General features: G+C 60.0%; 7 protein-coding genes across 7 annotated transcripts; 4 read left to right on the forward strand and 3 right to left on the reverse strand.

Annotated features, from left to right (window-relative positions):
- The first annotated feature begins 2,051 nt into the window (after positions 1–2,051).
- Positions 2,052–3,373, forward strand: TMEM35B (transmembrane protein 35B). Its single transcript, XM_062509267.1, has 3 exons — positions 2,052–2,162; positions 2,705–2,885; positions 2,977–3,373. The coding sequence occupies exons 1-3, from the start codon at positions 2,055–2,057 to the stop codon at positions 3,105–3,107; spliced, it is 420 nt and encodes a 139-aa protein (XP_062365251.1). The 5' UTR covers positions 2,052–2,054; the 3' UTR covers positions 3,108–3,373.
- A 2,040-nt stretch (positions 3,374–5,413) lies between these two features.
- Positions 5,414–6,415, forward strand: LOC134053833 (platelet-activating factor receptor-like). Its single transcript, XM_062509087.1, has one exon. It carries the CDS (start codon positions 5,414–5,416, stop codon positions 6,413–6,415), a length of 1,002 nt encoding a protein of 333 aa, XP_062365071.1.
- Positions 6,416–27,154: 20,739 nt separating this feature from the next.
- DLGAP3 (DLG associated protein 3) lies at positions 27,155–33,561 on the forward strand. Its single transcript, XM_062508897.1, has 10 exons — positions 27,155–28,177; positions 29,095–29,297; positions 29,744–29,858; positions 29,959–30,193; positions 30,687–31,027; positions 31,138–31,223; positions 31,893–32,317; positions 32,535–32,626; positions 32,827–32,970; positions 33,343–33,561. Exons 1-10 carry the CDS (start codon positions 27,155–27,157, stop codon positions 33,559–33,561), a joined length of 2,883 nt encoding a protein of 960 aa, XP_062364881.1.
- Positions 33,562–36,646: 3,085 nt separating this feature from the next.
- On the forward strand, positions 36,647–37,719 carry SMIM12 (small integral membrane protein 12). The gene is made up of 2 exons (XM_062509086.1): positions 36,647–37,251; positions 37,390–37,719. The coding sequence occupies exon 1, from the start codon at positions 36,815–36,817 to the stop codon at positions 37,091–37,093; it is 279 nt and encodes a 92-aa protein (XP_062365070.1). The 5' UTR covers positions 36,647–36,814; the 3' UTR covers positions 37,094–37,251; positions 37,390–37,719.
- A 6,420-nt stretch (positions 37,720–44,139) lies between these two features.
- GJA4 (gap junction protein alpha 4) lies at positions 44,140–45,171 on the reverse strand. Its single transcript, XM_062508884.1, has one exon. The coding sequence runs from the start codon at positions 45,169–45,171 to the stop codon at positions 44,140–44,142; it is 1,032 nt and encodes a 343-aa protein (XP_062364868.1).
- Positions 45,172–48,098: 2,927 nt separating this feature from the next.
- On the reverse strand, positions 48,099–48,884 carry GJB3 (gap junction protein beta 3). Its single transcript, XM_062509016.1, has one exon. The coding sequence runs from the start codon at positions 48,882–48,884 to the stop codon at positions 48,099–48,101; it is 786 nt and encodes a 261-aa protein (XP_062365000.1).
- A 6,241-nt stretch (positions 48,885–55,125) lies between these two features.
- On the reverse strand, positions 55,126–55,953 carry LOC134053793 (gap junction beta-5 protein-like). Its single transcript, XM_062509018.1, has one exon. It carries the CDS (start codon positions 55,951–55,953, stop codon positions 55,126–55,128), a length of 828 nt encoding a protein of 275 aa, XP_062365002.1.
- Positions 55,954–67,432: the final 11,479 nt, after the last annotated feature.

A 67,432-nucleotide genomic window follows, 5' to 3' on the forward strand; every position in this document is an offset into this window, starting at 1 on the left:
GTTACAGCACAAGTTGCCATTGTTCATGTTGCTTTACTTGATGCTTTGGCAGGTGCACTGTGCACATACACTGTGGTTCATGCTGTCATTCATTAAATACAATCCTTTGTTTAAATATCAAGTTATTTAATATGTTAAAATACACCAGTGGTGACTCTGCTAATTGTAGCAGGGTTCACTCTTGCAGTTGCAGAGAGTCGTAAACATTTGGTTGGGTCCTGCTTTGCCAGACTAGGAACATGAAAATTAATTTTATGTGGCAAAGTGGTATGAAACACCTGAGAGGGGTCTGGATGCCTGGGAGTGCTCGTGGCAGGGAGGGTTGGTGCTGCACCTGGGAGCTGCTGCTGTTTTCTCTCAGGCAATCAGGTGCTGGGTGCAATCCGAGGTGTTTCACTGATTTGATGACTTTGTGGTATTGTCTGGGTCCCGAAAAGGCTTTGGTGAGGTTTTTGTGGTTCCTCAGTAGCTGCCCTGCAGGGGCTGGGGTTTAGTGTCTTTGCTTCCACAGCTACTGCAGCTTGTGCAGCCTTTTTTCTTCAGCTTCTTGTTATTTTCCAGTAACTTGTCCTCATTTCCACTGTTGAAGCATTGGCTGCTTCCTGTGAGAAACTGTTCCAGCATTCCATGTGCTGAACTTCACCTCCTCAGCTCCCTGCTATGAGCAAACTGCAGCCTGTGTGTTGTAGGGACTGGATAGGTTTTCCCCGGTGCTGGTGTCAGCTGTTAACCATCACCTGGCATGTCCTCTGGTGAGGCTGACACCTCCATCTACCACGTAGTTCATTAGGTAGCTTCCTGCAATCAATAAAAGATCAGAGGCTGATAGCCGGTACACTTGAACAATATCCTGTGAGCAGTAACTGCTCCCCTGCTGCCACAGCCCTGCATGCATGCTGAGCTGCTGCACTCACTTTTTCAGGGTTTGGTGTTTATTTTTCAATTCTGTTCTAACCGAAGGGCTTTCCAAGCTATGAAGGCCTGGAGCCTGCCCTGGCCTGTTGCTGTCATTGCGTGGTGTCACTGCCAGCCTGAGCTCCAACTCATGGTGAGCAGCTGAAGAATCATGGGCCGAGAGTAAAAATAGTGTCACTGCCCCTGGCCCCTGTCCAGCCCGATCCTGTGGCAGTCCCTGCAATATGATGGCCGAGCCGGGGTCGGTGCAGGTCCAGGCTGGCCGTGCTTTCTGTGCCCCACAGTGCTTCTTCGTGCCGGGCGAACAATTCGGGCTCTCACGATTTATTTGCATTAACGAAATACTTCCACTTGAATTACACAAACGTCATCGCCTGCGGCTCCCCTGGGCCTGGCTCTCGCCACTCCCGCTCTGCCGTTCCTGGGAGGCTCGGCCTGTGCCGGTGGCGGAGCAGCGCAGGCGGTGACGCAGAGACCGGGGGAGCGCGGCCGCCTCCGTCCCCCCCGAGCGGCTTCCCTGGGGCCAGAGCATCTTCGCTGCTGCTGCTGCTGCCTGCTCCATCGGCTCCTGCCCGCTCCCTGGAGCTGTGCCCAGCACTGCCTCTACCCTGCCCGATCTGTGGATCCCCCCCCAGCCCCTCGCACCCCAAACCAGGCGGTGTTACCATGGATCACGCCCGCTCACAGCCCACGAAGCCCCAGCTGTGGGATTTTTTTTTGCGGGGTGGGGGGTTCCGTTTTTCCTCCAGCTCTGTTTCGGTGGGAGGATGGAGGGGCTAGCGGGGACGTGTCACAGCCTGGGGGGTGACGCTGCACATCTGAGCACCCCCTGCCCCGGCAACACCCATGGGCTGGGGGGTCCCTGTCCGTGTGGGAATACGGCTGGGCCGGGATGAAACGGGCAGGGACCAGAGCGGGGCCGGGCCGAGCTGGGACCGGGACCGAGACCGGGCCGGGCCGGGCCGACCTGGGATCGAGGCCAGGGCCAAGCCCAGCTGGGATGGGGGGCCGGGGACCGATCCGGGCTGATCTGGGAACGGGGCCGGGGACGGGTCCGGGACCGGGGCCGGGCCGGGCCGAGCTGGGAACGGGGCCGGGCCGCTCCGCCCCGCTCCGCCCTCGGGCACGCCCGTCCCGCCATGGCGGCGGCCTTCACCGCCCTCCGTGTCCTGCTTGGGCTCTTCTTCTCCCTCTCGGGCGCCTTGAAGGTCTCGGACTGGCTCTCCGCCGACCTGCACCGGCACATGGTGAGGGCGGCCACAGGCTCGGGGAACGCAGGGTCGAGCCCGGGGGGAATGAGCAGCTTGGGGGCAGCGCTACAAAGAGCAAAGAGCATTTTGGTGTGGAGGCTCCGGGGGAAAGGAACATGTTGGGGTGCGGGGCTGAGCTGCAAGGGGAAGCGTGCAGGACTGACCCTGTTGTGGTGCGGGGTGAGAATAAGCAAGTTGGGACTACTGGGTGGAGCACTTTGGATTCAAGGCTGAGCCCTTCTTTGTGAGTCAGCCGGAGTCCCTTGGAGTGCAGGGCTGATCCCACTGGGGTGCACGGTTGAGTCACTTGGGGTGCAGGGCTGATCCGCCTGGGGGAAATGGGCAGGATGAGGTGCTGGGCTGCAGGGCCAAGAATTTTGTGGTGCAGGGCTGATCCCCTTAGGGTGTGTGGTTGAGTTACTTAGGATGCAGAGCTGATCCCCTTGGAGGACAGGACAGGGCAGAGCAGACACACTGGAGGGGCTATATCCCCCCAGCTCCAGGCTCAGGGCTGCCTCGCTCCCTCCCACCCTTCCCAGGCATCCGAGTTCGTGCGCTTTGCCAAGGTGTTTCCCCTGAAGGAGTTGGGGTTTGTGCCGGAGCCGGGCAGGTACCTGGTGGCCGTGGGCTGGGTGGAGGTGATGGCCGGGCTGTTGCTGGCATTTGGGCCCCAACTGCTGCAGGAGATCAGCAACTTCATCCTCAGCGTCGTCATGATTGGTGAGAGCCAGTGGGCGCCCACTGCCCATGGTGGGGTACTGGGACACCCTCGGCCAGAGACCCCCATTCCCACGCTCTGCTCCTTGCCCAGGTGCCATCTACACGCTGCTGGCGCTGCAGGAGCCGCTGGCCATGTGTGCCCCGGCCACCGTCTCCCTCGGCCTCCTCCTGCTGCTCAACATCCGCGGGTACCCAGCTGCCCCCCGGGCCAAGTTCGAGTGACGAGAGGTGGGAAGGACAGACAGCTCGGCCGGTGGGAAGCAATGCCTTTGTGGTGTTTTCAGGGATGACATCGTATCCTGCAGGGTAACTTGCTGATGAGACACAGTGTGTCCTCTCCTGCCTCTGCCAGTGACTCTGGTGCTGGTTGTCTCCACGCTGTGGGGCCTGGGCTGGTGCTGTGGGATGGTGGCCGTGGCACCACTGTGACACTGCCGTGGCACTGCTCTGGCAGCTCCATTGCTAAACTCGCACAAGGTGTCTGACTCTTTCTGGTGTTTGGCCACACTGAGCAGGGGCTGACTGCTCTCTTGAGGGCTTTCAAATTTTGGAATAAAACCTCTTGTTTTTCACGTTTTGCCTCCCTGTTTATTTCTGCCTCCCCCTACGCTAAGCCATGGGGGCTAAAGGGATGTCTCGGGGCTGGAGGACCCAGTCTCTGGAGACAGTGCCTGGACACAAGGTCTGAGGACATGTGGGAGCTGGTGCAGGAGCTGGCACAGAGGCAGATAGACAGTGGGAAAAGCCCATCTGGAGTGGGATCCCACAGGCACCCAACAATGTGCCAGGCCGCTTGCTGCCCACCCAGGGAGTGACAGGAGTGAGTGCCCAGGCAGGCATGTGCTTTTTGTGTATCTTGCTCCCACAGGGAGCCACCCTCTGCCCCCCCAGGTGGGCACAGCATGCTCAGGATAAACCACAGTTCATCTGTACCCTATGTGACTCCGAGCAAGAGAGCTGGGATGGCTGTGTGTGGGGAGAGCAAGGCTGGGGCTGTTGGGGTGACCAAGGGGTGTAAGACATCCCTGTACCCCAGGTGGGACCTGAACTACCTTGGGGTGACATCTTTGGTGTCCCAAAGAAACACACACAAATTGCAAGACCACAAAGCAGTGAGTCAGATGTTCACAGAGCTTGGAGGGGCCTGGAGGGCTGCTCCCCTTAAAACCAGCTTTGAAGCCAACAAAAGCACAAAGAGTGAGGAGGAGGCAGATTCCTGCTTTGATCCCTTTGGGGCAACCCTCTTCTCCCCAGCTGCCGGGTGCAGAAACTTGACCCTCTGCTGCTTTCATCCAGACATGGGTGGGAGAAGGGCCCTGGGAAATGGTATTAGATGTGTCTGGGGGCACGCAGGGGGGTCAACCAGGCCAATACTGGCCACTCCCACATGCCCCCAGCCCCGTCAGCCGGCGCAGGGGATCTTAGGGTGGCTCCAGCAGGGAATCCCCCATTACATACACACACAGGTGCTCTCCCTACTCCAGCTGCTGTCCCACAGGCATTAACACACAGGGGGACTTGGGATGGTGGGTGGGGGTCAGGCAGTCCCTGCCTCCCCCAGCACTTAAAGCCATCCCCAGCCTGGCTGGATCAGAGTGAGCAGCAGCCAGAGGGGACGCAGCCGCTCCTGCCGAACCCGACAAGGTAAGTAACAATCATGGTGTGGGTGAGTTGGAGTATTCACTGTGCTGGCGATTGGGAAGGAGGAGGAGAAGGGGACCACTGAGGTATCCAGAGGTTCCTTTGGGGTCCAACTGAGGTCCCTCAGGCTCAGCAGCTCGTGCTCTCTGTGCCTCAGCCTGGAGCTGGGTGCTGCATGTACCGAATCCAGCCCTGCTGTGCTGGAAAACACCGGCTGGTGACTCAGTGCCTTCGTTGGCGAGGTGTGGGCAGGCAGTGATGGGAGGTGAAATAACTGCAGCCCTGGATACAGCCACTGCAGCACAGCATGGTTTTCCATGGCCAGAACCAGAGGCAAACCCTGGTGTGCAGGACTGGGGGGCATGGGGGGATGCTGGCCCCATGCTTGTAGCCCCTGTTCATACCTGGGTTTCTCCATTCTGGAGCTCGCTGAGCTGATGGGTGACTTCCTCATGCCTGGTTCCATGGGGAATTTGGGATGCTGGGGGAGGGCTGGGGTGGGTGGCCCCACAGGCACGTGCTGTGTGGGAGGTGTTAAGCCCTGCAGCTGCTGACTGGAGCCAGTGTGGCACCTTCGGGTGCCTCCAGCTGCAACTCTGTCCCTTGGCTGGGCTGCAGCTGTGCCTGCCATTCCCTGGGAGCTCTGGCTGGGCAGCTGACAGTGGCTTCTAGGCTCCCTTCTTGCGTGGAGGATATAGCCGGGGTCTCCTCTCTTATGTGAGCTGAGCCCTTCCAGAAGATGATGGCATCCCCACAGGGCTCTGCCTCCAGTGCCCAGCAGCTACTGCAGGTGCCAGGCAGAGAGGCTGTCCTGTGCAGGTGAATATCCCTCCCCTGTCCCCAAGGGTTGTGCCACTGGCTGTTCTCCATCTTTGCAGGAGCTCGGGATGAACGGCTCGGTGCCGGGACCGCTGCTGGTGGAACACCCCGGCCAGTGCGTGCCCAACAACCCAGTGCAGTTTGTGCTGGTGCCCATCATCTACTGCTTGGTGCTGTGTGTGGGGCTGCCAGGAAACCTGGTGGCATTGCTGGTCTTCCTGCAGAGTGGCAAGGTGAGGAAGGCCATCCGCATCTACCTCATCAACCTCACGCTGGCTGACATCCTCTTCAACCTCACCCTACCCCTCTGGATCCACTACTACCTGGCTGGGGGGGACTGGCTACTCTCAGAAGCCACCTGTCGCCTGGCTGGGGCCGCCTACTACCTGGCGACCTACAGTGCCATCACCTTCATGGCGCTCATCAGCTTCAACCGGTTCTGCGCGGTGCGGGCGGCGCGGCGGGTGCTGCCGCTGACGGGGCCCCGCGGTGCCGCGCTGGCCTGCGCCCTGGCCTGGCTACTGGGGCTGGGCTGTGCCGTGCCCACCCTGGCCACACACCAGACCTTCCCTACCCACGCCGGGACCACCGCCTGCTTTGAGCAGCACGGGCGGCAGCGGGGCTATGCCTACGCCATGGTGGGTTTCTTCTCCGTCGCCTTCCTGGTGGTGCTGGGCACCTACACCTCCATCGCCCGGACGCTCTCGCTGCCCGCCGCGGCCTCACCAGGCTCCCACCGGCAGCAGGCCCGGGCCATGGTGCTGGGAATGCTGCTGGTCTTTGTGGTCTGTGTGGCCCCATACCACCTCACGCTGGCCCCCTGGGTGGGTAGCCGGCTCCCTACACCGCTCTGTGGGCCCACTGACACTCTGGATGTGCTGCACACACTTAGTGTGGCCCTGCTCAGCCTCAACAGCTGCCTGGACCCCCTCATCTACTGCTTCTCCATCCGGCGCTTCCGCGCTGACCTGGGTCACACCCTGCGCAAGATCGGCCGGTGCTTCCCGCTGTCCCCGCCGGCCCCGCCCGGGCCGGCGCCTGGCGCCCGAGCATCCTCCTTCACCTCCTAGTAGCGGGGTGGGTACCGGGGTCCTCCCCTCGCCTGTCCCCGTGGGATGTGGTCCCTGTTGCCAGGTGAGGGATCGGGAGCAGCGTGGGGGGAGCTCTGGCTTAGCGCACCCCTTTCCTCCCACCCCGCTCTGCTCTCTGTGCTTTCCCTCGCGCCCACAGTTCCTGCTCAAGCACAGATCCTGCCCCCCGCATTGCAGGCACTGGGAGGGCGTCACTGGCACTGGGAGATTGGCTCTGGCACTTCGAGAGGGACTCGCCCAGCAATGGGAGCTGAGCCATAGTGGAGTGTGGGAAGACAGAATGGTGAGGGATGCTCGGTGGTTGCTGTCATCTCCCGGGGGTCTCCATCCTGCAGGGACATGCATGACCAAAGGCCCCCATGGCATGAGCTGGGCTGCTGAGGGGGCTGTTTGAGGTCCTGTGGCCAGTCCTGTCCTACAATGTCCCTAAGCCTCATGCCTGCACCCCTCCTGCTCTTGACCAGCATTAAAAATTAATGACCCAAAGGCTTCCCCAGCCTCTTCTCTGGTGGGTGCCTGTGCCCCTCACCGAGAAGTTCCTGTGCCCCGGGGAGGGTTGGATATGGGGCAATCCCGGCCCCCGCAGCCCTGGCCCCCACACCCAGCCCCTCTCCTTCGGCAGGACCCTGTCCCAGGGTGGCTCTTGCACCGGGGGCTGCCGAGCCCGCACCCCCCTGCCCCGTCCCCTGCTCGGCCCATGGGTGGGCGGTCGTGGTGGGCGCAGCCCCCACCCCGCACCCGCCGCCCCCGCCCCGTGAGCCCCGGCGCGGCGGGGGCGGCGGAGCGGGTGCGGGGCCGTGGGTGGCTGTGTGGGTGGAAGATGGTGTTTTCCCAGCCCTGGCGTATTCCTGCTGCCAGCACAGCCCCGCTCCCCGTGCTGCACCGGCGGGAGAGCAGAGCGGGTGCTGTGCAGCATCCCAGCGGGTTCTGGGGCTGGTGGGGGACAGGGGGGCATCAGCTGCCCCCCATCCTGGGGTCTTGTTCCCCCAGCACGGGGCTGCTCTCCAGCAGCTCTCCTCGTGCATGGAAGGAAACGTGAGGCACCAGGCAGGAGATGTGATGCCTAGGGGACTGCTGGCATGGGATGGGCAGGGTGGCAGTGGGCACCAGGATGGATGGGTGATGCTGTGCCTGTGGATGGTGGATTATTAAGGGCTGCCTGGATGCCAGCAGAGAGATGAAAGTGCAGGGCAAAGCCTGACCCTAGGGAATGGGTTCTCCATGTGCCATGGAAACTGTGCACCACTGTGACCCAGGGAGACCATGGCTCAGTAAAGCCAGTGTGGGTTCATGGGATGCCCGTGCTGCCCATGGTGCCTGGACACTTTGGATGGAGCTGGATGATGTCTCCGTGTGCTGCAGTGCTGCTGCTCAGCAGAGCTGGGACATGTCCCAAGGTACCTCTGCTCCTTACCCGTCCCCGGGCCAGCTGCCTTCGACCACCCAGTTCTTCCCCTTTTGAAGTTCATATTAAATTTTAATCCTTTTATATAACTGCTGAAGGAGGGGGCAGAGCTCTGCTCCCCGCATGCAGCAGGAGCAGCCGTGTCAGCAATGCAGGATGCTGCAGGGCCTGGTGGGCTCTGGGACTGGAGATCTCTTCCTGGGGGCACCAGGACTTTCTGGGGGCTCTCTGCACACCAGGAGTGGGGGCAGCCCCAGCTCGGGCTTGGGCTCTGCCAGGGTGTTCTCTTCAGTGGGAAAGCCTGGGGACTTGAAGCACAGCACTGGGACATGGACACAACTGCTTAAAAACACGCACAGGGCACTTGCTCGGGCCCCACACATTAGGCAGGACCTGGTGGGGTGTTCTGGGCTCAGCTTGGCACCAGGATGGGGCGTGTGCCACCGTGCTGCTCCTGCCACCATGCAGGGCGTTGCCCAGGTTATTGTTCCTGCACTTACAGCCCGCGAACGCTGTAATTATTATTATTATAATTATTATCAAATTACAGGGTGTGGTGTGAGTGGCTCAGCGGGCAGGCGGCAGCGGCAGCCGGTGGCCCTGGGTCTGCTGGGGGAAGGCTGGGCCTCTGGGGTCATGCCCTGCCCAGGACCGTCCCAGCACCCTGGGGCTGTCCGGGCACCTTGGGGCTGTCCCAGCACCCCAGGGCTACCCCGGCACCCTGTGGCTGTTCTGGCACTCGGGGACTATCCCGACACCCCAGCACTATCGCGGTACCCCGGGACTGGCAGGCAGTGTGTCCCTGGACAGGCGCGTGTGACGGTCCCGGAGCGCCCTCGGCTCCCCGGGGTGATCCAGGGGGGTGCCTACGGCTGGGTACCCCTTGTGTCGGTGCCAGTCCGGCTCCGCAGGGCGCGTCAGGGGATGCCCACGGGTGGGTACCACTCATCCCGCGCCGGCAGCATCTCCCCGGCCCCACGTGCTGCTGCCCCCGCTCCTCCCCCCTCGGGGGTCCCGGGGCGCCGGGAGGCGGCGGCAGAGCCGCACCGGAGCCATTTTGCGCCGCCGCCGCCCGCTCTGGCTCCCGGGGAAAATCCACCGCCGTGTCTTGGCGGCGCCGCGGCGGCCCCGCTCCGCTCCCGCCGCTCCGCGCCCGCCCGCGCTGCACTGCGGGGCCGCCGCCACTCGCATGCTGCCGCCCGCCGCGCTCCCACGCGCGGGGCGCCGGCCCGGGCCGAGCCGGGACCAGCCGAGCCCAACCGAGCCGGGCCGGGAGCAGCCGGGCCGGGGGCGGCCGGGCCGGGCCGTCGGGGAACCGCCCGGGAGCCGCCGGAGGATGTAAGGAAGCGGGAGCGGGGTAAGAGCCGCGGGGGCGGCCCCGGTCCCGGGGGTACCGCGGTGCCCGGCGCAGAGTGGGGGCCGGTCCTCGTCGTCTGCGGTGTCCAGCGTGGGGGTGGGGGGAAGCGGTCCCGGGGGTCCGCGGTGCCCAGTGCGGAGCGGGGATCTCACCGAAGGGGGCACCGGAGCCGTGCGGAAGCGGCCCCGCGGGAACGGGACGTGTCACCTGCGGACCCTTCCAGCCCCGCCGAGCGGGTGTCCGACGCGAACTGGGGCGGGGGGGGGGATGGTGGAGGAGGAAGCCGGAGGATGGCCAGGGGCGTCTCACCGCTACCAGCTCCGCCAGGATTCCCCGGTAGGTGGGGGAGAAGGGGTGCCAGCGGGCATCCCCATCTCCTGCTGCCCGAGGCACTGGGGAGGGAGGCGCAGCCCACAGCACCTCCAGCCTCTCTCGGATGGCGACGCCAGCCATCCTGCTTTCTCCTGCTGCAGCGGGCTCGGGGCAGGCCCAGGACCCCTCCCCAGTCCAGTGGGCTCCCCCTCCCCATCCTGCCCGGGGGGCGGCGCAGGCTGCGAGGACCATGCTCGGCAGAGTGCCGGGAGCTGGCGTGGGGAACCAGCTGAGCCGTGCCCATCACCGTACATCCAGGCGCCATGGTCCAATCCAGCCTGGTAGGCAAGCAGAGCTTCGGGGGCCCCTGTCTGGGTGCTCCTTCCTCCTGCCACCTTCCTTCCCCCAGACTGTTGGGTTTTCTTGGAGGAGTCGGTCTGGTCCCTCAGTCCCGTGCCAAACCTGCAGAACAAGTTGGCTCTGGGACCGCTGGTATCTCTCCATCCTGTGACATCCAGCCCTGCGTGTCACCTCCCTTGCGGGGTCCAGGGCTGAGCTACCCACAGCAGATCCCTGCCTGTTCCCTGGCCAGGAAGAGGGAACAGAGCCCGGCTGGTGGGTGTTGGTTATCCCTGTGGGAATCCAGGCTGGGAGCAAGCAGCATTCCTTGGTGTAAATTGGAGCAGGATCCGGTCAGCAGCGCAGATTGTCTTTTAGGAAATGGATGTAATTTTTGGTCTTTCTAGGTTTCTCATCCCTGTGCTCCCACTGACCCCCCAAATGCCTCCCAGCCCTTGAGGACTCTCTCTGAGTGGAGATGGAGCAGGGGAAGGCCACTGGGAGATGAGCATGACTGGAAGGAGCATGTCAGCCTTTTCAAGCATTATTACAGCGCTGGCAGGGCTGGGAATGCAAAAATAGCCATCAAAGTGACTGTGGAACATCCAAGCCTAGAAGGGCCCCTTTTGGCTGTGGTGGTGGTGGGAGCACTGATGTGGGGAGGTGTTGGTGTGAGCCGAGTTTGGGGCTGCCCTGGGTGTTGTTACCCCACTGAGCCAGGGCACCAGGACCAGCTCCAGGCATCCCTGCTCCAGGGAAAGGGGTGAAAAAACCGTGGTGTCTCCCCTCCAAGCCTGGGTGAGATAGTGCTGAGCTTGGTGACCAAATCTCCCTCCTCAATGCCAAGGTTTGTGCCACATGGGCTTGGAGGAGCAGCCCCCAGCCCTCGCAGTCCTCCTGCTGGGCCTGGCTCCCAGCAGCCTGGGCAAGTCATGGAAGGAGTGGAGGGTGTTGGGATGCCCAGGCTGGGGGTGCTTGGGGGGGCCTTTCCTTCGGCCTCCCCATCAGTAGCTCAGAGGCAAAGCTGTGCCAGGATCTGTGGGACACAGAGCCTGTGTGGGTGGCTGGTGGCTGTGCTGGTGTGGCTCTCCCCAGCTCTGCCCACCCTCAAGGGTAGGATCAAGCTCCATGCTGGGGTCTCATGCCCAGGTGATGCTGCTGTGGTGGGGGCTGGGGCTCCAGATCCAGGTTTTGCAGATGCTCGCATCTCTCCAACAAGCTGAGCCGAAACCCTGGATCCCACCCAGACAGAAATTTGGATCTGGAGCTAAAGGTGACTCTTGGCCCTTATTGCCACCATGGGCAAAGCTAAAATCTGGATCTGAGCAGAAACAGGAGGAGCCTGGATCCAGCACAGGGGCTGAATGTGTGGACTGTGCTCCTTCTGGCCATCAGATTGGATTTCCTGAAATAGCCTGTTGAAGACCAGAGCCCAGCAAGGACTGAATGACAGGTCACCAGGGGTGTGGAAACCCCATCACGATCCTGGCTGCTTGCTTCAAGACGTTGGCAGCCAGCAATAATAGTAATGTACGGTGCCATTGCCGGGAGAGAGCAGCGCTGGAGAGCTAAGAATAGCAGGCGAGACGTGCCAGCAGCGGGGGACTCGCGGGGCGGGCGGGGGCCGGGGGCTGCGGCTGGACCTGTCCCCGGGGACACCCCGGCCATGGGGTGGCAGCTCCTCACAGTGGGGAGGACATCCCTGTGATGCAAGTGGCACAGGGCATGGCAGGTGCTGTGGAGGGCAAAGGGAGAGGGATGTGCAGAGTGGTGCCCGGTGTTGCACACCCTGTGTAGTGCCCCTTCAGCCTGGCCTCTGGGCTTTGCCAACCCTGAGAAACAGGTGTAAAACCTGCTTTGAAGAAGTGGCCTTCAGATCGTGGCCACCTCAATAGCCCTGTGATGCCTGGTCCCTCTATGAGCAGCATCACGGGGGGGGGGGGGAGGGGGGGGGGAAGGGCACCTGGAGAGCCATGGGCAGGAGAGACAGCTCAGCGCTCACTTCACCTCCAAACCAGTCAGGATTGAGCTCCTTATGCTCGCTCCTGCTTAGCAGCTCATTCTCAGGGCTGTACGGTGTCACCGGCAGGGGGACCGAGGGGGTCTGGCCACCATGGGTCCAAAAGCTGAGCTGTGGGGAGGCCAGGCTGCTCTCTGTCAGCTGCTGCAGCACATGGCAGCAGAGTAAGTGCCCATAGGATTAGGGAGAATTAATTTGTACCTTCCCCACTTCTGTGGGGCCAGAGGTGCTGCAGCACCCAATGTCCCCCTCCCACAAGCAGCTGTGCTCCTGCAGTGCCTGTGTCAGTGCCTCTGCAACCTGCCCTCAATCTTAATTAGGTTTTCCATGTCGCCCCCCAGCTCACTCCTCCCCAAATGCTGGAGCAGGAGGAAGTCATGACATGGTTTCTAATCAGCTTCTGAATTCAGATTCCTCTTGGCTGTTGTTGGAGTCTCCCCACAGCCTTTATTTGGTGCTGCCTGAGCAGGGTCTGCTCCGTGGCTCCCCTTGAAGTCAGTATCCATGGGAGTGAGTGGCTCAGCAGCTGGGAGACACTATGGAAACACGCTGATGTTCGGTGACAGTAACTTGAAGAGCACTCCCAGCACCCCCCAACCCACCCTGTCAGAGAGGCAGCCTGCCCGCTGCCAGCTGGCTCCGATGGACACTGTGGCTCTGGCTGTTCCTGCCAAGCACCGGGCACCACTGCTGCTGCTTTCCTGGGGTTCCTTCTGCATTGCTCCTGGGTGTCTGTGCAGCTGGTGTGGGAGCTGGGCACTGTGCCCCGTGGTTGGTCCCGGTGCAGCTCCACTGCGGCCAGTGCATTGCCAGGTTTGGCTCTGTCTCCAGCACCTAGACCTTGTCAGCAGCTAGTTGTGGCTCTGAGCAAAGCCAGGGGATGCAAACAGTTCCCAGCACTGCCATGCCCCAATTAATAGCCTGTGAATCACGATGCCGTTAGAAGAGCAGATGTTTGCAGTGTGGTTGCCAGAGCTTGGTGTTTCACCAGTAGTCTGGTTGGCCCTAAATCGGCAGCTCCGGGCAGCGGGTGGTGATGGACCCTCATTGCCTGCCTGGCCTTCTCCTGCAGGAGAACCAGGAGCTATTTGGGCTGGGAATTAGCTGAAGTTTTTGGTGGACAGGAGTAAGGGGGAGAACAGCCTGTCTGTGGGCATGTAGGGGTGCTGTGCTGGAGTGAGAGGACTACAAAAGCTGAAGGTATGGAGTCCCGTTGTGACAGGACCTGCTGATTTCCCATTCCTGGGGAACCTCTCGTCTTCCCAAAGGGATGCAGATGCTGTGGTGGTCCAGTGGGTGCTGGGGCACTTGTTTGGGTGTGGTCAACTGGTTGGAACTGGGGTAACACTGTATGCCTTGGAAGTGGCTGTCCCTGCTGTGGTTGGTGTCCCCAGACGTGGTGCTAGGCTGAGACCCTGTGGTGGTTGATGAACCCCAGGTTGGTGCCATCTGTGCAGGTGAGCTGAGGGATGGCCTCTGGTTTCTTGTTTTGTGTCATGACACACATCTTTCTCAGGCTCTCCTGGGCCCTCTCCTCATGGACAGCCCCATGGTAGGAGAACTTACAGCAGGTGTGTGTGGGGAGCTGGTTGGGGGCGAGGGCTGCACTCGGGTGCCTGTGGGGTGCAGAGGAATGTGTGGGTGTGGGGCACGTGTGACACTATGAGTGGGAGCAGCCAGGTGCACGTGCCATGGAGTCATCCAGGTGCGGTGATGCTGAGCCACCGAGTGTCCACCTGTGTGTGTGGAGCCATATGTCCGTCCATCCATCCATCCATCCATCCATCCATCCATCCATCCATCCATCCATCCATCCATCCATCCATCCATCCATTCGTGTGTGGGGCCGCGTGTCCATCTGGCCGTGCGGGGCCGGGTGTCCATCCATCAGCCGGCGTGCCGGGCTGCATGTCCGTCTGGCCGTGCGGGGCGGTGCGTGGGCGTGCGGCGCTGCCGGCGTGGGCAGCCCCTTCCCGGGGGTGCGTGTCGGTGCGCGGGGGTGGCCGAGCGCGCCGGGGAGCGCGCGTGGGTGTGTCCCCAGCGCGCGGGGGCGACGGCTCCGCCACCGCCTCTCGCCGGCTCCGAGGTGCCGGTGCCGGTGCCGGTGCCGGTGTCGGCGCCCGGAGCGTGGCCGCCGCCGCCGCCGCGCTGCCGTGTGCGGCCGTGACCCCGGGGACGCCTCCGGCCTCGCTGCGGGGCCTGGCCGCGGCATGGGCAGCCCGCAGGGAATTTGCAGGATCAGAAGGAATCCAGCCGCTGTGCCGCGGCCATCCTCCGACTCCTGCCGAGCCCAGGCCGGCAACTTCATGGCTTAGCAGCGGCGGCGGGTGAGTGGGGTGGTGGGTGGGAGGGGAGAGGGCCTGGCTGCGTGCAGGAGGCTCCGTGCCTTGCAGAGCCCCAGTCCTGGGATACCCCTGCTTTGTGCCCAGATGTGCCAGTTCAGCCAGCCGCCCCCGGCCCAGGCAGAGCGGGAGCCCCACAGCCCTAACCCTTTCATGGCCGAGTCCTCCTCCCTGGCAGCCACGTTCTCGCCTCGGTGTGCAGCCTGTGGCTCCCGGCCAGCCCTCGCTCAGACGAGCCTCGGCACAGCCGGGAAGCTCGCCCGACCGGGATGGGGAGATCCCAGCCCGGAGGTCTCTGCTCCCGTTCCCTGCGGAGCTGGGCTGGGAGATGTGCGTGTTGTGGGGGTGCACCAGGGCTGGGGGATGTGTGTACTGGGGAGTCTGCTTGGGCTGGGGACTGTGTGTGCTGCAGGGGGATGCGTGCTGGGGCTGGGAACCGTGAGCACTGAGGGAGGGGGTGTGCTGAGTGGGGACTGTTCACCGGGGGTGTGGGGAGCAGGGCTGGGCTGCACCTCTGTGTATGTGAGGGACAAGGTCCCCTCTGTGTGTCTGTGTCTGTGTGTCGGTCCGTGGATGGAGCCGGGGAGCCCCAGCTCTGCCTGCCAGACGGCCCCGCTGCCGGGGAGCGGCACAGCCGGTGCCGACATCTGTGCTTTGAGCCCTGCCTGTCTTCAGTTTGCTCCTTGGCACAGTCACAGTGGCAGTTGGGTCCCTCCGTACCTCTCCATGGTTTCCCCCACCGCCCTGCCTGTCTGTGACACAAACCTGTATCTCTGGTGTGTTTTCTTGGAGGGGAAACTGAGGCAGGAGGGAGGGAAGCAGCAGAGCGCTCTCCTGATCCCTGTCATCCTGAGGCTTGATCCCACGCCTCACCTTGGCTTGCTTTTTCCTGCCAAGTGATGCCAAGAGCCGGGGGGGGGAAGCGAGGGTGTCCTGGGACACAGCTCCCGGCTGTGTCTGCCCAGGGCCCTGGAGCTGCTCAGCTCCTCCTGCGCTGTCTGGCACATCCCTGGCCTGAGGCTGTGACAGGGGCTGGTGGTGAGGCCACAGGACGGCTGCCTGTGGCACATGTTGGGCAGTGTGGTGACACTGGTGGCAATGGTGGCCGTGGTGACAGTGGTGCTGGTGGTGGGAGTTTATCGTGGTGGGAATTTGTAGCAGTGGCCATAGTGGCGGTGGTGGCCATGGTGGTGGCCTCGGCGGCGGTTGTGGAGCTGGCCGCGGTGGCCCTGGCGGCGGGCGCTGTCCGCGGTGCTGATCCCCCGGCCGTGCCCGGCCCCACTCTGCGGGTCCGAACTGCAGAACGCACCGGACAGACGGCGGGTCCCGAACCTCGCTCCCCCCGGGGGTGCTCACGGTACCGAGCTGGGGCTCGGGGTCCTCCCGGCTTCCCTGGGGACGTCCCGCCCTGCCTCTGACCTTTGATGTGCGGCAGCTCCAGACGGGGCTGGTGGGACGGGAAACCACCCAGAGCTGTGAGCTTGTCACCCCACGCCCTGCCCGCCGGGCTGGGCTCAGCCTTCCCTCCACCGGGCTCTTCTGATCGTCCCGCCGGGCAGGTCGGACAGGGACGGGGTGTTGTGAGTCGGGCTGGAGAGCGGGACAGGGCAGGCCAGGGCACGTGGGGACACGGGCCACCAAAGCTCCATCGCTCCCTGGCGGGTTTGGGACAGCCAGGGAGGAGCTGCCGGCCCTGCTTGGTGCTCCCGGGTAGGCACAGGTTGGCTGATGTGAAGTGTCTGGGGCAGCGCTGCTGGTTGGTGACGCTGTGCTCGCCTCGGCCCCCCCAGAACCGTGCCCCCAACCGCAGTGCCGGTGTCACTGCTCCCAGAACAAAATGTCAACCCATGCAAATGAGACTGCGGGAGCGGCTGATTGAAGGGCCCTGCCCCGCCCCGGAGTTGCAATCAAATATGCAAATGGCTCCCGAGGAGGCTAGTGAAGGCTATTAATAGCAGGGATGAGGCTGGGAGAAAGCGTGGTGTTCCTGAGGGAATGAGCCTGGGGATGAGCTGGGTCTGCTTGTCCCTCTGCCCAGCGTGTCCCTCTGTGCAATGCCCCGGGCAGGTGACAGGTAGTCCCTGCATGCAGCCCATGGGAACAAGATAATGCTTTGGCCACCACCACCCTTTGCAGGGTGAGTTCTGCCCGTGTGCTCACTGCCCAGTGTCCACAGGGAACTCCTGTGGGAAAACCACAGCTACTGAAAACCTTGGACTGAGATTTCAACCCTGGGGAGTCAAACCAGGAGGGATGAGGTGCCCGGTGGGCTCTGCTAGGGGGTTACTGTGGCTCAACCTGGTCAGGAAGCTCAGCCTGGGGCAGCTGTCACCATGCTGGGGTAGGGAGGGAGGAAGGGGCTCTGTCCCACCTTCCACCTTTCACCCTGTGCTTCCATACCCCCCTTCCTCTCCTAGTTTCCTTCTGTTGCCATTGAGACAGAGGATGTCCCTCTCCTGCCAGCTCCAGTGTGAGCTCAAGGCACTGGTGGGAACCACGCTGTCACCAGGGTGCCCAGCCAGCTCAGGGGCCTTCGTGTGCTTGGCCCCTGCTGCAGCCCCTCCAATCTCTTGGGTTTAGGGATCCAGGAACCATCTGACCTTTTTTTTAGAAAATTGCGGAAGTCAGGCTAGATTCAACAGTAACTAATTATTTAAAATCTGAAACTGGAATAATTAGCCCAATTAACAGTCTCAGGTGACGCCTGATTCCATCTGATAATGGCCTGAGGAAGAGGAAAAGTAATTAACCTGTCAGCCTGACATTTGTAGGTCACCAGCGGCTCCTCATGACATCAGGGTGGGCACAGGGCTGGTTTGGGGAGGTCCCATCTCTCTTGGTGCAGGGGGTCTGCACCATTTGGGGGTCTCAGTGCAAGGAGGGAGCTGTGGGTGAGCCCAGGTGTCAGCTGGGGAAGGTGGACTGGGGGCCGCCGGCTCAGGGGTCGGGGTATGGTTGTCTGAGGCCAGGGTGCTGGATAGGGGGATGGACTGAGTGTCCACCAGAAATGCCACAGCCAGTCTGGTGGTGAGGCAGCACCTGTGGGCCTTTAAGGTTGCTGTGGAAACGGGGCTGCTCCTTACCGGGAGGAGCCTCCTGCTTTCCAGGCAGGGCCCCCCATCCCTGCGGGAGGGGACCCCCACCCCGGGCACTTGGGACTGCACAGATGCCAGTGTCTGTGGAGGGACATGGCGAGGGCATGGCCGTACACGTGCAGGTGTACACCTTGGGTGTGTAGACCTCCTGTGGCACGGACCCCTCGGCCCAGCTTGCCCTTGGCATGGCCAGTGGTGCCAGGCAGGGCTGTGCTTGCCTGGACATACCTGGACCCACATGGACACATATGGACACACGTGCATCCTGACCTGCCCGTGCAGCCCAGCCGTGCCCCCATGCCCCCTGGGGATGCTGTCCTTGCACCTTGGTTGGCACATGGACCCAGCCTGGCACTGGGGCTGTGCTGCCTCGCCCCAGGCAAGGCAAGGAGGCCACGAGGAACAGTGTGTGCCGAGGCAGAGCCCTCGGCCGCAGCCCGGTGCCGTGCTCAGCTCTTGGAGTTTTAATGAGGTAAATTGTATAAAAAGCTCCATTTGCCCTAAATGCCCATCCCTGCGTGAAGCTGCTGCGGCACAGCCCGGGCACACCCTGGGAGCTGGGCAGGGGGCTACGGGGCTGGCCACATGCTCCCGGGCTGGGCACGTGGCAGCAGCAGGAGGAGGAGGAGGAGGACGAAGGCGGTTTAGCACATTTGCAATCATTTCCCTCCTCCCCCCCCAAGTTTACAGCTTACCTCAGCGGCTTATCAGCCTCCAATCTCATTAAATCAGGCAAATTGTAGCATCTGATATTTTATGGAGATTAAGGTGTGCACCCAGACTCTATAATTATCAGCAAAGATGTATTTACAATACCTTGTTGCTAGTAAACAAAAAATAACTTCAGATCAAAGCTCTCTTACAGGGGAATAAATCTGCCCATCGAGCCCCATTGTGGCACACGGCAGGGAGACACCGGAGCCGCCTGGGGTGGGTGGGCATCACAGGGGGACATGCGGGGGACGTTTCGGGGATGTCCCCGATCCCACGTGGCCGCTGCGAGTTCCATGTGCTGGATCCATCCCCAGCGTCTCCCTTGCTGGCATCTCCCAGGGCAGCCTGGTTGCATCCAACCCTCTGGCCACAGCTCCACCGGGGATTTCCACCCCAGGGACCTCCCTGCTGAGACAAGTCCGGGATTTATCGGCACACGTGCGTTGCCCCTGGATTCCTCACGGCGGTGGGAGTGCTGCGGATTACCGATGTGGTGACGCTGGTTTATCGCTGCCTGAAGTGGATTTATCCGTGCGGCAGGGCCCGGGCTCACTGCTGGTGTAAATCACCACGGCGTGGCTGGCAGGAGCCTCTGTGCTGTGGCTGCATCCCGACAGGCCCTTGGCATTCCAACCTCCCTGGGGGTTCCGTGGCCAGGCTCCCTGTGGGATCGTGTGCCCCACACCACAGATCAGCTGCCCCTTCTTCATCTCGCTCTTGTGCCCATTGAAACGAGAATGAAATGGTGATAATGCTGCAGACGTCCTCTGGAAAGGGCTCTGAGGCAGATGAAAAGCCCTACTTAAGAGTGAGGCCATTATTATTAATAACTCAGAGCAAGGCTGTAAATTCAGCCGACACAGCTATTATGGGAAATGAACCTGCTCCCGTGCTGGATAGCAGGTTGCCAGGTGTGGGATGGGGACGGGCACAGGAGAGCAGGGCTGGATGGCCCCATGGCTGCTTGATGGGTCATGTCCACAGCTGGAGCAGCATGGTCAGAGGGGGCAAAAACAATTGACTCCATCTGGACTCTCTGGGATGATTTCTTATCTCTTCTGGGAAGGCTGGAGGTGGGAAAGGAGGTGACTGAACTTCGCAACAAGGCTGAGACCTGGCTCAGGTCAGGGGTGATGCAGGATGTGAGGAGCATGGGCAGAGCTGGGTGCTGGGAGAGACCAGGGTGGTGCAGCTGACCTGAGGCTGGGCTGGGCAGGACCTGCCATGGCCATCCTGGGCTGACTGTGCCTATCTGAGGAACGTTCAGGGCAGTATCACATCTTGGCAAAGGTTGCATTAAAATAAAAATAACCTGGAACCATTCAGTGCCCAGTGCCTGCAGCCCGGCCAGCAAAAGGCAAAGCTGCCGTGGCTCCCATTCCGTCAGGATGACTTCACCTCTGGCACTCCCACCCTTGAGCAGGGCAGCCCTGGGGCTGGCGGGTGCCCAGGGTGGCAGGGCTGGGCATGGGATGGGGCAGGGGGTGCCGTGGGAGTGTGGAGTGCCATGAGGGTGTCACGGGTGTCACGGGGGTGCGGAGCAGCGGCCATGGGCTCGTGGTGCTGCCTGTACCCGACTCAGGAGCTTCTGCGGGGGAACGAGCTTTGATATAAATATCTTTTTGCTCAGCACACGACCTACTTTCCAGACAATGCCATTAGCCTCCCGACTCCCTCATTCATCTTTTGCCGTCCTCCCCCAGCCTGCCCTGCAGTGGCACCCGCGCCACCACGGCACACCAGCCGTGGAAGGGTGAGCCAGGATGGGCACCTGGCTCGGTGGCACCACAGGGACCCCATGATGGGTTTGGGGCCAGCCAGCAGCCCCTTTCTCACAGCTGGCAGGCGGCTGTTGCTGCCTGTCCTCTGTCCCTGCTCTGGTGTTTCGAGGGTGCCTGGGTCCCCTTGGGGGTTTCTCCACCCCATCCTACAGTATACTGAGATCAGTCTCACTCCCTGCTGCCTCCAGCCCCATTCCCAGCAAAGTCCACCCCCTGGGTGGCAAATGGCTTCATCCAGGGGCATCCTCACCTAGGCACAGCCTCGTTGGTGCACCCTGGTCAGGGCACAGGGGAGCACAACAAAGCAGCCACGCATTGGCTCAGAGCTGGCCCAGGGACAGCGTGTGGGGTCAGAACTCCTCCTGAACACCCCCAGAACATCCCTGGTGCTGGGCCCACATACGTGGTTCATCTGAGGATGATCCTGCAGGAGACCCTATGTGCTGGCAGAGGTTGTGCCGTGCAGTTGGCAGCCGGTGAGCGGCTGGTGGCATGAGGGGCAGGTTGGGCAGAGGATGCCCAGTCCCACTGCCTTGACAATGCCCAGCCCCTCTGGCTGACGCCAGTCACCTGACACCAGTTTTCCCCAAAGAGCTGGAAACACCTCTCCGGGCTCACCACCTGCACACCTCTGTGCTCCCCTGGGATGAGCCCCCACTCCTCCCCTGCATCTAAAATTAAATATTCAATTTGTATTGCTGGTAAATCCTGCAAATCTCTTTTATCTCTAAGCTGTTGTAGCAGGAATATCAGTGGTGTAATCTCCATGGGGGCTCGTCTCTCTGCCCTTCACAGCTTCCTGCCTTGGACCAGGCTCCCTTTTTTCCACATTTCTCTCTGGGATGCTTCCAGTGGTGGAGCAGGTCTCCAGTGCCAACAGCAGAACACCCCATGGCACCCATTCTGCAGTCACTGCTGGCTCTAGGAACAAGGGTGTGCATGGTCCCGAGATTGTGATGGAGATGCTCTTGGTCCAGGTGATCCAGGTGGTTCCACAGAGCATCCCCCATGTCTACCGTGTCCTCACTCACCAGCCATGCCCCCCCTTCCCTTGCTCTGTTCCCGCGTTAAGAGCATTGTGCAGAATTATGTATTTAAATATTTAGGTTTTCATCAGCTTTGCAAATTAAGCCCATCCATTAAAGCAGCAGTTTGGGTCCTCTGCTGGCGAGATGGGCTGTGCCATGCCTCGGGCTCGCTGTGCTCATCCCAGCCCTGGCCCCAGGGGATGCAGCCTGGGAATGGGACGTGATAGCCCGGAGCATCCCTTCTGGCACAGGGACAAGGGCTCTGCTTCCTCGCTGTTCCTGGAAACTCCAGCCCCTATGGCCCAGTGGGAGGGGATGGTGCTGTGAAGGGAACCGGTTGGGATTGGTGTTATTTGGGGTTGGAATGAAGAGTGCCGCGTGCCAGGGAAAGGAGGATGAGGGGCAACACTGGTGACAGGTGAGAGCCCTGGCTCAGCCAAGCACCTGGCAGGAACACAGCAGGGGTGGCAGTACCAGCCTGCTGGGGGCTCAGTGGGAGTGAAGCTGGGGATGGAAGGGTCAGCCTGCCCAGGGGTTTGGAGAAATGGGCAGGAGATGACCAGAATTGTCACTACTGCCATGCTCAGGGCTAAGGTTATGCTGTCCCGAGCTCACCAAAGAGGCTTTGGAATGATCCCTGGCTTAAGTCATTACACAGCATGGCCAGGGAGTAAGTGGCTCTTTAAGCCTCAGCAGCATGGCCTAGCAGGTGGCTCCATGTGGTTGGGAGGGAAAAGTGGGGGTGATGGGGAGATGGGGTTCATCCAGCACCGCTACCAGCTGGGACCTCTGGCACAGCTGCAGGGCCTGAGGGGGCTGCTGTGGCCCCCAGGGCCTCTGGCACAGGCAGATCTAACTCCTGGGGGATGCTGGAGCCCACCACTCACCTGGGGCACTGCTGGTGGCTGAAGTACCTGTGGGAATGTGGGCAGAGCCCCCAGGGAGAGCACAGCACAGGGGGATGTCCCTGCTTGTTGCTTCCCTTCACTGCAGCTGAACATCAGCCTGTGGTCTCTCCATCCCTGGGGTCCCCACTGTCACCTGCATGTCCCCTTTTCCCACCAAGCCCTGGAGGGCATGGGAGAAGTGTTCCAGCTGCTGCTGGCCCCAGGCAGTGTGGGCAGATGTCAAGCATGTCCATGGGAAGGGAGCTGTCCGTGGGCATCACCAGTGATGGGTGCTCATCCGTGCGCCTCAGTGCCCACAATCCTTGTGCCAGCTGGCATGGGCTGGGGTCCCTGGGGTCCCTGGGGTCCCTCCACGGTGGTTTCCCAACTCAGTTGGCTCTGATCCTCTAGCAGTCAATGGCCCATGTGCCATGTCCTGGCTCCTGTGGGCAGGATGAGAGTTGCTGTGGGGCTGAGGGGGCTGGATGTGCCTGTGCCACGGGGCTTCTGGCTTCTCACCCCTGCCAGCCCTTCCTCTGCCTGCACCTACACAGGGATGCTGCCATGGCCCGTTCCCTGTGCCGCCTCTTTCCTTCTCAGCCAGCTTCTTGGGATTTGGCTTCCTGGCCTGGGTGTTCCCCATCCTAAAGGTCTTTTAAAGATGTGGCTCTTCCACCAAGATCTGGTTTGGGATGGAGTGCCAGGCTCCTTTCTCCACTGGCTTTGCCTTGGCAGCTCCAGCTCCTTTGCACATCCAGCACAGCAGCACGGCTCTTGCCCCCAGAGAATCAGGTCTGGGGCCAGGGTGGGTGTCCTGGGCTGTGTGTGCTGTGCAGGGAGGGGGTTCCTGTTCTCCCCGTGGTGGCAGCAGCCAGAGTCAGCGGTGTTGTGGCGGGGAGTCCCAGCGCTGGCAGCCGTGCCGGATCCCTGGCAGCTGGGCGTGTTGTGGCCGTATTTCCTCGCTCTGCTCCAGGAGTAATTGCTGAGATGGGGACGTGGGGCAACTCCCATCCCTCTCTCGGCATGGTAATGAGTGAAGAAGACTCAAAGACAAATGGCTCATTAAGAAGCAGTGCTGCATTGCAGGATTTTTCATCCCACCAACCGCTGCATCAGCAGAGGCAGCACCTCTCACACTCGCTCTTCCAGCCCTGGAGAAGGAGCTGTCAGGCAGCTGGGGCTGGTGCCAAAATTAATCATGTGCTTAATAACGTGCCCAGCCCGTCGGACGGCCTGTCCTCAGTCTCCCGGCATGTGGAGCGGGGCGGCTGCGCAGGGCTGGAGCCCCGGGGCACTGTGGATTTGAGGTTGGTGCCTGGAAAGTGGCCATGTTCCATGAGAAGGGATGTGTCAGGGCAGGGCTGAGCCAGGGGAGATGGCCCCAGTTTCGGGGTGACAGAGCCCCCCAGATATGTCGGGGTGCCAAGGTCCCCCAGGTTTGCTGAGGTGCCAGAGCCCCCCAGCCCTGTCGGGATCCCACCCAGCTGTGCTGGCTGCTGTGGCCTTCTCAGCAGCCTCGGTGAACATTTCCTGCTCCACTCACATTTGCAGTTCCTCAGCTTGTGTTCGTCTTTCATGACTTTTTAAAAATCTTGCTTCATCCCTTTTTTCCAGCGGTGCCCGGTTGGATCCTGCCCCTCACAGCCCTCTGCAGGCAGTGCCAGCCTGCAGCTGCTCTGTTCTCTTTTATTAACAGTAATTGGTTTTGATTTCCTGATTGCAGTCAGTGTATTTTCTTGTGATCTTTGCATCCTGCTCATACTGTTTTCCCCTTTTACTTTTTCTTCTTCCCCCTTTTCTCTTTCCTTTCTTTTTATCCCTTTCCTTTCCTACTCCCTTTCCCTTTCTTCACCTTTCCCCTTTCCCTTTCCCCTTTCTGTGCTAAATTAGGTGATCTCTTACTAAGCCCCTCTTTTCTTTCCTCCAGGCTGAGTAAATTTTACTAATTCAGCCTCATAAAATAACAGAGCAATTAGTAATAAAATAAAATGTTTGCTTTCCACAATCCTTCTCGCTTACAATGAGCAGGGAAAGAGTAAATAGATTAAAAGCACAGTGGAAACGACCTGGCAGTATTCCATATTTATTTTCTTCCGACGACCGTAGATCAAATTTGTTCAGCCCTTAAGTGGGAAAAACACTTTATTTTATTTTTTTCCCCGGCTCCAGCTCCCGCGCAGTGCCGGGCGCTCATGCTGCGTGTTTGTTCTCTCCTGCTTTCATCCCAAGCCATAAAGGTCCCCAGCAGGACCCAAGCTGGCAGAACCTTGCATTAATTTACAGAGCAGAGTGGCCCGAGCAGGAAGCTGGAAAAAAGTCCCTTTGGTGATGCTGGAAAGCCGGGGTGGCAGGAGGAGGCTTTGTGGAGCAAGTGGCCGGATCTGGAGCAAATGAAAGTCGATGGCGTGGTGGCCGCTGTGCTGGCTCCAGCACCCGCTGGCAGGGAATTGCATAACAGGACGGGACTGGGGATGGTTTTGGGGCTAAACTGGGTGAAACACGTGGCTGTGAGGAGCTGTCCCCGTTGCCGTGCTGGTTTAGGGTGGCCTCAGGGGAAGATGGCAGGTTGGGCTAATAAAAAATACATGGGGAGGTAGCCCAGGCTGGTTTTGGGGAGGAACACCCTTGCTCTGGATTCATCCCCCTCTTGTTCCTCCCCCAGAGCCTGCTGCCCCAGGGATTCCCAGCGTGGAGGAGCTGCTGCTGGCAGGACCATGAGGACAGCATCTCCCTGAGCGCCGGGCGGTGAGTGCCACCAACAGGCTTCACTGGGACCTTGGCGTGGCTGCCCATGGTGGGGCTGATGGAGAAGGGCAGGGGCCAGGACCCCCTGAGTGCAGGGCCATCAATCCCAGCTCTTGGGGTTAGGTCTGGAAGTGTTGGAAAATCCAGTCCTGGCCTATGTTGGTTTGCCAGACCCAGACTTTGTGGTGGGGTTTTGATGTCTTCTCACTTTTCCACTGGTGTTCCTGGAGCTGGAGTAAAGGTGGGAGGATCCTGGGTGCTGTGGGGTCCCAGGGAAGCTCAGGCTCCTGGTGGGTCTGCCCTGAATCCCTGTAGCCCTGGGCCTTGGCACTGCGCTGCCTCTAAGGCAGGGATCTCATGGGGCAGCTGCTGGGAAGTGAAACTGCCTCTGCCAAGTGCTCCTATGGGAAATTAGGCAGCAGGCTGAATTTCAGGATGGCCTGGAGCACCAGGGACTACGAGCACCACTCCTTCCTGTGCTGACCCTCTCAATGGGGAGAGACATCAGAGGGAGGTGGTGGTGGGGAGCCACTGGTGGGAGTTTCTCCAGGCGCTGGATGCAATAAAGGCAAGGAGTGAGTTATTTGTAATGGTAATTACGCTCTTCCAGTTTATCCTAGCACATAATTGTGTGGGCGGTAGGTTCCCACTGGTGGTAATTACCCTGGTGTTAAATGGCACAAAATTCAGCTGGGCTGAGCTTTTCCCCCTGACTTAAATCTGTGCTTTGGTGGCACAAATCTCTCCATCCCAAGGGCTGCTCAGTGGATTGGCCTTTGGAGGGACACAGCTCCAGCTCTCGGCCATCTGCCCATGAGCCTCGCCCTGGCTGGCTGCCCCAGTCCCATGTGCCAGCCTGCCCACACTGCCCTCCTGGGACAGGGCAGAGGAGTGGGCTCAGGGGCCTCTCCCATCCTCTACACGTGGCCATTCCTGCTGGCACATGGAAAGGGGGACTCTGAACCCTACAGGGTCCCTCCCTACCCCTTCTCCATCCCGAGGTTGCCCTTAGGGTGTCAGGCTGGTCCCTGGGCAGGGCGTGTCGCCTTAGTGAGCTGGGACATGGATCCTCCATCACATGTCCCCACCCGCTGCCAGCACTCCACAGGTGCGGGGGAGCTGCGGCGCTGCCTCGCCCGCGGTTCCGGCTTTGTTGAATTCCTGCACCTGCAGCGCACAAAAGCCCGGCGGGCTCGTGCTGACGGGCTCCACAGATATTTTGACTCTTTCTTTCCGCCGCGGCAGCAATATTTGGATCAGCTAAGAGCCTCCCTCCCTGAGCAGGAGATGATAGCTCAGCCAGCAGAGGCAAAGCTGGGCTGGGAGCCTGTCTGTCTGTCTGTCCTTCCATCCTGCTGCTTGATCCCAGGGCAGGAAGGCAGCTCCAACCCACGCTGCTGCTCCTGCTCCTCGCAGCAACTCTCATGGGAGGGGAGAAGCATCTTCTGTACCAGCTGCACCTTCCGTTCAGCAATTAGGGAGCCTTGTTAGAGCAGGAGCGGGATCTGAGGATGGGGAGCGGCACAGGATGGAGCCATCCAGCCTCGAAGCTGGAAGGAAGGCGGTGGTGGCTTAGGGCAGATGAGTTCCCAGGGCCCTGTCTGCTGCTCAGGGCCAAAACGCCATTGCTGCCTGCTTCCAAACCCCTTGGGTACCCTCAGCTGCTCTCTCCTCCAAGGCTGCCTGGGGGCACAACCCCCTCCCACACAGCCCTGGCCCTCCCAGTGTCCCTCGTTTCCAGTCTCCGTGGTTGAATCCCCACGTGCCACAGGGAACGTCCCACAGGTCGCCTTTTCCCCGCAGCCAGTCTGGGAGACGTGCTGCCCGCAGCACCCTGCACAGACATGACAACGAGAGCGTTAACGATGCCTGTTAACTAGCTGAGATACTCTGGAGAATAAGTAATTTCCTCATTTACAGTCAAAGCAAAGACAGAGCCTTTGAGGGGCTGTAAGGCACACAAACTTCCATGGGTACAGGCAGCTCTGTTGGCTGGCACAGGCTCAGCCTGGCTCGACGCCTTCCATCCTCCTGATTCGGCCTGGCACTGCCCCTCAAACAGCACAGCCACCTCTGCTCCTGCCTGCCCATCCAGAGGGCTTGCAGGGCAGGAGACCCTTGGATCGTGGGTCTCCATCCACAGCTCCCCCACAGCTGTGGGGCTGGATGGAGACATCAGAGTGAGGCCCCCCCCGCGCCCCGCGGCAGCTCATTAGTGGCGCTGTGAATCTCAACGGCTGAAAAACTCAGCCAGAGCTGCTTTATAATGGAGAAACACTTCATAATATTTGGTGTTGGAGAAGAAAACAAGGATCTGCTGATGGCAGTGTGTCCTCCCTCACAGTCTGCAGGCCCTGCTGCCTGTATCACTGCTGGCAGCACCTTCTCCTTCCCACTGCCCCCTCTGAGCATCTGAGCTGGGGATAACCCCAGGTGCCCAGCCCAGGCACTGTGCTCCTGTCACCACGTGGAAAGCCAGGATTCTGGCGCTTCACAGGGCCTCACCCAGGGCTGAATCCTGCCCTGGAAGCTTCCCAGCCTTTTCAGCTGGTTCCTGTGAGGTAGCCCCAATGTTTTGTTGGTGGTGGGGGTGCAGAGTGGGATCTTGACATTGTGCCTGTCCCCGTCCCCACAGATGAGCCCGCAGGGGCATCCCTGCAAGATGCCGAGGCTATGGGGCGGGTGCTGAAATGATGAAGGGCTACCATGGGGAGCGTAGCCAGACACAGCCCTCCTCCGGCCACCGCTGCCGCTACATCCCAGAGGACTGCGAGCATCCTGCTGACTACATCCCGCACAGCCCCGAGGGCCGGCCGCCGTACCTGCTCAGCCCCAGCGAGCCGCGTTCCCTGGAGCATCCCTACTGCCCAGCGCAGAGCCCCGGCGCGGCCAGCGAGTGCCCGGGCGGGCCCTTGAGCGAGCCGCCCTCCGCCAGCGCCAGCAGCACCTTCCCGAGGATGCATCACGCGCAGCAGCCCTACGACTCCTGCGACGAATGCATGGCGACCGCCCACCCTGCCAGCAAGATCAACCGCCTGCCCCCCACGCTGCTGGACCAGTTCGAGAAGCAGCTGCCGCTGCACCACGACGGCTTCCACACGCTGCAGTATCCCCGGGCCGGCGGCGCCGAGCCCCGCAGCGAGAGCCCCAGCCGCATCCGCCACCTCGTCCACTCCGTCCAGAAGCTGTTCGCCAAGTCCCACTCCCTGGAGGCGCCGGCCAAGCGGGACTACAACGGCGCCAAGATGGACGGCCGCGGGGACGGCTACCACCACCACCACCACCACCACCATCACCACCACCACCACCAGTCCCGCCATGGCAAGCGCAGCAAGAGCAAGGACCGTAAGGTGGACTCCCGGCACCGGTCCAAGATGTTGGGCTGGTGGAGCTCCGACGACAACCTGGACAGCGACAGCAGCTACATGGTGTCTGGCCGGCACGCCGCTGACCAGGGCACCCAGTACTGTGTGGACGCTCCCGAAAGTGCCTTCAGAGACTTGACCTTGAAGAGTCTAAAGGGCGGCGGGGAAGGAAAATGCCTGGCCTGTGCCGGCATGTCCATGTCTCTGGATGGCCAGACGCTCAAGAGGAGTGCCTGGCACACCATGACCGTCAGCCAGGCCCGTGAAGCCTATCCCAGCGCCGGCAGCTCCGAGAAGACCTTGATGCTTCAGGAGGGAAAGGCCAAAGATAGAGCATACCAGTACCTGCAGGTGATGGCCTGGGCAGGGTGAGGGTACTGGGGCTGACTGAGCTGCAGGGTGAGCCAGGGCTGCAACCCTCCATCCAGCAGCCTGTGAGGATGTTCCAGTTCTGCTCCATGTCCCCAGTGTCTGTGCCCCATTCCCATGGTCCTGTGCTGATCCCTGCTGTCCCCTCGAAGCTCATCTGTTGCCTCCTGCCCTGTGCTGGATTTGGGATCAGACCAGCTCTGTCAGCTGAGGGCCACCAGCAGCCCTGTGCCTGCTCCCTACTCACTGCTTTTATCCTGCCTGTGTGCCTGGCTGGGTGCCACTGCCTGCCTCATCACTGGGCTCCCTTCTAGGTCACCCCCCTTCCAATTAAAAGCTAATTAACTCTTCTCTTCCTTTCCTGGGGGAAGGAGACAGGGAGCAGCAATGCCATGCTGGCTGGGGGTGGGGGCAGCTGGGTCCCATCTCCACTAGCAGTGGGGGCATTGGGGCAGGGTGCTGGCCTCACCACCCTGGCCATGGGCCCCAGGGGACACCATCCCCCTGCCAGTGCCCTATAAGGACCCCGTGGTGCTGGGGTCAGCAGCACGTGGCGGGACTGGTGCCCGATACGTCAGACGGGTGCTGCGCTGTCATGGGTGGGATTTGGCCCAGACGCTCCTGCCCAGGGGGCCGTGAGGTGGGAGCTGTTGTGCCGCCTCGCATTGTGGGAATGGGGAGCTGTGGCTGTTAGGAGGGATCTGCTCTCCTGGGGGCTTTCCAAAGCGGTCAGAGCACCCAGGGTCTATCCCGGCAGCTCTGGGGTGCATGGGGAGGACAGGGGAGCCGGGCACACATGCTGGGTTTGGGCTGGGCTTGGGATGGTACGTGGCTTGGCTCTGCATCCCACCTGTGGGATCCCGTCCACCACATCCTCCCACGCTTGCCTCCTGCTCCAGGTGCCGCAGGACGAGTGGAGCGGGTACCCGGCGGGCAAGGACGGGGAGATCCCGTGCCGGCGGATGCGCAGCGGCAGCTACATCAAGGCCATGGGCGATGAGGACAGCGCCGACTCGGACATCAGCGCCAAAGTGCTGCCCAGGGCGGCCACGCGGCGAGACAGCTACCGCCGTTCCTCCAGCGCTGACCAGGCCAGGACCAAGTAAGGGCTGCTGCCTCCCAGCCCCATCCCAGCACCGTAGGCAGCAGCGGGGCCCTGGGCCAGGGCTCCCTGGGAGGACGAGTCCCTGCTCATGGCATTGTCCCCACTCACACCACCCTCCCTTCTCACAGCCGCACTCCCCAGAGCAGCGGCACCGAGCCCTGTCCCTGCTCTGTGTCAAGGCACTGGGGGGGACGTGGCTATGCTGGCCTTTCTGAGGGGACCTGCTGCTGCAGCCACGTGCAGACCATGGGGAGAAGAGGCATGTTCAAAGGGGGGTGACTGAGATGTGCTCCAGTCCCGGTGGGTGACAGTTTTGGGGTCAGTGAGGAATGGGGACAGCAGCAGTGGCCGGCGGGAGAATCGCTCTGGCTGCATTTCCAAATGCTCTGCTGGAATGTGTTGCTTTTGGTGCGATCCCTTCTATTCCCACTGTCTCTCATTAGGTTTGCAAGTAGGCACTATTCTGATTCATATATCTGTAACTGTCCCAGCTGCTGCACGCCACCGCGAATGCTCCCGCGGGGACAGAGCTACGGGCGTTCCTTCACCACCGGCCAGGTACGTTCCGTGACACAGGATTCACAGGCTGTGAATTCAACAGGGATGTTGCTCTGAGCATCCCTTGCCCTGGCTCAGCCTCACCCACCGCTCTCCCCAGATCAACGATGAGCTCAACCACCAGTTTGAGGCTGTTTGCGAGTCGGTTTTTGGCGAGGTGGAGTCGCAGGCCGTGGAGGCGCTGGACCTGCCTGGCTGCTTCCGCATGCGGAGCCACAGCTACCTGCGGGCCATCCAGGCGGGCTGCTCCCAGGACGATGACTGTCTCTCACTCTTCTCCATGTCGGCCCCTCCTGGGCCACCCATCACCAGCAGCATCCTGAAGCCCAGCACTTGTGAGTCCTGGGGGGATTGCGAGGGCTTGGCCGCGTGAGGGAACCCCACGTCTCCCTACCTGCTCACCTGGGCACTTGCCAAGGGCTGCTGCTGCCCTCCTCCTGGCCCTTTACCCCTATAGTGCCCAGAACAGGGTGTGATCATCCTGCTCATCACCCAGTCCCAGTCAGGGGGCTGGTCTGTGTCCCCAGCACCCATTTGTCATCCCCTCCTTCCCTCCACTTCCAGCCCCATCTCTGCCCCTTGCTGGGTGCTACAGCAGTGTGGCCAGTGTGTGTTTGGGGTGCTTTCCTGATCCCAAAACCTGGTCCAACAGCCCCTCTGAACTCCAGTCTGTATCTAACCCAGCTCAGGGGCAAACCCTGTGGGGCCACGGTCCTTGTGCTGTGGGAGGAGATGGGCAGCATTCCCTGGGGACCCTGTTCGTGGCGGGAAATGAGCAAATGTCTGTGTTTTCACGTGCCTTTTCATCCTGCGCCTCTCCCACAACAGCCTTCAGTTACAGAAAAGCTCCACCTCCCATCCCTCCAGGAACCAAAGCCAAACCTCTCATCTCTGTCACGGCGCAGAGCAGCACCGAGTCCACCCACGAGAGCTACCTGCCCAGCGACATCGCCCGCAGCCCCGCCTGGTCCAAAGATGCTGCAGCCCGCTGCAACTCGGCCGAGAGCCTGGAGAGCTCCAAGGTGACGGCCGTGGCTCTCGACCTGCCCCCGGTCCAGCCCCGTGCTGCTCCCAAGCCCTCCACACTCATCATCAAGGCCATCCCAGGCCGGGAGGAGCTGAGGAGCTTGGCTCGGCAGCGGAAGTGGCGTCCCTCCATTGGCGTCCAGGTGGGCTCCGCTCCTCCCTGAGGGCTGCTCAAGTGGTGTGGGCCATGCTGAGAGACACCACGCTGCATTTTGGGGTTGCCCTCCAGCGCTCTCCCTCTGCCTCTTGGCAGGTTGAGGCCGTCTCTGACTCGGATACGGAGAGCCGGAGCCAGAGGGAGTTCCACTCCATCGGGGTGCAGGTGGAAGAGGACAAAAGGTACCCCATGGACTGGGCTGAGACCTGCTGCATTGAAGCATTGAGTTCCAGGGGGCTTTCTGAGCTCACAACACCACCACTACCCCACAGAATCTTTTCCCTCCCCCCTCTGGCTGAAACCCCAGAGCTCAGTGCCATCCTCATCCCAGGCTAGCTGCCCACACCTGGGGCAGCATTTAGCCTTTCCTTTGTCCTCGATTCTGCCCAGGGAAGGGGCTGCCCTATTGCTGTCCTGTGCTCTCCTTTGCTGGCTCAACCCTTAGCTTTGAGCCCACGCTGGGTGCAAATGAAACCTTTGGGCGTTTTTGCAGTTAACTATGACATTTTGGCTGGGATGGGAATGCCAGGTGCGCCAGAACCTGAATGGCCTGTGGGAGGTGAGCTCCGGCATTGTGCCCATGCAGCCTGGTGCACGCTCCTCTCCATCCTCGGTCCATTGCTGGTAGCCATGGAAACAGGCTGAGAGCAGAGGAGATGAGGGACTGGCAGATCGCAGCTGCTCAGGGTTGTTCCTGTGGCCCTGAATGCTTTGGGATCCACCCCGGCATCCCCAACCCAGTCTTACCTGTGGGCATCCCTCATCCTGCCCCTGCCTCTGTAGTACCTGGCGGGGGGACAGGACAATACCTGCTGGCCTCGAGGGTCCCCAAGCTCTCCCTGTCTCCGCAGGCGAGCACGCTTCAAGCGCTCCAACAGCGTGACAGCGGGCGTGCAGGCGGACCTGGAGCTCGAGGGCTTCACCGGCCTGGCCGTGGCCACCGAGGACAAAGCCCTGCAGTTCGGGCGACCCTTCCAGCGGCACTCCTCGGAGCCCGAGTCGGGCCGGCAGTACGCCGTGTACAAGACGGTGCACACGCAGGGGCAGTGGGCGTACCGTGAGGATTACCAGCTGCAGTACGACACGGTGGAGGTGCCCCGGCGGGATGCCTGGATAGAGAGGGGCTCCCGCAGCCTCCCTGACTCCGGCCGCGCCTCCCCGTGCCACCGCGACGGGGAGTGGTTCATCAAACTGCTGCAAGCAGAGGTGGAGAAGATGGAGGGCTGGTGCCAGCAGATGGAGAGGGAGGCGGAGGACTATGACCTGCCCGAGGAGAGTGAGTTGGGTGGGGTGTTGTGGCAAAGAGTGGGGCTGGGGGTCTTGCAGAGCTGGGGGGGCACAGTCATTGTCCTGCAGTGTTCCCACCTTGGAGCATCTTTGCTGCCAAGGCTAAAGAGGTTAGGAACACCTCTGGGGCTAGAGGGATATGAAAGAGGAGACACAATGTGTTGGAGGGCTGTGAGCTGCTCGTGACTGTCTGCTCTGCCCCCCAGTCCTGGAGAAGATCCGGAGCGCGGTGGGCAGTGCCCAGCTCCTCATGTCCCAGAAGGTGCAGCAGTTCTATCGCCTCTGCCAGCAGAACATGGTGAGTGTGGGCAGCTGTGCTGGGGGGCAGCTGTGCTGGGGAGGGGGGTGTCTCACACTCTCAGCCAGTGACTATGGACCACCGTGGAGGAGAGCTGGACATAGAGCCACCAGCAGAGGGAGGTGGGATGGCCCTGTGGCCAGCAGAGCTAATGTCCCACCAGTGAATGAGGATGACAGTCTGTCCCTCTGTCCCCACAGGATCCCAATGCATTCCCTGTGCCCACTTTCCAAGACCTGGCTGGCTTCTGGGACCTCCTGCAGCTCTCCATCGAGGATGTCAGCATGAAGTTTGGGGAGCTCCAGCAGCTCAAGGCCAATGGGTGGAAGATCATGGAGCCCAAGGTAAGGGCAGGGCTCCGCCACTGGCACTTGAACCTGTCACTTCTCCCCCCTCATCTGCATCCAAGCCACTGCTGGGCTCTCACTGGTGACTGCTTTCAGCAAACCCTTGAAAAACAGAGCTGGGAAAAAGTGAGGCTAGGGAAGGGCTGTTGTCCCACTGATGTATCCCAGCTGCCTGGAAAGGGCCAAGCAGGGTCCTGGCACGGGATAGATAAAGGGATTCAGTGCAGCCCTGTCTTGCAACCTGTACGAGGGTCTGTGGAGCCTCCCACCATGGCTTTGTCTTTATCGCCCAGAGCGGCGGCTGTGGCCAGCCCCCTGGGATGCCCGCTCGGGGGAGGTCCCAGCCTGAAGCCCCTGTTTTGTGTGCAGGAGGAGAAGAAGGTGCCTCCCCCGATACCAAAGAAGCCGCCGCGCTCCAAGGTGCACCCGGTGAAGGAGCGCTCCCTGGACTCGGTGGACCGGCAGCGGCAGGAGGCCCGCAAGCGGCTCCTGGCAGCCAAGCGAGCCGCCTCCTTCCGCCAGAGCTCGGCCACTGAGAGCGCGGACAGCATCGAGATCTACATCCCCGAGGCGCAGACCCGGCTGTGACCGCAGCCTCCGCTTTTCTACCCGGACTGGACGGCGCGGCCGTAGCTCACTGTGATGGGGGGCCGCGGGGACACCCTGGGGCAGCTCTTGGCCCCACTCACAGCTTCTCTCTTTTCTATCTTAGCCCTTTCGTGGATCCGACGGCGGGTGACCGCAAAGCCCGGTTCTGTCCCGTCCCCTTACCCCCTCCCTGCCCGCATGCCCCTGCCAGCCTCTCCTGGGGTCCGGGGCTCTCCCTCCCTCTGCCCTCCCTGGGGCTGTGTCCCAGCTTTCTGTCCCTTTCCCACTCCCTAGCCCTTCTGCACACCCGTCCCTGCATCCCAACCCAAAGAGAGGTGACCTCCAGCACCCGGTCCGGCCGGGCTGGAGGGGAGGGGGCTGCAGGCAGGCCCCCCCGCCTCTCTGTACTCAGTGCAATCCCCTGGTGTGTGGTGGGGACGGGCCCCCAGCCCCTGGCCAGCCACAGCCCCCCAGCCCTGCCCTGCCGGCTCGAGGCTTTGGGACGTGGTGGGGACAAAGGGGTCCCCTCGCTGCTCTCCCCACCTGCGGCTCAGGTGCCGTGGGGACCCAGGGCTCCCTCCCCTATATACATATATAAATATAACCCAAGGAATAAACCAGAAACTACACGTGACCAGCGCTGTGTCCTGCCTGGTGGGACGGGCCAGAGCAGCAGAGGCCTCCGGTCACGGCGAGCCGCCCCGCTTCCCTCGCACGGAGCATCGCCACGCGCTTCTCCCCTTCTTGCTCAGCCCTCCTTCCCCTCAGTCCATCCCTCATCTGTCCGTCCTTCCCTCCTGCCAGCCTGGAGTCCAGGAACACCTCTGCAATGTGGCACTAGCCAGGGACAGGGAATAGTTCCCCCCGTGCCTTGCTGCATGGGGGAGATGTTTCCCCAGTGAGCCTGTTTCCAACTGCAGTGACAAGGACCACACCTGGGCTTAGGACCAGTGGGTGGGATGGGAGTGTGGACATGGCCAGCAGCTGCCCCTTGAGTGTAGAGCTAGAGACCCCCTCAGGGGGTCACCCTTTCCCCCTTCCCCCTGGGCTCCTGGAGCCCCGTGGGATGGGACACCCCAGAATTGGGCTGTCACCAACCTGATGCCTCTCAGGGCCAAGGGACACCCTGGGATGTGGCAGTTCCCAGCTCCCCCATCACTGTGCACAGAGCCAGGAACAGAGTGGAGAGTCCCCTCCAGGGCAGAGCAGTGTGGAGGGGCAGGAGGCTGCATCTGCCTCATCCCTGTCCTTAACCCTGTTCTCCAAGTATCCTGTCCCCCTCAGTGTCCCTTTTGGTGGCACAGGGGGGAGGACCCCACCTCCATCCCTCACTCTGCCACGCCAGCAGCCCCACGCAGCATCACCAGCCACCCCTCCAGGGCAGAGCCAGTGGGTGCCGGGTAGCTCCCAAAATCTGGGGCCAAACCTCGCCCAGGCCCCTCAGGGAGGGCGGTAGGATCAGAGGCAGCTGGGGGACGCCTCGCTCCTGGGGGTCCGTTGGTGCTAAACACCTCCGTGACAGCAGCACCCACTCAGCTACCGAAAGCCCTTCCCCACCCCATGCCCCCTGCACCCCAGATTTAGGGATGTGCCTGCGAAGGGCCCCTGGCTCTGCCCCGGCCAGCGCCGTGCAGTGACCGTGACACGTGGCTCCCTTTTTATTGTAACGAACCGCCGCAATTAATAAAGATGACTTTGGTTACTCCGGGCCAGCGGCCACTTCCCTGTGGGGACATGGCCGGCACCGGGCTCGCCTTTCACCTGTCTCCCATCCTTTTGTGTCCGTGGGGTGGGAAATGCATGTCTGTGGGTGGGAGAGGGGCTTTTGCAGTTCACCTCATGCATCTCCTCATGGAGATCTCCCACCGGTGTCCCCATGGGTCTCTTCCAGTGGGGTCTCTGAGTGTCTCCTCCTGTGGGTGTCTCTCTGTGGATCTCTCCCCGTGGCTCCCCCTGTGACACCCCACGTGAGTCTCCCACCATGACACTCGCTGTGACATCCCCGTGGGTGTCTCTCTGTGACACTCCTCGTGACTCCTGCATGACGTCTCCCCTGCCAAGACAACCCCTGTGACTGGTGCTGTCTCTCTCTGAATTGTCCCTGGATTCTCTCCTGGGGCTCTTCCTGTGACTCTCCCTGTGTGTCTCCCAATGGGTGACACCCCGTGACTCTCCCCGGGGGTCTCACCCTGTGGATGTCTCCCCGTGGTTCCCCCCATGACACCCCCGGTCTTCCCTGATGACTTGCCCTCGTGTCCCCTCCATGCGCCCCTTCATGTTCTCCCAGTGTCCCTCCATGATTCCTCCTTGGTGTCCCCCCATGTTTCCCCTGTGTCCCTGCAGTGTCTCCCCATGATTTCCCCTCGTGTCCCTCCGTGTGCTCCATGATTCCCCCTTAGTGTCCCCGCAGTGTCCCCCCATGTTTCCCCCCGTGTCCCCCCCGTGTCCCCCCGTGTCCCCCCGTGTCCCCCCCGTGTCCCCGCAGTGTCCCCCCATGTTTCCCCCCGTGTCCCCCCCGTGTCCCCCCGTCTCCCCCCCGTGTCCCCCCGTGTCTCCCCCGTGTCCCCCCGTGTCCCTCCATGTTTCCCCCCGTGTCCCCCCCGTGTCCCCCCCGTGTCCCCCCGTCTCCCCTCCGTGTCCCCCCATGTTTCCCCCCGTGTCCCCCCCGTGTCCCCCCGTCTCCCCTCCATGTCCCCCCATGTTTCCCTCCGTGTCCCCCCCGTGTCCCCCCGTCTCCCCTCCATGTCCCCCCATGTTTCCCCCCGTGTCCCCCCCGTGTCCCCCCGTGTCCCCCCCGTGTCCCCCCCGTGTCCCCCCGTCTCCCCTCCATGTCCCCCCATGTTTCCCCCCGTGTCCCCCCATGTTTCCCTCCGTGTCCCCCCATGTTTCCCCTCGTGTCCCCCCGTCTCCCCTCCATGTCCCCCCATGTTTCCCCCCGTGTCCCCCCATGTTTCCCCCCGTGTCCCCCCCGTGTCCCCAGCCGCTGTCGCTCCTCCAGCGCTGCGGTTCCCGCACTGTCCGCAAGGGGGCAGCGCCGCCCCGCGGGCCCTCACGGCCGTGACCGGAACGGGCGGGGCCGGGCCCGGGTGAGCGGGGCCGGGCCGGGCCGGGGCCGGGGCAGGACGGGGGTCCCTGCGGACCCGGGCGGGGGTCCCAGCACGGCCCACGCGGGTCCCCGTTCCCTGCGGCTGTCGCTGAGGCCCCGGTGCGAGCGGGCCCGGCCGGTGACCGCCGCGTCCCGCCCTCGGCAGGCATGTGGTCCGTGGTGTGGGCGGCCGTGCGCTCCAAGGCCCCGTACGTCACCTTCCCGGTGGCCTTCGTGGTGGGGCTGGTGGGCTCCCAGCTGGAGTGGTTCCTGCGAGGGGACCCCCCGCCCACGGCCCAGGAGGAGAAGAGCATCTCGGAGCAGCGGGAGGACCGCAAGCTGCAGGAGATCGTAGGCGAGGACCTGACCAAGGTGGTGAGCCTGAAGGACAAGCTGGAGTTCGCTCCTCGGGCCGTGCTCAACAGGAACCGCCCCGAAAAGAGTTAATAAAGGGTGATTTGGGCAAAGGCGGTGACCCGGAGCTGCTGCTGGGGACTCCTCTGACACTGCACTGCTTCCACCAGCCTCTCTCCTGCACCTGCTGCTCCTCACCCTCCCGGGCCCTCCGGAGGGTCAGGTTTGCCCACCCCATGGATTTGCTCAAGGTACCCAGAGCTCGGTGGCAGAGCGGGCAGGGAGCCGTGCATAGAGGTGGAGCGGGTCTGAAACTCCTCATTTCTCTCCAGGCATGGCTCCTGGACCACAGAACACTCTCAGCCTGGTTCCATCTCTTGTCTCCTCAGGTTTGATTTCTTCCGTGGTGTGAAGGTAGAAGAAGTTTGGACCTGAGTGCCATGGGATGGGGTCAGGCTGACTGCCAGTGACAGAAAGAACTGCTGCCCTGCTTCCAGATGCCCTGTGGCTCTTGATGAACCCCAACACAGTCCCACGCCACAGTGTTACTCCAGAAGACATGGAGCTCTTTGAGGAACCCCTCCCTGCATCATCCCTCCCAGGAACGGTGACAAGGGGAAGTGAAAGTCTTAGTCCTGTTCCGTTGTGGTGCCCCGAGTGTGGCGATGTGTTGGGAACAAGGAGTTCTCTGCCCTCTGCACAATAAACTTCTGTCAGTCTTTGGGCCTCTGTGTCTTCTGCATCAGCACAGCCCCAGCCCTGTCTCAGAGCATGTCTCTGCTCTGCGTGTTCAAGAAGCAACTGCTACAAATGCCATTGCTGTCCCTGGCCGGGCACTGACCTCCAGGCCTGGCAGCTGGGTGGTGGGCAGGAAGGAGGAGGAGGAGGCACCAAATTCCCAGCCTGTGCTGTGCCTCCTTCCCAGCTCCCCCAGCTGCGTCATCTGCTTCCCTTTGACCTCTTTATCTGGAGAAGGGCTATGACAGCATAGGGTGGGGTCCCCAGGGATAGGGGTTCCACTGGGGTGCTGAGCAGGGGGAGGCTGGCAGCAGGCACTGGGGGCCAGTGACCGGTGTCCCCTCCAGGCTCAGGCATTGCTGGCACAGCAGGGACAAACCCCAACCAGAGCAGGGCTGGGGTTATCGCTGCTTCCCGGCTTGTTTTTTCCCGTGGTGCCTGAGCAAGGCCCCAGCTCTGCCCCGGGCTGGCCTTCCCCTCCTGGGGACGATAAATCTGCCATGCCCGGTGTGAGTGGCGAGGTCAGCAGCCAGTCAGCATTCACACCGTGCTGTCCTGTACCCTGACCAGGGCCATTCCTGCCCTGCTGACAGCTTTACTGCCATGCTCCTGGCTGTGTTTGCCTCCCGAGCTGCTGTCCTGGCCTGGACTGCTGCCCTCAGCTGGGCTCCTGGCCCGGCACCACCGGGAACACTGACCTCTGCTGCGAGGGCAGCTGAGCCTCGGGAGAAGGTGCAGGAGGAGCCTGGGTGTGATTTAGAGCCTGTCCCAGCCCTGTCCCACTGCCACCTCCTGCACTGGGGCTCACAGTGCCCACCACGTTGTCCCCCTGGCAGGCTGGCACTGTCCCCTGAAGTAGCCCCTTCCCCTTTGTCTCCTGTTTTCCCATCCAGGCTGTGGGGTGATGGCTGTTCCCTATTGTGTGCTGGGGTGGGAATGGTCCCGTTCCTTCTCCCAGCTGGGACCGGCTCGGAAACTGTCTCTGAAATGCCTTTGTTCACCCCGCGCCGGAGCGGCTCCCCCGGCTGTTTATAGCCCATTGATCCCCTCGTTCCCAGGGCCGGCTGGGCACAATTGGACTTTGGGGGGGCCTCGCTGCCCCATTTCCTGCCCCGGGCCTATGCAGTGTCAGTCAGGGAGGCTACTCCAGCGCAGTGCTGGAGTGATGCCCTGGGGTGCTGGACTGAGCCCTGATGGTGACAGCTTGGGCATTGATGGCACCTGGCTGGTGGCTCCCATCCCCTGCCTGTGGCACTTCCAGCTGTTTTCCGTGTGTCTGGGGACTCCGGTCCATCCGCCGGCATTGCTGCAGGTCTGAGGATTCCCGCAGGCGCTGGGACAGGGGTGAAGCCGCCTCCCAGACCCGTTGCCTTTCTCCTAAGCCTTCAGTGGTGTACACCCACCCTTCCTCCCATTGAATCCCAACAATGTGCCGCTTGGGAAGTGCCGGCGGGACAAGAATAGGAGCGAGCAGCTCTCAGGGCTAGGGCGAGCAGCCACGGCAACCCACGAAGAGTGAGAGGAAGCTTTGCTGAATAAACCATTATGGTAAAACCCTGCCCTCCCCGAGCCTGCACTCAGCCACTCACGTGCAAATGTTCGGTCTGCTCCAGGGCGTTTGTGATCCAGCTGCTCCCAGCATGGCACAGCTGGGTGCTGCTGTGGAAACCCTGCCTGCAGTGAGTCTGTTCCCGGGCAAGGAGTCCCACGCCTGACTAGGAGGCCACCGTTGGGTGTGAGAGCATCCTCCAAGGCTTGTCCAGCTTCAGGGATGTCCTTGCATCCGGGGCTGGCTGTGACTACACGGTGCCATGGATCAGGGGCTGAATCCAGCTGCCACAAGTATTCCCAGTCCTAGCCCAGCCTGTGGTGGCCGTGCTCCAGGCTCATGAAGGGTCAGGCTGACTGCAGTGCTCTTGGCATGGCCCGAGGGCAGCTGCAGCTGACCGTGGACCCTCTGTCCTGCCCAAGTCTTGCTTTGCTCCCGGGATCCATCGTGAGCAGCTCGTCAGAGGAGCAGGTGGTTTCTGCAGGAAGGATGCCAGGAGCGAGGTGTGCCCCAGCTCACTGGGGTGGCTCAGGGGACTGGGACAGCTGCTGTGAGCTGGGACAGTGAGATCCCCCTGGCCATCCGGCATACCTGGATGTCCGGTTAGGTCAGAGCAGGGATGCTCCAGCTGTGCAAGGCTGGAGATGAGGTGACCCTGTGCTGGCACAGGGATGTCCAAGGCCATCTGGGCACTTCCTGCAAGGCCTGGAGTGATGATGCTTTGGGAGGAGAGGAGCAGGGTGGGAGCTGGTGGGGAGAATAGGGGCCTGCAGAGACTCACACTCTGGTGTCCTGTCCTGGTGCAGTGCAGTGACCCCAGGACACCCTGGACCTTCCCACAGCACGGTGTCCCCACAGTCCCAGGACATGATGGGTGCTCACCCTGGCTGCCCTGGAGAGTAAATAGAACATCCCATCAGTGTGTCCCCCACTGCCTCTGGAGAATACTGCTCCCTCCCAGCTGAGGCTTTTCCCATGCTCTGGTATTGCCCTTTTCCTGAGAGCAGCCAAGTCTTTCCCAGCCTCCACGTCTCACTTCCTGCTAAGGCTCCTTCCATGCTGTGCATGGAGGCTCCTTCTGTGGCCAGCAAAAGCCCTGAAGTGGCGTGGGAGAGGAGCAGCTCTGCTCTACACCAAATCACATCCCTCGAGCCATAGCTGGGGGACAGCTACAGTGGAACATGTTCCCTTCCCATTCAGCACTTGCTCTTCCTGCAGGTACAGCTCAGGGTTAATTCCCTATCCCCAGCACTCCAAGACCACTGTAGGTCCTTGTTTTTAGGCTACATGGATCTTCCCATGCCACAAAAAGCCCCTGGCTCTGGAGACAGCAGCCTCTGCTTGCCTGGTGTTGCATTAGGATGATGCCCTGAGCTACTGGCAGGGTTAGGACCCATGTCAGGATGGGCACAGAGTGCTGGGCACCGCAGTCCTGGTGCCTCCACATGAGGAAATAGCTGGGGGCAGGCGACAATGTCAGGATGCAGCTATTGAGTGTGTTTCCTCCCTCCTGCAGTTCTCATACAGGGCCACATTGTCTGCCATGCCGTGCATGGAGGGACCCTAGTGGAGGGCTAAATATAATCCTGGGGAGGAAGGCAGCTCTGTGGGGTTTGCTTTTCCTTGTCTGTGCACCATTGGCAGTGGCTGGAAAGGGCAGAATTATTCCTGGTTTGGGGTTGCCCCAGTGGTGGGTGCTGTGGGCACAGAGTGCTGGGGTCAGGGGTCTGTGCCTGGCCCAGGACAATGTTCCTGACTGCTCCCACTCTCCCCGAGGACACACCAGGGCATTCACAGGGCCCTGTGGGCAAGTGTGGCCATGCTGTGGCCCTGCCTGGCATCCTCCTGCCCAGCTCTCTGCCCTTCTTCTCCCTCAGCTGTGATTCTGCTCCCACCTCAGCTCTTCCTGAGTGGGTCAGATTTAGACACTTGCTGTTTGCTGCATGCTGGGAAAGCTTAAAAATAAACTCCTTGGTTCTTGGCCAGCACCTCAGGCAGAGCCTTTCAGACAGGACAGCCATCTGTGCTGGGCCATGGCAGAGCTCAGCAGGGTGCCCAGCACAGACTGGTCCTAACTGGGAGAAGGGCAGAAATCTCCCTGCAGAGGAGCACCAGGGCTCCTGGGTGCTGTGACTGGTGCTAGACCAACACCCTCAACAGGACATGGGGTTCTGGGGAATGTGTGCTCCCTCCAAGACTGGCAGAACTGCCTCAAAATGTTTCCTAGCTCTGGGGGTACCTGAATCCCTGGGAACCCCTGACTGCAGCCCCCAGGCTGCCTGTGCCAGCATGGGGATCAGCATCATCATCCAGGGCCGGGTGTTGGGGGAGTGAGTGCTGTTCCCACAAGGGACCGGAGAGACCTGTTTACTCAGGAGGGAGAGCAGAGGTGTGAGAAAGGCCTGTCAGGCCACTATCTGTCCCTGGGCTGTGCCAAAGGGCTCCGCTGGGCCAGCCTGAGCTCTTATCAGCTCCAAACTTTTATTTGCCTAAGGGCTGCCCTCCCACCTTCTAGGGGGCTGCTGCCAACCCCAGCCCTGCTGCTGCCCCCTCCCCAGCCTGGCCCACAGGTAAGCCCCTCGCTGTTGTTATTGGCAGCACGTCCCGGCGGCGTGGGGTCACTCAGCTGCCCCGAGCCACTTTGTCACAGCACAAGAACAATAGTGGGACACGGAGCTGTGTTTGTGCAGAGCCTGGGCACTGTGTCCAGGCGAGGGGGGGTCTCGGCTGTCTTGTTTTCCACCTTGCAGGGTCGCTCGGAAAAGTGTGATGCTCCCTCAGTGCCAATAAAAATAGGAGTCCAGGCGAGGGGAGGTGACCCGGGGACACGGTGGTGGGTAAACATGGCGGGGCCGCTCCATTCCCTTTCACTCGGGCATTTCCTCCTGGCCCTGCACACTGAGCTGCTCCTCCCAGAGCTGCAGGGCTCTGCTGATACCTGGGGAGCACTGGGACGTGGCTTCCCCATTGTGCTGGGGTGGCCTGGGAGGTTCCAGCTGAGCAACAGTGGGAGCAGGGCAGGGTCCTTCCACAGCAGATCTACCCCAGCATCCTCCAGGAGGGCACAGGGAAGAGCTGGGAGCTGGTGGTGTGCTCAGACCCCCACCCCAGGGGGTTTCACCCCCCTTGTCCCCACCAGGGAGGAAGCCAAGGGCAGCACAGCTGGGTGCCTCCCTCCTCATTTCCTCCAGTGGCCGATGGCAGTGATACTGCCCCATATCACCCATATTTCATGTTCTCCAGGGTATTTTTAGCCTGTCCCACCCTCACTGGAGAGGCCCTCGACAGAGAGCAGGCTCTGCTCTGGCCTGGCTTGAGAACTAAACAACGGCCCCAGCCACATTGTGTGCCTTTATCTGTGGCTCATTTCCACCTATTATGCAGCCAGGAGCAGCTCCATGGCCTCTGCTGGGTTTATCTGCAGTGGAGGGAGAAGAGCTGAGCTCTGCTTTGGGCCACCATGAGCTGGGGACATGACAGTTCTGTCAAAACCCTGAGTTAAGGCTGGGCTCAAGGGGACGGGAGGCCACAGCAGGGAGGGTTGTACTTTCAGTGAGTGAGTGGCACCCACAGCACAACTGGGTGTCCACTTTCCCCTTCACCCCAGACCCATCAGCCCCACAGGACAGCATTTCCCCCTCCCTCAGTCCCAAACCTTCACCTGCCCTCCCCGAGGCAGCTGGAGACTGCAGGAACCAGTCACACCACCTTCACCTTTTCTCATTCATCCAACTTTATTCAACAAGATGTAACACAGAGTCTGCCAGGGGAAGGGAAACAGTGCTGAGGGCAGTGCCCACACCCCACTTTCACACCTGGGTCACACAGGACCTGCAGCCCCTTGGTCACAGCAGGACAACCCCTCTCACAGCATCGATGGGCTGGAGAAGTCAGGGTGACTGCTCCTGTAACAACAGTTGGTTCTTCCATCCCCTCTGGCCCCCTCGGCCCACAGCAGGAGATGACTAGTGCAAAATAATAAAAACCCCAAAACCCCCAAACTGTCAGGTGCTGGGCTAATTCCTCCCCAAATTCCACGGGGCTCCAAGGCACATGGCCAGGCTGGACACGGCTCCCCAAAGTCCCTGCAAACTGCACCTTTAAGGCAGAAACTCCGTGCTCAGGCCAGCAGGTTAAAAATAACTTAAAGGCACACATCCCATGGGAAAGAGCCCAGGGCTGGGACGGGAGGAACTCACACTCCTGGGTCACCCACAGTGACCCTGCAGCCATTGGGATCTGCTGGTCACAACAGAGCTGGCTTAACCCCTCTGTGTCCCATGGGGAGGGGGCAGTTTCTGCAGCAAACCCTGGGCACGTGCCAGGGCCACTGGAACGGGATGGGGCTGGTGGCCAGGATCAGTCAGCACTGCCCCAGCCCAGCTTTTCCCAGCAGTCCCCGGCTCAGCCTGCTCTGTGTGGAGGCTGGAGATGAGCAGCTTCCCACGGCTGCACTCCTGGCCCTCAAGAGTCTGGGGTCTGGCCGAACTGGTGCTCCCAATGGCCAGCAGCCCCCAGCCATGGCCTCAGGGACAGCCTGTTCCACGGCGTGGCTCCAGGGCTTTCTCCCTTTCCCATGGCAAGGCACACAGGACACGGCGTCCCGGGGAACTTTGTGCAGTTTCCTTCCTTGCAGGGTCTGTGGGGAAAACCAGCGAGAGCAGAGGCTGCGTTCCACGGCCGTGCTCCTCAGCATCCCGTCCCAGGGTGGGCAGGTCTCTGGAGCCTCCAGAGGGGAATGAATGTGTATGGCACAGCACCAGGCAGGAGGCAGCTGCCTGCCCACAGCCAGCACCTTTGCAGGCACAAGGGACCGAGGAGTGTCCCCCTGCCAGCCAGGGCCAGCCCAGCACTACACGTATTGCTTTTTAGATGCTGAGCTCCCGGGCCGGCTGCCCGGCTTCTCCTCTGGAGCGGAGGCTTCAGCAGGTCGGGGGGTGTAGGGGTCCGACAGGGGCCTGCTGCCGCTGCCCAGTGCCAGGTTCTCCTCATTGCGGTAGTTGGCCCAGTTCTGCTCGCTGGAGAGCTTGTTGTAGGTCTGGTAGGACGGCGCGTGGCTCTCGGCCATGGGCAGGAAGGGATAGTGCTTGGGCACGTAGGGACTCGAGGCCATGTCATCCACAAAGGTGTCCTGACTTGGTCCAGCTGGCCCCGACACCTTCTTGATGTTGCTAAGCAGGTTCTTGCAGCAGAGGTGGAAGAGTTCCAGGAGGTTCAGGATTAAGGAGATTAGGCCCATCACCAGCATGAAGATGATAAAAATGCTCTTCTCGGTGGGGCGGGAGATGAAGCAGTCCACCTGATGGGGGCAGGGGTCCCTCTTGCACACGTAGCGGGGCACCATGGAGAAGCCGTACAGGTACCACTGGCCCACGAGGAAACCGGCCTCAAAGATGCTCTTGCAGATGACACTGGTGATGTACGTCCACATCAGTGCCCCTCGGATCTTGAGCCGCCCACTCTCTGACATGTAGATCTTGGACATCTTCTTCTCCAGGGCTGCCAGGGCCTGCTCGATTTTTGGGTCCTTGCTGTGGATAGCCCGAAGCTCGCTCTCCTGCTTCTTCAGCTTCTCCTCCTTCCGGGACAGATAGACAACATGGCCCAGGTAAATCAGGGTTGGGGTGCTGACAAATAGGAACTGGAGCACCCAGTAGCGGATGTGGGAGATGGGGAAGGCTTTGTCGTAGCAGACGTTGGTGCAGCCTGGCTGCTTGGTGTTACAAACAAAATCCGACTGCTCGTCCCCCCACACGGACTCCCCGGCCAAGCCCAGGATGAGGATGCGGAAGATGAAGAGCACGGTGAGCCAGATCTTCCCAATCACAGTCGAATGCTCCTGGACTTGGTCCAGCAGTTTCTGCAGGAATTCCCAGTCACCCATCTTCTAGGAGCTTTTTAACCTCTGCTAGCAGAGAGAAGAGAGCAGCCACATCAGTTCCTTGTTTCCATGCTGGGAAGCACAGGGCAGATGTGACCCCGTGCTTTTTCAGGATATAGATGCTCTGCAGAGTGCCCCAGCAAACCGTCTGAGGAGCATCCCACTTCTGAGGGAAGGAGGGAGGGCTCCAGGCAGCGTTTTGGAGCCCCAGAGGGTTCCTCCTACACAGTGCAGGAACAGGGACCCGGGAGATACAGGGATTCTCCCCTCCCAGCAGCACCCACAGCTCGTGGCTCTCCTGGCTACTCCGGGGACAGCCCGCAGCCAGGGGCTCTTTTGGGGCTGCCCAGGGAGCTCAGGGCACCTGGAGAAGAGGCTCTGTGAGGGCTCACAAATTTGCTGCTGCCCTGGCTTTCCCAAAAAGCAGAGAACAGGATGGTCTATGGAGGGGAAGCACAACCCCTTGGGGTAAAGCTGCCACCCCGAACTGAACGGACAGGCTCCCACCATCCCTTGCTGCGAGGCGATGGACTCGCAGCCCCAGCCGCCTCCCCGGGCCCGAGATCCCCGGCACCGCTCACCACCCTGCTGCCACTCCCGGGATCCAGGAGAGCTCAGCCCGCACCCCGCGGGCGCTCAGCCCGGCTGTGAGAGGAGGGACAGCGCGGCCGCAGCCCCGGCTCCTCATTAACCGCTGCTAATTAAGCACAGAAGTGCCGGCTGTGCCGTTAAAGGAACCTCCAGCAGCGGCGGGGCGGCGGGTGTCCCGTCCCCAGCACGGTGTCCCCGAGCGGTCGCGGTGCCCGCACTCACCTCCGCCGCGCCGGGCTCGGGCCGCGCTGAGTGTGAGGGGTCGGATCGGGTGGCTCCAGTTCTTCGGGGCCTGGGGAAGCCGGAGGAGGAGCGCGGGCAGGAAACTGGGGGCCGGGGCTTAGTACCGGGCCGGGTCGAGCCGCAGGTGTGCGGGGCCGCCCCCTCCCGCGGCCCCCGGACGAGGGGGCGGCCCCGGCGGGCGGGACGGGGGCGGCCGGACCGTGGGGGCCGAAACTGGGGGGGAGCGATGGAAAGCCCGGGTGCTCCCGCACTCTCGTCTGCGGATCCGCCACCGAGCAAACTTGCTGAGCCAGAGACCCCGGGATGCTCCGTCCCCTGACCGGTGTGCTGCGGATGTTTAGTTCCCTGCCCGGCAGGGTGTCCCCGGGATCCTCCGTCCTCTGCCCGGCGGGGTGTCCTGGGGACGCTCCGTCCCCCGCCCGGTGTCCCGGGGATGTTCCGTCTTTGCTCTCCCCGGTCGTACCGCGGCTGCGGCGCTCCCGGTTTGCCCCCGAGGGTCCGTGCGGCGCGGCGGGCGCTGGGTGGTGCTGGAGCCCCACCGGAGGCCGGCTGCTGTCCCGCATCCCTCCGGTTCCCGGGGTGAACTGTACCGGTGCCTGGTCCTTATTCCGCATCCCGCAGGCTCCCGGGCTGAGCCCCACCGGAGCCCGGTTGCGATCCCGCGTCCCGCCCGTTCTCGGGATGAACCCCACTGGAGCCCGGACGGGAACTCCCCCGCAGGTTCCAGACGGAGCTTTGCTATCAGGGGGTCTCAGCACACCCCGACATGCTCCTGGGACTGTTAAACGCGAGCGGAGCTCGGAACAACGGACCCTCCACTAGTGCTACTTAAGGAGAGATTAAATGGAAATCATTTCTATTTATTGTAATATTTATCAAGGTTTAGTAAATAATTGATGCTCATCCCTCCTTGATTTCCTTGGGGACCAGCGTGCAGTTCTGCTGAATTAAAGTTTAACGACGCATGACAGGCTGGGAGAGGCGGAACGGGCGGTTGTGAGCTCGGCTGTGGGCTTGACCGATGCCAGAGGAGAAGGACCTGGCTGTGGGCTCTTGAGGAGCCTCTGCAAATCTTCTGCCCTCACCAGTCCCCTGATTTCCAACATGCAGAGCAGATCTTGGTGTCTCCAAACATGACTTCTATTGGTCTTTTGGATCTGTGGCTTGTGCCATGTGTGACGTGCATCTGAGATGAAGGGGAACACAGAGGCACCAAAGGAAGCAGCAAAGCCAGCAAAGGCATTTGTGCAGGACATTGTTTGGTGCTTGTGTGAGCTAAGGGGGAGAAGCTTCCCTGCCCCAGTAATAGCAAACTGGGCCAGCAGAACAGTTACCAACAGCCTGAAACCCTAGTCCTCTGTCATTACTTTGGGTGCATGAAGAGAGCTCTGGCCATGGAGAACAGAATTCCTTTGGTTTCTCGGTACAAAAGAAGGCAGTGCTTGGGACTGTGCACATGTGAAGCACAGGGAGCTGGGAGGACTGGCATGCACTGGGTGACACCAGCCCTGGCTGGGCACCAGCTGGGTGCACTCACACCCAGCATGGGAGCACCAGAGCTGCAGGACCCAAGAGAAGCTGCTGGACACGGAGATCTATGTGCTGCTGTGAAGTCTGTGCTTGTGGCACCACTGCCTGCAGAGCTCCAGGGCTGCCCTTGCCTTACCTGTGTCTGCTAAGGCACCTGTGAGTCTCTCTCCAGGGACATTACTTTGTTGGGTTTAGTCATCTTTCACACAGATCGACTCTCGATGGTTCAGGGATTTGGCAGGCTGGAAGAGCCAAGTTGGGGGGAATATGAACAGGCTGGGATAGGTGAGCTCATGGCTCTTCTCCTCTGTGGGAAGAACAGACACTTTCAGGCATGGCCACGGGCAGCTAGCACCCACCTGCCACCAAGTGTGTCCACACCACTGGGACACCTGGGGATGTGCCCATGGTCCCAAGCAGTTCCCATGGATGTGTTCCCCTCCCCTTACAGCCACTGGCTCTGGCTGTAGAGTCTGGTGGTGGCATCACTGGTGGTCACCTGTGGTGCCAACCATGGCTGGCACATACCAGGACATTTCTTTCCCCACCACCCTTCCCAGCACCCCTCAGACAGCAGTCAGTGCTGCCACACACCTAGATTGGGACTTGCTGTCCTTCTCCTCTGACTTGACATGGCAGTGGCAGGTGGAGGCCTTGCTGTAGCTGACGGAACGCTTGGTGGATTTCCTCCACTTCCTTGCCCTCTGGAAAACTCGCTTGAAGATGAGGTAGACGATCTCACAGACGGTGAGGACAATGCAGATAGAGGAGGCTCCGACCATGAAATAGGTGAAGACCCTTTTCTCGGTTGGCCGAGCGATGTAGCAGTCCACGGTGTTGGGACAAGGATCCACGTTGGAGCACTTGACCAGCCGTGGCAAATCAAAGCTGTCCCACATCTTGTGGAGGAGGTAGAGGAACAGGATCTCTATGATAAGCTTGAAGAAGAGGCTGAACAGGTAGGTCCACCACAGCCCGCCGTGCTTCTTGCCCGTGTTGCTGTAGAGCTTGGGGCAATTCTCTCCATTCTTCTCCCGGTTTTTCCTCTCCCGGTCCTCCCGGTAGGCCACGTGCATGATGACCAGGAGGGAAGGACAAGTGACAAAGATGAGCTGCAGGGCCCAGAGGCGGATGTGGGAGATGGGGAAGAAGTGGTCGTAACACACATTGGTGCAGCCTGGCTGCCGCGTATTGCAATCAAAGTCCTTCTGCTCATCGCCCCAGACCCGCTCAGCTGCCACCACGTAGACCAGCACGCGGAAGACAAAGACCACGGACAGCCAGATGCGGCTGAAGGCTGTGGAGTACTTGTTGACCCCACTGAGCAGCCCCTGCAGCGTTTTCCAATCCATGGCAGCTGAGGGAGACCAGAGTCACTCGACCTGGAGAGGCAGAAGGAGCGAGGAGCAATAGGAAACACCACTAGGGTCGCACATCTCTTGCTGCACTAAGTTTCATTGAGCTCTGAACCCTCTCCCCCACCACATTACACTCATCTAGGATGGGGGCTCTTCACCCTCATAGACAGTAAAGTCCATCCCCACACACTCCTGGTGACAGAGGTGACTCAGTCTCTCTGCACTTCCTTCTGACGGAGCCTTTGCTGTAAGGGATGAGCCACCTGGCCAAGTCCCTGCATGCTGGTGTGAACTGGCAGCACAATCTGCTGGAAACAGCCAAAGGGGAAATAGCTGCTCCTGCAGGGCTGAGGTGCTGGGACATACCAGTTTTCTCTCTCATAGGTGACACCTGAGGCAGCCCAAACACAGGTGACAGCGGGGCTGCAGAAAGTGAGAGTCCATGTGAGTCGCAGTCTGTGTGTGTCACAGTCTGTGTGTGTCACCAGCATATCACCCTGGCCAGTGCTCTGCTCCAGCTCCGGCAGCAGTGCCGGAGGTCATGATGGCCAAACCGGCTCTGCAGCTCAGCCTGGGGCTGCTCCGTGTGAGGAGGGTGACACACTAAGCCTGACCCAAAGCTCTACTGCACCTGGATTTACAAACCCGGGTGGTTTTTACAGCCCTCTGGGCTGTGAAGATGTCTGCCCTGGCAAAGGGGTCCACAGAATGCTGGGTCACTCCCACTTTTAAGGAATTGCCACTGCCTGTTGCCCAGCCAGTGCCTTCTGAGACATACCTGGAGGAGCCTCAGGCTCCTTCCCCGCTCACCGGGGGCTGTGGGGTGGGAAGTGTCCGGCACAGGGCATAGCCAGGGTGCGATGGCAAACTGGTGATCAGGGTCCCCTCATCCGGTGCACCGCAGTGTCCCAGGACTGTGGGGACACAACAGAATCTGGAGCGCTGCCCAGAGCCCACGGAGCAGTCTGGGAGCCTGTCCTTGGCCAGGGCCACCCCACATCAAGCCCCGAGCCTGTGGCTGTGCTCCCACACTTCTGGCCCAGGGACACACGAGGAAGCGTGGCTGAGCTGAGTACCCCGAGGCTGGGGTCCTTGGCAGTGTGTGCCAAGTGCCACGGCTGTGCCTCTGCCCGTGCCCATACCTTCACTCACAGCCCCATCTGAAACCAGATTTTCCTCCCTGGCAAAGCCTTGGCTGGGAGTCAGGGTGAGGAGCAATCACTGTGTTCCCACCCAACCCTTGGATTTCAAACTGGCGGAGGGGAGCTGCTGTTTGCCCCTGAAAGCTGGTGCTGACAGAATCTGGAGCCTCTGCATTCCCCCAGAGCCTGTGCCCCCTCACCAGCCTGACAATTCACCCATCACCCCACTCCTGGTGCCAGTGAGACCAGCCCAGCACCCACCCGCCCATAACCCACCTGCCCATAACCCACCTGCCCAGCACCTGTTTGCCCGGTTCAGCTCAGCGCTGGCTCCGGTCATGGACCCGCAGGGGGGCAGGAAGGGGACGTGATCTCCGTGCCAAGCTCTGTGCCAATCCCCGTGGCAGGGGCTGTGTGCAGCACTGTGTGGGCCCCCCAGGCTCCCCAGTGCTGGATGGCATCCAGGCAGAGCAGGGGCAGCTCTCAGGTGTGCTCAGCTGTGCCGGCAGTGCCGGTTTGCCTCCCGCAGAGCCCAGTACCCTTTGCCAGCCCCCAGGATGCCAACCTGCTGTGTCACGGCCACGTCCTGCCCCGTGTGGGCGCAGGGCGTTGGACCCGACAGCGCCCTGGTCCCACCTGGGGTGCAAACTCAGCACAACCACTTTCCTCGGGGGGGTCTCCGCCTCTTTTGGGAGTGGGACAGAGGTGCAAGGCCTGGGGTGGCCATTGCTGCTCCTCAAGGTGCCATGCTGTGCCATTCCCCTGCATCAACCCGTGGGATGGGGACCCCGGCACGGCCTGTGGGGTCCCGATGTGGCACTGTGTGATGTTGGGATCCCCACCTCTGACCCCACAGTCACAGCAGCCCCAGGTTCCATCTGCACCCCGTTACACGACGGGGCTGCCCCCCCGAAGCCCCGGCAGCTCCAGAATACCCTGTGCCCCGGAACGTACCTGTCCAGATGGGGAAGCCAGAGGAAGGCGTCCGGATCCAAGTGGGGAAGCTCCTTCTGAGCCACAGCCCTCCTGCACACACAGGGTTTGTCTGAGCGTGCGAGGGGAGGGGAAGGGTGGTTGGTTTGGTTCCCAGTAACTGGGTGAGTCTGGCAAACAGCTCCTGGAGAGGCTCTTGCTGCACACATGCACACACACGCTTGGCTTGAACAACAGAAGGCAGGTCAAATCCCGCAGGGAGATCGGCACAGACGGATTCCTCCACAGGGAACACCAGCAGCTCCTTCCAGGTGATGTCTCATCCCCTGCAGGGATGGTCTGGGCACTGCAGACCCAGCAGCAAGACCAGAGACCTCGCGCCGTCCCCCAACTGGACCCACCAGCAACCGCTGCTGAGAGTCCCAAATTACGCAACTGTAACCCACTTTTTAAATGATTTTGCCTTAGTAATAGTTTTGCAACAGCTCATCGGTATCTCCAACCTACAGGAACTTTCAGGCACCGCCCTGGCAGGGCCGGTGTGGCCAGATGGGACCTTTCCCAAAGAGCAGGGTGGCAGCAGGGTCCCCGTGCAGCTGGACCCTGCTCTGCTGCTGCCTGACCTGGGACATGTCCCTAAGGGGGGTGTCCCTGTCCCTGGAGCATCAGGGGCTCCCAGGAGGCTGAGTCAGCCCCATCCCACCGGATGCCCAATGGATCAGCCCTGATAGATGTCTGTGCCGACGTAGCCAAGCAGGAATGTGCTTCCCTTCCCTTCGCTCACCCGGTTTCTAGAGTGCCCCGAGGTTTCCCTGGAATCCTCCGGCACACCCTGGGGCTGATCAGCCGTGCTGGAGCCTCACAGGGCACCTCGGCACCTCTCCAGGGCCACCCCTCCCATGGGGACACGTCTGAAGAGCCCCGGGGTGCTTGGTGCCCGGGAGATTTGCTCCCTGCTCTCCTGGCAGACAAGGAGCCACTTGCCCGGAGGCTTTTTGTCTCCAGGAGGTCAAATAAAGCCAGTGAGGGTTTGCCAAGCTGGGGACACATGGGAATGGGAGCCCAGGAGACCCAAACCAAACCCTGGTGGGAGGCCGGGAGTGCAGGATGAGGTGAGTCTGGAGGAGAGGACAGACACGGACACCCCATTCCTGGATGAGAGCCAAGCGGGGGCTCTGGAGCCTTCCTTCACCCCGGAGCTGCCTGGATCAGGAATCTGAGCTATGTTGTTGCAGAGAGCTGGTGTGGCAGGAGTTCACAGCAGGAATCTGGGGGCTGTGATCTGTGAGGTGTAAAACCCTGGAGAGAGGGAAGTTGTCGAGAAGCACTGGCAGCTCTGATTCCTTGCAGAGGCAGCTGCTGCCTGCCCCACGGCCAAACCCTGTAAGGGCCAGGTGAAGAGCTGGGCTGGATCACCCCTGGGCAGCCTCTTGCTTGCAATTTTGGGATTTCAGGAGCGGCCACGTGGCCGGTGAGAAAGTTCAGGTGCATTTGGCATGAACAGATCTCCCTCAGGCAATTGGGTGGGGAGCGGAAACACCCCGTGCTTTGCAGTGTTTTGAAATGCTGAGCTGGGTGTTTGGGTAAATCCATAAATCTATCAAGGGGCACATCCCTGAGCCCCCTGCTACCATTCCTCTGCCAGTGTGGGTGAAGAGACAAGGTGCCAGCGTGGTTCTGCAGATCTCAGCACCTGGGAGCTTCAGGAATATCCCAGCACCTGGGATATGCTCAGGACATGTCACTCTGCTCTGACGTGGCAGGGTGACAGCTGAAAGTGCCACTGAAACCCCCAGTGACTTAAGGAGGCCCAACCTTGGCTCCTCCATAAAGGGAAAACCCAAACAGTGGAGCAGGCGGATGCCAAACCAGCAGAAAAAGCTCAAACATAAAACCCTCTTTAGAAAGGTCTTAAATGGGGTATGGCAGGATTCTGCCTGCCAGCAGCTGTCCCCCTCCAGGGCCACATCCCCAGGGACAAGACTCCCCCGCAAGAAGAGGGGCAGAGGAGTCATGGGATCCTGGGAGCCAGCAGCCTGGGCCAGACATAAATCAGAGTTTCTCCTCAATTCCCAGCAAGCAGGAGGGTTTTGGCCAGGGCAGAAACAAGCCCAAGCTGGGAAGGCCAAGCTACCCCTGACCTGTGCACGCAATCCCCTCCACATCCCTTCATGGACTGGAGTTTGTGGTGAGTTTCTTTAAAATCCTCTCACTCCAAAATTTAGGAGGTTTTCTGGGACCACAGAAGCAAATACAGGGAATTTCCTGTGTGAGGATGCAAATTATGGGAAATATTCAGCTTTTATTGTGACACACCCCCTGGTTTGCTGCCCCTGGTTGTGCCTCTGCATCCCAGGAGGTATCCCAGTGCCCAGACCCCTGTTTTTGCAGCACCAATATCAAAAGAAGCAGCTGAATGCTCACATTTTTCTGGCTGACCACTGCTTATTCCAAGCCTGGATGGTGCTCCAGAGCTCTGCAGCGTTTGCTCTGAGCACGACAAAATGGCAAAACAACATCCAGCAACTGGATCTTCAGGTGTCTCGCAATGGGCAGCAGCTCCAGCTGTGCTTTGATGTGTGGAAGTGGGACAGGATGTTTTTTTTTGGGGCTCATCTCTGTCCCCGTTAGCACTTGGAGATGGGAACACCTTGGGGTTTCACTCTCCAGCCTGGAAGCAGGAGTGGCCAACCTTGCTGGAAAACAAACAGCCCAGCCCATACTCTTTAAATCGGGGCAATGGCTCGCACACAAAGAACAACTTGTGTCCTCTGACGTTATGGGCTTCATAAAGAGAACTTTCAGGTGGATAATCCAGCAACAGGAGTGGACGGAAGGAAGGCAATGCCAGCACAGCTTCCCCTGAACAGAGGTGGAAAGAATTCTATCTGTATGTCACCATCTGCCTCTCTGACCCAAAGGTCTCCAGACTCTCTGGTGTCAGCACAAGGAGCTGCTATGGGCCCAGAGGGCTCTGGGCTGGTGGCCGGAATCCCCCCAGGGCTTCTCCACTATCCTCAACCCCATCGGTGTCTGGGTCAGTCCCTGCCCTGCCACCCAGCAGCTCTGCAGCCCCACCTGCTCTTGGCTTCCTCTCAGCCCTGCCTGTCCCCAGCATTCCCCTGGCCACAGCAGCCCCTCAGCCTCCCATCCAGCACATCCAGCTTGTCCTTTCCCCAGGATGGGCTGTGGGAAAGAGCTCAGTTTTGCCCATGGAGGGTCTCAGCTGGATCACTGCAATGATCTGTCACTGAGAATGGCCTCAGTCACATAAAGGATACAGCTATGGTGTTCCCTTGCCCCCTGTGCCACTTCCTTTGGGACAGAGCCAGGTAGTGCTGGCACTGTCACTGCTCATGGAAAAAATAATTATCACACCCTCTGAGTAAAGCAAAACCAGTAACAGATCGAGCGAGCTGCATGTTCAATGTTAATGTTACTTGTGAGTGCATTTGCCATGAAATTATTGTTAATTATTCATGCCAGCTAATGCTCAGCTGCCTCTGATGGCCTCGGAAATGGCAGCACCGCCCGTGTCACGGCCGAACGCGATGTATTGCAATAATAAATGAGATCAGATTCTGACATTGAATGTTATTGTTTAATCAATCGTTGGGGTGTTTGTCCTCTCCTGTGTTTGGCTGTTTTGCCCTGGCCAGGCAGGATGATCCAGCAGCCCACAGTGGGTGCTCCCTGCCTGGCTGGATCCTCATGCCTGCACTTCGCAGCGGTGGCTGTAGCACAAGGGACCTGCTCTTGTCCCCACTTCACTAATGAGTGTTATTAATGACAATTGCATCAGTCTGAGGTGGCCCTGACACTGAGTGGCTGATGTGGGGTGAAAGATAGGGAGAGGGGTTTCCTGGGTGATCAGGGTGTCTGTCCTGGCTGGTACAGGCTCAGAGTCTGGGCACCACTGTCAGTTCACAGCTGCCATGGAGCTGCTGCTCCCCGTCACTCCCAGGGATAATATATGTTCTACAGCCCCTGCTTTACCCCAGATTCAGCAGGGTGATGTAAAGTGCGTTTCCCAGGACAGGGTAGGCAGAGACCCCTCAGGCACAGCCCAGCTCAGTGCTGCTGCACTGGGGCACAGAGGAGGAAGATCATCCAAGAAGTTGCAGGTGAGGTGAGCGGCTCCTGATTCCTCCTGGGCAGCTCTAGGAATTAGCCTCATCCTCGGGCAGCGTGCTTGGGCAGGAGGCCGTGAGTGGGATGGTGGCTGTGGGGGGTTTGTAGTCTGCCCCATGGAACACCTGCCCGCCCGTGCCCACGGGGTCAGCGTGGGAGACAGAGCAGTTGCGGCTGTGCCGCAGGCCATCCCCTTCTCTGGCCTGCAGGTACTCGTGGCACCGCTTCCCGATCAGGTAGGTGGCCTCAATGAGGTTCAGCACCACGCAGATGCAGGTGGTGACCACCATGAAGAGGGTGAAGATGTTTTTCTCGGTGGGCCGGGAGATGAAGCAGTCCACCACGTTGGGGCAGGGCGGCAGCTCGCACTTCACCAGCCGGGGCAGGGTGTAGTTCCTGTAGAATCGGTAGAAGATGTAGAGGAAGATCACGTCCACGCCGGCCTTGAAGATGAGGCTAAGCAGGTACGTCCACCAGAGCCCGCCCCGCTTCTTGCCGGGGTTGGGGTAGATGCAGCGGTAGTTGTCCCCTTCGGTCTCACGGAGCCTCTTCTCCTTGGCCTCCCGGTAGGCCACGTGCATGATGACCAGGAGGGACGGACACGTCACCAGGATGAGCTGCAGGGCCCAGAGGCGGATGTGGGAGACGGGGAAGAAGTGGTCGAAGCAGACATTGGTGCAGCCCGGCTGCAGCGTGTTGCAATCGAAGTCCTTGTGGTCATCGCTCCAGACGCGCTCGGCCGCCACCAGGTAAACCAGCAGGCGGAAGATGAAGACGAGGGAGAGCCAGACGCGGCCGAAGGCTGTGGAGTACTTGTTGACGCCGCTGAGGAGCCCCTCGAACACCCCCCAGTTCATGGCTCCCCGATCCTGTTAGCCAGCCTGGGAAGAGAGAAGACACTGGGACACTGACGAAGACGCAAGAGGTCTCCACTGAGGCCCCTGTGTGCCTGAAAGCACTGAGCCATGCTCCTGGGACCATCTCTGACCTGTGCTGACATGCAGGGACACCACAGAGCAGGGACCAGCAGGGACAGCGCTGACAGCACAGGCCTGGTCCGGCTGACACGTCTCCATCCCCGGCGCGCGGCTCAGCCCCCGTCCCGCCCCAGCTCCCGCCTCGTTGCCCAGGTATTTGTTATTCATTTTCCTCACGTTGCCAGGTCTGACCCAGGCAGACAACAAATCGGGGCAGCCGGGGCGTGACTCACCATGCTGCGCTGCCGCGTCCTCTCCCATCGCTGGAATCTGCCGTCGCCTCCGTGCTCCCCCTGGCAGCGCAGGAGGAGCCCTGTGCCACTGCTCCGTGTCCCCACGCCGTGCCCACGCACCGGGGAGCCCACGGCAGGGCAGAGGCAGCGGCTGGGCTGGGGGGGCTGCACGGCCCCTGCGATGCCGAGGAGCCAAAGCAACCAATATTCACCAGCCCCAGGCCCCTGCGATTTGACCTCGGCTTGCATCGTGCCAGATAAACGCACCCCATGCGCCGTGGAGCTGCAGCAAAGCAGAGCTCCCAGGGCTGCCTTTGGCGCTGGCTCTCCTGAAATATTTTGCCTGCCAGCGGAATAACAAGATTCCCCCTCGCCGAGGGGCTCAGGGGTGAACGCATCCCCTGCCCTGCACAGCTCGGCCAATGCACCCACCCGCAGGACTGGAGTGCCCACGGAACCACTCCCGGTTCTCGTCCCTCCCGTGGGAGCCGGTGGCTCCCGTCCCACGGGGGATCCCTGGAGGAACACACAAACCCCAGATTCCTCCTTCCCTGTGCACGCTGCCGGCAGCAGAGCAGGCTGTGCCCATCTCGCTGGTGTCAGGCTGGGCAGACGCACTTGCCCAGCGCCCTCCCCACCTCCTCGGGGCCCGGGGTCGCGGCAGAGGGGGGTCCCCAGCCCGCTCACCTGCGGGTGTCGCTCCGCGGCGCTGCTGCGGGTCGGCACCTGCCCAGGGCAGGAGCGCATCGCCCGGCGCGAGAGGCAGCACATGAGTCACCCCTGAGCTCTTGGGAGCGAGGAGGAGATTCCCGGGGGAAGGGATGAGGCTCCAGGCGGATCCCCACGTGTCCCATGGAACGCCAGATTTCCCGAGGCGAAGGGCGGCCCCGCAGCGCTGCCGTGCGGGGAAGGGCTGAGCCGGCTGCTCCGCCGTGGGGAGGGGTGGCAGCTCAGGGCTCTGCAAGGGATGTTCGGCACAACCTGGGGTCCCTCCATAACTTCCCTGAACCCATCTCCCCTTGCTCCAAAGTGGCCGAAGCCCTGGGAGTCCCTGCCCACAGCACCGGGAGCCTCTCGGCCAAACACCGCCTTTTATAATCCTTTTTTATTGAAACTTTGCATGGCAATAATTTAGCAGAAGCTTTATCCCTCGCCACCCTCTGATAAATGTGTGGCAGTTGATAATTTCACTGGCAATTTCACCTGTGCTTGCCTGTGCTCCCCTTACCTGCAAGCTGGCACAAGTCTCTTCCCCATCATCCCTCCTTGATACCATAATCTGGATCCCTCCCAAGATGAACCCCCAGCTCAGAGAACCCCTTCTTCGAGGTCTGGCCCCCATCTCACAGCTGGGGGGTGCAGGGATAGGTATCAGAGGGAAGGGGGTCCAAGGAGGTGTGGGGTGCAGGAGTTCAGGTACGGCTGGAGTCATTTGAGGAGCAAACACGTTTGATTTGCAATTCTGCTGGGGTTTAAAAAAACAAATGTAGAGAAACAAATCTAAACAGCTGTAAAGTAAATTACCAGTGTTTGCGGATGGCTCCAGGGAAGAGTTCTGCAGTTTGAAATCAAACAAGCCCATTTTTATTTTTTTTTAACATGCCTGTGTAGTGGCTGTGCTGGGAAGGGGGTTCCCAGGGGCTGTGTCCCCCATGGGCAGGCAGGGAGGACCCAGAGCAGTGCCCATCCACCAGCACCCAGTGGGGGACGTTCTACCCCAGGTACCCCTAATTTTGTGGGTGTCAGAAGTCTCTCTTCGTGACTTTCTGGGTTAAAATCCCCTCTTTTGGGGAGCTGCCATGTGTGATGGGCAGCTTCTGCTCCGGGTAGAGCCCCCTCCATCCCTCCACAGGTGAGTCCTCAGCACAGGGGACACAAAGGTGTATTAATGGCAGCACTTTATCTTCCAGGAACGAGCCCCATTAGTACATTTTCACTACAACATGAAATATTAATAACACTTTGCATTTATATAGCGTCATTCATCCCGCAGTCACCAGCCAAGCCACTGACATGAATCAAACAGCACAGCCAGCTCTGGAGGAGACAGGTAAACGGGATTAGACCCATTTTCCTGCTGCATACACTGAGGCACAGGGTTTTCTCCAGGTCACTGGTGCCACTGAGGATGGTTTGGAGGAAAAAAACCAAAAAACACGAGGCCAAGAATTGCTTCGACCTGGCTTCCTCCTCCTCCAGCTGCTGCAACTGGTATTTGCTGTTCTTGTTACTGTGCTGACAGTGCAGGGAGGGGAGTTAGGAAACCTGTCAACCCACGGAGAGCCAGGCCCTGACACGACCCGAGGGCTCTGGCAGCATGAAAGAGCAAGCAGAAAAACAGTGGCGAAAGAACAGGCTCTTTTCATCTTATTAAAGAGCCTTGTATTTAAATCCTCCTCCAGCTCCGTGGCACGGGGTGATTGCGAAGGTTTTTACACACCAGCTCAGCAGGACTCGGAGATGCTGCTGCAGATGCTGGTTAGCAGGGTGAAATCCCGGGATTGATGATGGATAAGGACAGACAAACAAGTCCTGAGCAAAGTTCCGGAGCGGTGCTGAGCAGAAGGGAAGGGGTGTGGGCACAGCCTGGCCGCCCACGGCTTGCTGTCCCCAGAACTATTGTTATTCATGAAGAAGGCACCTTGTTTGCAGGTAATTAAAAAAAAAAAAAAGAACAAAACAAAAACCAAACAGATTAGTGAAAATTAAACCCCCAGAGCAGGCTGGATGTTGGCTCAGCCGCCGGGAGAGTTCGTGTGACCATCGCTGGGTGCTGCTTCCACACCTGCTGCTCCGTACCTGGCTCAGCCCAGGGACCCCCTTTCCTCAGCCCCGTGGCTCCCCACTGCCCTGCCAGCTGCATTCCCCATCCCACGGGACTGTTTGGAAGTTCTTCCACGGAAAATCTGCGTTCAAGGGCTGTCTGGATGAGAGCAGGCAAACCCTCCCTGGCCCAGCCTGGTCGTGGCCGTCTAACACGGCCAGCACCCATTAATCTTACATTTATACGTGAGGCTGCAGGGACTAACCCTCATTTCTAGGGAGACCTTAATTAATCACTGACTCCCAGCTGCCTCGATGAGTTGGTTTGCAGCCGAGGAGATAAATTGATATGGTCAGCAGTGGCTGAGGATGAGGATGAGGTTAGCAGGGACCTAAATCATGGCAGGTGGTGGCGGTGAGCAGGGCAGGGGACAGGGCACGTCTGTCCTGTGGAATCTTCCTCTGCACCGGGAGGCCGATGAGTGGGACACGGGAGATGCTGCCGCGGCTCTTTGTCCCTAAGAAGGCAGAAATGAGAATGTCCTCAGCCTGTGCAGACCATGCCCCTGCAACGGTGGCAAGGGAAAAATGCGGAGGACAAATTCCTAGGCAGGAGGGGACAGAGGACAGTGACACAGCCCCAAACCCCAGGCGGGGAGGGTTTGGGGGACTTGATGGCCTCACAGTAGGAGCAGAGTCCAACCCAGCGCTCAGCCCCGCTGTCACTGACTGATCCATTACCGCCCGTTTTGGGCTGTTCGGCCAAATAATCACCGTGCAAAAGACATCATCGCCCTTGCCACTGACCTTGGCAGCCTCCAAATGGGCGGCCCGCAGGTCAAAGTCTTTATATCCCATTACCAGTCTCCTGAGTCATGCCTGTCTCCTGGCAAGTTACATTCTTTTCAGATGGCAGCTAAACGGGAAAGAGGTCGCGCTCCCAATACGGCGACAATAGGACATGACAGCACTTTTCTGAGTGATTAAGCCTCAGGTGATGGCAGGGCTACAAGACGAGTGGCTGAAAGCTGAAAGACTTTAATCACCTCGGACACGGCACTGCATCCCCGCACTCCATCCTGCCAGGGTGGGGTTTCAGTGCGAAACACGAGCGATAATAAAAATAATCCAGCCCAGCCTGCTCACCCACCCGTTAGTTATCCTTGCTGTTGTTAATAACCAGCCCGGGCAGCCTGTTGGCCCTCAAAGATCCTTCTGCAATAAATCAGCGCTGGTGCCTTAAAATATCTGTCCGGGTCCGCCGGAGCTGACACTAGATGGCATTGGGAGAACGCGAGGTGTGGCACAGCCTCCTTCCCCGGAACAGTCTGGCAAAACAGCAGAAAACTCAGGATGACGGAGCAGAAAATGTCTCAGCCGGGGAGAGGCCACCAGATCACCTCCATCCTCACAGTCCCCGCTTCTCCTCCATCCTGAACCCACCAGTTCACCTCCACCCTCACATCCACCAGTTCACCTCCATCCTCACAGTCCCCAGCTCACCTCCAGCATCTCACCCCCACTGAGAGCATGGGGTGGGGTAGAGCTCAGGGTGTTTCACCACTTCTCTGAGCTAATAAAATAGATTATCCCCAAACTATTTCTTTTCCCAATGAGAAGTTGCACTTGTGGCTCCCCAGAGCCTGATTGTCCTCACCGACACCAGCACAGCCCTCTGGGACTCGTTGTGCCCTTACCTGGCAGGGGTAGGTGCAGAAGGAATGGTGATGAGGAGTGAGGCTTTGAGGTGAGTCCCAAACCCCAAATGATGCTGCTGCCCCATCCACCTCCTGCTAACCCCAGCGTCCTGCCAGCTCCCTTCACATGGAAAGGTTTTCCTGCTGCACCTGGGCTTGTGCTTGCCCTGCCCTGATCAGTCTCTCCCTGGAGATCAGCCCGTTTGTCTGTCTGTCCATCCACCCCTCTGCGTCTCATGACTGGGTGCATCCCTGTCCCCAGGGCTGGTACAGACAGGTCCCTCCTGGGAAGAATCCTTGGATATTCTCAGTGGAGCAGCACAGCTCACTCACCCTCCCAGACCTGCAACTCGGCTTGGAGCCAGAAACTGTTGGCATCAGTCTGACTCTCCCCCCATCACTCCAGGCTCATTCTACCTGTCAGAGTCAGTCTCTCCTTCCCCCAAATCACCTCCCGCACCCCACTGAGCTGAGCTGACTTTGTCTCTTAATGCTGCATTGTGCGGGCAGCCCTAGAGCCACAATAGAGCTCCTGATTGCAGCTCCCTCTCTCCCAGCCAGCCCCAGCCCCGTGTGTCAGCCCTGCTGGCAGCACATGGCACACAGCTCTGCCACAGCCCACCCTGTCCCCTGTCCTCCCAGGGCACCCCAAATGCCTCCATCCTCTGGAAAACTGCACACACTTGGATTTTATGTCACTGTTTGTGCAGGGGAGAGTTGTTGGGGTGATGCTACAGTTTTTGGGGTGTGCACCTACCCCAGCTTACACCCATGTTGTGAGGTTGGGGCTCTCTTCTCCTGTTCTCCCTGCAGGTTAAAACACAACAGACCCAGGACTCAAATCCTCTCACAGGCACCTGATCTGGAGGGCTCTACTTTTTTTTTGGGATCTCTGCTCAGGCAACCTGGTGTTACAGGATTTTTCCAAAGGCAAAAAAACTCGCTCACACTGTTTGGACAATACCACATTAAAACCAACCCATCAGCCCTCTCAGTTGGTTTGCACCTCTCCTGGAAACTCTGGGCAGCAGAAATGAACTCTGAAAAGGGCCCAGACTTGGCTTGAAGCAAGAGATTTCACATCATCATGTCTTAAAATGTCAGCACTTTAATTAGCTACATCTGAAGCTTGAGTGGGGTTTGTCACCCCTCTCTGCTTTCAGTTCAGGTTGAGAAATTTGCTCAGGCTGACATTTTCTCTCTCTCAGACCCAAAAAAAAGTCCCAAATTCATATTGGTACTTCCTAAAAATAGGACAAAATAGCCCCCAGAAAACACCAGCCAGCTGTAGGGATGATGTGCAGCATCACACCAATGCAGGGAAAAGGACTTCAGCTGTGAGATGCCTGCCCTGGGAGAGCTGAGGGGATGATCCCAGGTTCTTGTGTCCCTTTTGTCTCCTTCAGACACCACTGCTAGGCCCCCTTCTTCCAAAGGGAACTCCCCAAGTTAGATCAAGGTGTCCCCTGCTCAGTTTTCTACAGCATCATTTAAATCTCCATCTCACACACCCTCTTCATTTTATTTTTCATACCTGTACGGCTGCTGGAGCCATAACTTACACTCCAGGATAATTTCTTGCTCTAAAGGATACAGTAAACTTTTTCACAATCTGCTGACCAGTCGAGAGTACTTCTCCAGGTAGGATGGGCTGGGTAATTATTTGATTTCAGCTTCTGGAGATGGAGGTTTGAGCCCACTTATGCTCTGTGTGCGTGTGAAAGCAAAGCCAGAGGAAACACCTGAAAAAACACAGGGAAGTGGGAGGCCACAATGCCCCACCACAGCTGTTCAGCTTGGGAATCGCAATGCTGAGGTGTCAAAACACCTGCAAGGGCTCTGCTCTTCACACCAGGCTGTCTCCAGCATGACCTTTAAGAGCAGAAGCCACCAAAAGCCAGGGGCCACTGTCAGGAAGGGTCACAGGCATGTCCACCATTGCCATGGCTGGGTGCCGTGGAAGGCTCAGGGATGTTGGGTTTGGGTCTGACCTTGGCCAGGGGCCCTTTGAGCACCTCCTGGGGGATGGGTCCATGCTGTCCCTCTGCCCTCTTGGCGTGGCAGAGCAGCACTTGATCTCTGCAGGGCGAGACAAAGCTCCAAGCCAGAGAAACGCCTTCCTCAGAGCCTGATAATTCTTCAGCACGTCAGAGGAAGAAGAGCGGCATCAAAAGCATCCTGGCTGCCTCCCCGCTCATTGCCGGCGATCCTGGAGCCCTGGCCTCGCGGCGCTCAGGCTTTGGTGGAGCGTGACACTCATCTGCGGCGTGCCACGCAATTATGGCTCGGCAAAGGAAGGGGCAGATCGCCCCGGGTGGAGGAAGAATGAGAGCCAGCCGCCTTTCATCCGCACCCCACCGGCCGCCGCCTGCCGCTCGCTATTCTTATCCCTCCTGATCAAGGCAAAACGTTTTCTCCTCCTGCCATTGAAGCCCAGAGCCCCGACATGGCTCGGGCGGCGCGGGGAACCGGCGGCTGCACCAAGTCAGGATGGGCCTCCCCGGCCCCACGCTGCGGGGCACGACCCCGCCAGGATGGCTTTCGAGCTCAGAGAGCACCTGGTGGGGACAGGTATTGATGTGGAGATGCAGGTATGGCTCCGCCACTCCCTGCCCACAGAGGAAGGTCAGCCTTGGTTCATGCTCGATGTGGGAAATGAGGGAGCTCAGGCGAAGGTGGCAGTGGAGGGACAGCTCCTGCATCTGTGTTGGTGGTTCCTTAGGGAAGAGGAGGAGAGGAGCTCTGGGAGGGAAATTCGGTCACTGGGATTGAAAAATTCCCTTGCGCTTTCATGAGAGAGACTCAGGTTCTTGTTTTCTGCTTTGGTGGCTTTGTGCCTGGCTCTAGACCTCGTGAGGAAAAGAAGACCCCATGAGTTACCATGGCAAGTGACCCCTCGAGGTTATGTCCCACTGCCCTGCAAGAGGATGGAAGCTGCCATTAGCACCAGCCATGGTGCCTTGGTGGTGAGGAGAAAACCTCCCCAAGAGCCTGTGTCCATCCCATCCCCACAGCAGAGACCAAAGGCCAGGCTGGATGGTGTAACACAAGCGCAGCCAGTGCCTGAAGAAGGTAACTGGGCCCATCTCTGCTGAACTGAAGCCAAATCAGCAGAGCTATCCCAGGGCCCAGGAGCCTTTGAGCAGGAGACCCCACACTGCCCTGGAGATGCTCACAGCTCATGTCTGTGTCAGGAACACTTCCCTTGTGCAGCAGACTGGCATTGCTGACACTTCCAGGCTGCCTTTGCCACTCTCTGCTTCTGACAATCTGCTCCAGGAATTAACCAAACCCAAGGTTTCTGGAGATGCTGGAAGAGGAGCACTGGGCAGGTCTCCAACAGGCAGCTCCCCCTGCCCTCAGGAGCAGAACCAAGCCAGGACTGCACCCCCCAAACAATCCCAGGCTGGGCTGGAGAGACCTCACTAAACCTGACCTGCTCCACCACCATGTCAGGCTCACACCTCTCCTCCAGCCTGTCTGGAAGCAGAGGCTTCTGAGCACCTTCTCTGTGCTGATAGAGCTGCAGGAAATCAGCTTCATTACCTGGAAGGACCAGGAGCTCTTCCCAGATGTCAGGGATCCTGCAGAGAAATAAAAGTCCAGTAAAAATTCACTCTTTAGTTTATTCCCAGGGAACTCCTCACTGCCAAGCTCAATGCGCACTCAAGCCTCATGTTTCAGGAGCCAGGGCTTCTCTCTCCCAAGCTCCAGGGTCACATGAGCTCAGTCCTCTCGGAGTTAAGGATTTTTGACTTGTGGCACTGGTGGTGCCTCAGCATCCTGGGGAGATGCTGAGGTGGAACAGCCCCATGGAGAGGAAAGCAGCTCATTCCCACACCTCCTTGCACTGGGCTCCTTGCTGCAGTTCCATGCCTGACTGCAATCAATGTAACCTTTTAAAATTAATCTACTTTCTCTCCACTTTTGCACACAAATACAGTTGCTGCAATTCCTCCATTTCCATGACATTTGGGAAAAAAAATTGTGCCTCAGTGGAATGCTTTCTTTACACTATAGATGCCATTACTTTAAAGGGAAAATTAAAGTAAAGGTGGTGTGAATTTTTTTTTTTAATCTGTGATATTGGAAAATAAAGGTTCTCTCTCCCCCTACACTGCTGTAAGTTCGAGCAACTGCCAAGTGGAACAAGCAGAGCAGCCAGGACAGCCGGGGTCTGCTCCCAGTGCTCCCACTCATCCTGCTCTGAATCCAGGGGAAAATCCCTGCCAGGAGTTCATGGCCAAAGGTCAGTCACTGCAGAGCAGGGCAGCAGCCCCAGCACGAGCACAGAGAGCTCCTGCCTTCTGCTCGGGCTCCTGATTTCTCCATACAGGAGGGAAATTGTGAGTGGCAGCCACCGGGCTCTCAATCAGCCACTGTGGGACAGGGAGAGGCAGCAGCTCCCGGCTGATGGATTGGAGAGGAAAGGCTGACAGCCCCAATTCACACATCACTCTGCTTTTGGATCTAAAACACAAAATGCAGGCCTTCTTCCCTGTTTTCCAAAAATCACTCATTACCCCTCCAGCCCTGAAGGGTGAGGAGGGGACGAGGAGCTGTGGTCTGTGTGTCACAGGAACGGAGCTGGACTGGGGTGCCAAGGGACATCGTGTCAGCCAGCTTGTTCCCACAGGCACGTCTGTAAAATAAAATCTGAATGGAGGAGGGAGGAGGGTCTTCATCCATGGAAAGGGTGGGAGATGCTTCCTCCTTCAGAGATAGACGTGAACGCCCAGCCAGGGAGGACCTGTTGTGCTCCAGGACCTGCAGCCTGACCTCCAGCTGCCTTGGGGAGAGAAGGAAAAGCGCTTAAGCAGCTAATTCAGGCTTTGTGTTTTCCTCAGGCTCTGTGGGTGTCCCCACAGCTCACCCTCTGTCCAGAAATCCCCACACTATGCTCTGTGTCCCTGCCCAGAGCAACCCTGCTCCCACAGAGCCACCTCTGCCACACCGACCAGGGACACTGCCATCCCTGGGGACATCATTCTGTGCACATCCCCCTGGTTCTGGGCATCTAAGGATGCAGGTGTCTGAGCAAAGGACTCCCGTGGACCGCACAATCTCTCCCACGGACTTCAGAGGAGGATGGGAAGGGCAGGACAGCGGCGCCCAGCCAGGCACTGTGAGCAGTTTGCAGTGTCACACGATGTCCCCAGTCCCCTGGCGTGTGCAGGATGGTGCCACTGCCCACACAGCTCTCCACCACCCCTCACTCCCGACGTGAAGACAGGGCTGGATTGCCTGGAACAAACTCAGAAGGAGCATCCTTCTCCTTTCTCTTCCCAAGGCTATTTTTATCCTCCTCCCAGTGACAGATTGAGGGCTTCAAAACCCAGCCCCGTGAACTCTCTCCTGCTTCCACGCCATGGAAATTGCTGCGCGGTGCTCCAAAATGGGAGAGCAATTTGCAAAACAAATAAGTCTCCGATTAGCTGACGAGTGTCGGGCTGACCTTACAGGGACCCCTTCATTAGGAGACACTGAGCACCGATTAACTGCTCTGGGATGGAGGGAGCCACTTCAGACTGGTCTAATGAATTAAATATACGCTCCTATTTGGCTCTTAATTTGGCTCTTAAAAAAATGTTAAGTACAGTAATTGTCACGTTCCCGAAGTCAGTCATCTCCCTACCTCGCAGTTCACCGAGACTTTCCCCTTCCCAGCACCAAAGTTTAATTTGTTAATGTGCTTCTGGTGTCACGGTGTTTCCCTCCATTAACACCAGCTCATCAACGTGTTCTGCTCAGGGAGCTCGGAGTGCTTTCCTCCAGGTCTGCTCCCGCTCTGCTCTCCAGGAATATTCCAGCACTTGGATTGCTCCAGGCTCTGTCCTGGCCATCAGCTCCTTCTGGGGCTCCATATTCTGTTCTGATGTTTTCCCTTGTCACACAGGACAAGAGGAAATGGCCTCAAGCTGTGCCAGGGAAAGGTCAGGTTGGACATCAGGAGGAATTTCTTCATGGAAAGTGCTGTCAGGCACTGGAACTGCCCAGGGATGTTTGGGGTGGCCACCCATGGAAGTGTCCAAGGAAGGGCTGGATGTGGCACTCAGGTGAGGACTTGATGCTTTTCCAATCAAAATGACTTGGGAAAAAAGAGACAGGAAGGGAAAAACCAAGGACAAGGGAACAGTGGAGTAATAAATGCCTGATTGTCCTGGCTGTGGGTTGTCCTGAAGCCCTGCCCACGGGCCTGTAAACTCACACCTTTCCTTGATGTGCCCCTGACTGGTGTGTTAATTTAATTACCTCATTCTTAGAAGATTAAATCCACGATTAAAAGAATTTATATGGATTAGCATGGGATGATTTAAAATCATTGCAGCTCACAGCAAAGCAAATGTGCAACCTGCAGCGAGAGCAGCAGTGCTGGGAAGGACTGGGAGGAGACCCTGGCCCTGCTCTGGGTGCCAGGAGAGCTGGGCACGGGGCCAGCTGGGAGCCCCCAGCCCCTTCCCAGCAGAGCTGGCTCTGTGCTGGGGCACTGTCATGGACAGGAGGGATCCCCCTGGCCAGCACGCTCCTCTTCTGATCCATCACTCCATCACAACCACATCTGCTTAAAAACATTCATCTCTTAGTCCACAGATGTGGATTTTAGTTCCTTTTAAAGCCAATCTGTTATTTTTCTTTAGTCACTTATTAGATGTGGCTTTATGGGGG

This window comes from Cinclus cinclus, chromosome 26, assembly GCF_963662255.1.
Source record: "Cinclus cinclus chromosome 26, bCinCin1.1, whole genome shotgun sequence".
Taxonomy (NCBI): domain Eukaryota; kingdom Metazoa; phylum Chordata; class Aves; order Passeriformes; family Cinclidae; genus Cinclus; species Cinclus cinclus.

Coding starts and splice junctions, on each gene's coding strand:
- LOC134053833 (XM_062509087.1), top strand. CDS start 5,414: ATGAACGGCTCGGTGCCGGGACCGCTGCTGGTGGAACACCCCGGCCAG.
- LOC134053793 (XM_062509018.1), bottom strand. CDS start 55,953: ATGAACTGGGGGGTGTTCGAGGGGCTCCTCAGCGGCGTCAACAAGTAC.
- TMEM35B (XM_062509267.1), top strand. CDS start 2,055: ATGGCGGCGGCCTTCACCGCCCTCCGTGTCCTGCTTGGGCTCTTCTTC. Junction 2,163..2,704: donor CCGACCTGCACCGGCACATG/GTGAGGGCGGCC, acceptor CACCCTTCCCAG/GCATCCGAGTTCGTGCGCTT. Junction 2,886..2,976: donor CCTCAGCGTCGTCATGATTG/GTGAGAGCCAGT, acceptor CTCCTTGCCCAG/GTGCCATCTACACGCTGCTG.
- GJB3 (XM_062509016.1), bottom strand. CDS start 48,884: ATGGATTGGAAAACGCTGCAGGGGCTGCTCAGTGGGGTCAACAAGTAC.
- SMIM12 (XM_062509086.1), top strand. CDS start 36,815: ATGTGGTCCGTGGTGTGGGCGGCCGTGCGCTCCAAGGCCCCGTACGTC.
- GJA4 (XM_062508884.1), bottom strand. CDS start 45,171: ATGGGTGACTGGGAATTCCTGCAGAAACTGCTGGACCAAGTCCAGGAG.
- DLGAP3 (XM_062508897.1), top strand. CDS start 27,155: ATGAAGGGCTACCATGGGGAGCGTAGCCAGACACAGCCCTCCTCCGGC. Junction 29,298..29,743: donor GCTGACCAGGCCAGGACCAA/GTAAGGGCTGCT, acceptor GTCTCTCATTAG/GTTTGCAAGTAGGCACTATT. Junction 31,028..31,137: donor GTCCCTCCATTGGCGTCCAG/GTGGGCTCCGCT, acceptor GCCTCTTGGCAG/GTTGAGGCCGTCTCTGACTC.